The 58,955-nt window shown below is 37.8% G+C and overlaps 1 protein-coding gene across 2 annotated transcripts; it reads left to right on the plus strand.

The window, feature by feature from the left end:
• Positions 1–8,417: 8,417 nt before the first annotated feature.
• Positions 8,418–55,959, plus strand: clvs2 (clavesin 2). Of its 2 annotated transcripts, XM_005463306.4 has the most exons (6): positions 8,418–9,080; positions 9,177–9,784; positions 13,351–13,525; positions 43,483–43,593; positions 44,052–44,284; positions 46,342–55,959. In XM_005463306.4, the coding sequence occupies exons 2-6, from the start codon at positions 9,396–9,398 to the stop codon at positions 46,433–46,435; spliced, it is 1,002 nt and encodes a 333-aa protein (XP_005463363.1). In that variant the 5' UTR covers positions 8,418–9,080; positions 9,177–9,395; the 3' UTR covers positions 46,436–55,959. The 2 variants fall into 2 exon arrangements, with proteins under 2 accessions (XP_005463363.1, XP_003458382.1); XM_003458334.5 differs by having other exon boundaries at positions 8,418–9,784.
• Positions 55,960–58,955: the final 2,996 nt, after the last annotated feature.

Here is a 58,955-nt window from a genome sequence, read left to right on the forward strand (position 1 = left end):
GGGCAGCATCACCTCATCCCCCATCACACTGAACACTGGTGCTCCACAGGGGTGTGTACTGAGCCCTCTCCTGTACTCACTCTACACCTACGACTGCACGGCCACTAACAACTCCAACATCATTGTGAAGTTTGCGGACGACACTACAGTGGTGGGTCTTATCACCAACGGTGATGAGACGGCCTACAGGGAGGAGGTCAGCGCCCTGACCCACTGGTGTCAAGACAACCATCTCACCCTCAACGTCGCAAAGACAAAGGAGCTGATAGTGGACTTCCGGAGGTGCAGAGGAGTACACACCGCCATCACCATCAACGGCGCCGCTGTGGAGAGAGTGAGCAGCTTCCGCTTCCTTGGTGTACATCTGGCTGAGGATCTTACGTGGTCAGTACACATAAATAAAACAGTGAAGAAGGCGCAGCAGCGCCTCTTCTTTCTCAGGAGACTGAAAAGATTCGGCATGAGCCCCCGCATCCTCAGGACCTTCTATCGCTGTGCCATTGAGAGCATCCTCACTGGATGCATCACCACCTGGTATGGCAACAGCACCGCTTACAACCGCAAAGCTCTCCAGAGAGTAGTGCGGTGTGCTGAACGGATAATTGGAGGTGAGCTTCCCTCCCTCCAGGACATCTACAGGAAGCGGTGCCTGAGGAAAGCGGGGAGGATCATCAAGGACTCCAGTCACCCCAGCCATAAACTCTTCAGACTACTTCCATCAGGAAGGAGGTTCTGCAGCATCCGGTCCCGAACCAGCAGACTGAGAGACAGCTTTTTCCACCAGGCCATCAGACTGCTGAACATGTCATAGACACCTCACCCTCACTACTGGAACTTCAACATTATGCACTCCATACTGTACATTAATGCCACTGTTTTGCACATACCAACCTCTGTACATTTTATATTTTATATATCTTATTTTATTGTTTACTCTATTTCATTTGTAAAACATGTATATACACACTCACACACACACACACACACACGTAGAAAAACATATTTAGTATACACATTCAGTAATGTATATACCTTTATATATGGTACATATATTTATTACTTTTTAGATTAACCATTTTTATATTTTGCTTGTTGCACGTTATTGTATTTTGCACAACTCTGTTGCTTGTGAAGCTCGCACACAAGAATTTCACTCGCATGTACTGTACCAGTGTACCTGCACATGTGACGTGACAATAAAGGTGATTTGATTTGATTTAATGTTCATATTTTCCATTTTTTATTGTTCTACTGACCAGTTTCATCTTTTTATATATGTGTAAAAACATGGTAATCAAAGACATGAGCTAAATTGGTGTTTGTAGCTTATGCCTATAAAAATATCTAAGAACATATAAAATCAAAATGCTTAAGCCCAACAGGGAATCAGTTTAAGCTGGGCAGGGCACCGAGCTTGCACCAGACTGGCAGAGACACTACTGTATGTGTACCTGTATAATTTAAACAGCATTGTCCAATATTTCTGATTTTTTTACTCCTTGAACATTGGTATCTATCTCTGCCCCGAAATTCCTGAATAATTCAAGCTCCAGTCCAAAGCAACTCAGACAATTCATGAGTTCATTGGAACACCTGAATCTTGTCTTTACAACAACATGTGGTATTAGTGTCATAGTGCAATTATTTTATACTTAGAAAAACACACACCACACCATGGCAGGCCATTGGTAAAGTCAGAAATGGTTACTCTGTCTCAAAGACGTAAAACAAACATGAACTTTAGAACCACTTATTGTTAAAGTTAAACCATAAAATCTCATCACACACGTCACAAAACGGCAGCTAAACCTGGCAACTTAAAAATGACTTTTCATAATCGTTTGAACTGTTTGATCTGATGTGTGAGACTCATATTCTTTTACATAAGGCATTCATAAGGCAGCTATTGTTTTCATACTACAATCCAGCAGAAAGCTACAGTATGGTGAATGAGTACAAATCAAAGTATATCAAGTTTATGAAAGGTAAACATAAATGTAAAAGATTATGAATAAACGATTAACCCTCTGAAGTGAACATAAAAAGACATCTTCTAAGTCTTTTGCCAATTCAGACCTCAGCTTCTGTGGAAAATCAGTGCTGATCCACTCATCACTCCCTACATGGCCTCTAATCTAACAAACTAGAAGGTTTACATCCCAGTTAACCCCTATTTTAACCCAATTGTCGTCCCACCTGCACCTGCAAACTACTAGACAGTCAGGCTTAAAGTATCAAGGCAGCTATTTAACACTGCTGGTGTAATCATGACCACATTATTAAAATACAAATAATGCTGAAGCAAATAACTTCCATGTCTTCTTTCTTTCTCTCTCTCTTTTTAACAAAGACCTTTATTTAAACAGAAACGCAGGTATGTTTAAAATGCATTAGAAACCAAGCAAGATAAACAATTTAAAAAATATCCTTTAAAAATGACATTGCCAAGCAAATAAAGTGGAATGTTACAGATACAATATAAACATGATACATTGTATAAGCTGCTGCTTTATGATTGAACTTAAATGGTTAATATGCACTAAAGTGAAGTGTGTAGCTTCTGTTCTCCACATTGTCAGCGTTTATCTAGCTTAAAAACCTGAGAATTAAAAAGTAAGTTGTCATATGTGTCCAAACAGGGAACAGATGTGATGTTTGGTGCTGTATTTGTTATCTGCAGCAGATATGTGTGTGTGCTGGTTTCCTTCCTATAAACTACACCTATCACCCTTTCCCTTCTCCACAGCAGGTGATTGAATGCAGCTGATACCATCTGCCCATCGCATGAGTAATGTGTTAGATTTGTCAGTGAGCTCAGGAATCCACAGCTGTCTTCAGAGGAAGTGTCATTTTTCCATTGCTGAACTGCTGCAGATATAAGAACAGATCTGATTGCGTAGTTCAGTCTATTCTAATATCTGCAATCTAATATTGAGCACACGAGTGTGTCTGGCTTTTCCAGCTGTTTCCTATTGAAGGGGAGAAAGCAGTTATTGGAAACCTTTTTTTTCTGTTTGGTCACCTTTTGTTATTAAATATTTCATTCAAATATTTCAGCACTTACACACTTGGGTTACTGCAGCAATCCTTTTTGTTATCCTCTCATTCTACCCTTTTATCTGGCTCAGTAATGAGTTATTAAACTGCACATTAAGTCTTGGTAATATTTTAGTGGGAACCTATAGCTGCAAATTGAGCATGTCTGCTGCTTTTTTAAACAGACCTGCTATATTGCACCTATAATTTGCTAAGGGGAAGAGGTTAAACTGACTAGTAAATGCCTAATCTCGTCTCCTTCCACATTCCAGTCCATCCCATCTCATTCCATCTATTCTTCCCTCTTTCCAGGACTCCCCGAGGATCTTCCCGCCCTCCTCCATCTCTGCCTGCTCTGTTTGCAGGGTCAGTGGGTTTGCCTGCAGAGAGGTTTGGACAGGAGGAGAGGGGTAAAGGGGTGTGGCATGTTGACCAGTGTCTTTGATCACCGTGGGGGTTACAATCCAGTTTATTCCACCTGATCTACACTGTCTTGACCTTGTGGTCCCACACCCAGCAGAGGAGCAACTGAATCTGGGGCTCAGGGGAGGGGCGCAGGGAAACCACCAGATTTTCTCTCTTTTCCCATCTTAACTGTCCAGACTTTGTTTTCCTGGGGTCATTCTGGAATTTTCACAAATATAAATATAAATATAAATATAAATATAAATAATAACACCTTAGCTGTAATCCATTGTCACTTTAAGATTTGATATATGGGATAAAACAGTGCTTGACCCTTAAAAGAATAGTACTAAATGACTCATTATGAAATGTGTTATCCTTGAATTACCTTGAATAAACAGCATTAACCAAATCTTAACAAAATGCAACAAAAGTCAAAGTCAAAACTAACATCAATCACTAACTTTCTTCCCTGTCTTAATTACATTTCAATGTTTCTTATTTGTCTGCATGCTGTCAAAACAAATGACTTCTGGACTTTTGCACAGCATCCATCTGTACCACTAAAATATTTTAAAATGTATTTATACATTCTTATTTAAATGAAAATGTGTAAAAGATCTTTTTTGATTGAAAATATATGAAAAAGAAATTAATCAGGTGTTTAAAATTACAACACTTGTGGCATTCACATTGTACCAGCAAGTTCATTGAATGTACGCTTGCTGCCATCTGCTGTTGCTCCAGTCAGTCTTTTTTCTTTCTTTTTTCTTTTTTTTAATGCATCAGAAAATCAACATTTTGGTTATGTTTCTAGAACTAAAGAATTTTTGATAACTGCCTGAAATTTTGGCTATGAAATTAAAAAATCCTAGTTCATATGGTGTTTAGTGTTATTATTCTAATAAATTTTCATAAACTGCAAATATATAGTCTATCAATAAACTCAGTCATTAAAACTGGTCCACACTAGAAAACAGTTCACAGAACTCTAAATGTTGTTTAAGTCTAGAATTTGCTAAATCCTTTTTCTTTCGTTCCAGTAAAGAATTGAATTAAGTCCTATTGACCACCAGAGGGCGCCATAACGCCAAAATAGACTCAAAGTTTAGTATTTGTCATTTTATTCTACATGTTCAGTAGATGGTTTTCTGTGATTTCAGGAAAACATAAAGTAAGTAAGTAAATATCTTCAAAGCAAGAGTGTTTTCCAGGTAAATGTCAGAGGATACATACCCATCCATAATTATCTGGTGCTGGTTTCAGTCACATGGATAGTGTTTGGTTTGTTTGTGTTCCAGAAATGAAATATCTCAAGCTTCAAATGCCATGTCACAACTTTTAGCACTTGCCCTTTTGCAAAACCCATTGCAATCCTCTGGTGCATCCACCAATTTAACGTCTATGTGCAGATATAAATAAATCTAAAATGACATAGAGCAATCCCAAGAATCATTCAGATGCCAAAGCAAATAAATGCTGTACAACATAAATTTGATATATTAAAGATGAAACTAAACACAATACTGTTGGGATCCTCATGCTTTGTGCGTATATAAGAATATATATATAAGAGTCCCTACAGATTAGCACAAAGTTGTTCTGAGTAAAGAAACACTTATAGGAGTGATCTCTTCTAGGATGACAATGCTGTCATGCACGAGACACAAGGCGTCTGTGAATGGTTTGAGTATTTAGTCTTGAGTCACCAAGCAGTGAACCAGTTGAGATTTTATATGAGACAGTGCTGCCCTCTGCTATGATAAAAGTGCAGTATTGTATGTATCCCTGTATTGGAGGTCCAGAGACTTTGGAGAATTAATGCCAAGAGCACTGAAGCTGGATATAGCTTGTTTACATCTTATTATTGGATTTCTTTACATTTGTCTTCTGTCTGCCTTGGTCCGACATTTGAAGAGAAAAGGCAGGACATTCACCTGCAGGGTCAGTAGAGCAGTAGAATCCTTGGTCAGCTGAAACGTGAAGATATTTGTTTTTCCATTTTGTTAATTAGCTATTTGGTCCTTGGAGACTAAAAGGCAAATCAAGTCTGAAAATAGCAGCTGGGCCTTTGGAAACCAGCGGTAATGTCTAATGCATGTCCTCAATACATTCAATTTGCTCTTACACCAGCCCATTAGAGCTTAGGGCAATCACTGCAACCCCACTGCTTCCCCTGGGAGCCTGTTACTTGCTCAGTACTCCCCCAACCATCCATAAAGGATTTGCCCCTGTAACCACCCCCAGTAACATGGTGCCTTCCAATCATTGCTTTTTATGTACCTTCCAATGCACGCTTTAGACAGCAGGTGCATGAGTGATGTGGCAATACTGTAGCAACAAAGTGTAAAAAAGAAAAATTAAGCCAAGAGGTGGCACGGCCGAGAACTCTCCTGCAGAGCATCATAACATACTTGGACCTGTTTTGTTGTGAGTGGGTGGCCATTTCATTTGTGCTAATTCAGGAGGAAATGTGCTCTCTGAAAGATGAATTTTTCACTTAAAGGCTTAAAAGACCTATTTGCATTTCTAAATGTTTTTTTTTCTACATGCATTTCCTCTCATAGTGGCAGCATCTGAACTGAAGTGTTCAAAGATAAAACGAGGGTATGAGAAAATAGAACCACAACTTTAACAATGTAAATTTACACAGTTCACTTGTGACAGATGTGTGCATTTACGCTATCTGCTAAATTCTCTTTTATTTATTATAAGCAGCAAAAGTGAGTTCCACCTAGAGCCATGAAGTGGCTCTTTTGGGTTCAACCATTTAAATCCAGGTCTTTCCAAGTGCAGTCTGTGGGGAGGGAGGCCAGCGACATTGACAAATACAGAGAGTGTAAAGAAATGTAACAGAGACCAACAACAACTCATAGTTATATGTAGGTGTCATATTCATAGCCATATCAAGTCATATTCTGGCTTTCTACAGTCAACACAACTTTTGAAAACCCATAATTAAAATGCAGAACCTTATAAAAACACAAGCACGGATGGTCTAAACTTGTAAAATTACATCAAAGCATGAAAGTGGTACACATGGATGTGATGCTTTGCTGATTTGTTGACTTCAAATTCAACATATGCAAAAGTCATCTGACAAGACCTTAAAATAAATTCATCTGCATTCGAAATGTTAGGGCATTTTGTGTATGTGCATTTGTTTCTGTGTGTGTGTGTGTGAGAGAGAGAGTTATGTTTACTCTTGTCAAAACCACACAGGCTCTGCTTTTGCAGGTGTAGTTCTTTAACAAGGAAACAAAAAATGCCACTATTGATTTTTAAAAATCAAGTAGAAGAAATAATCTAAGTGCATTTTTTTCCCCAAAGGATACTTTATTCTCCTTTTGTAGCCATGAACTTAGCAGTACAGATACTCTCCACTTGTTTCATGTGTTGCATTTTTGTCATGACTGTGCTGATTTTGCAGGCAGCAGCAGAGGTGACTGGGCTGCGCACTCGACCGTGTGCAGTGACACACTAAACCAGCAGAGAGACAAGCAGGCAGATACAATAGAAATTAATTCAGCTTGTTAAAGTGCAGCTGTCTGGTCAGCACTGAGCAGGTGTCACCCCCCCCACCCCCACCCAACTTCACTCTCCACATTCATCTATTCATTTGCACTCCCCTTCCCCCATACAACCCTCTAGCTTACTATTATAACTATCAACAGCATTTCAGTCATAAAACAACAAACACCTGTGTACTATATGCCCTGTTTTACTACATAAGTAATAAATAAGTAACATAATAATTCATAATTTGTCCATTCTTGCATCTTTCTAACTAACACCTTCCTCTTTCCCTTCGTCCAGCTCCTTGTTGCTTTATTCTAGTGGGAGACCTCCCCCAGGCAGACATGAACCTACAAAAGAATATGTTAAAAACCGACTAAAACAAGCTCTTATGTGAGTGATATTTTGAGTTAATGAGGCAGTTGATGGTGCCATAAATTCTTCTGCAGGAAGAATTTAATGCATTTCATGTAAGATGGCAGAAAAAAGCCAGAAATGATCAGAACAAAAGGGGAAATAAATTACTGAACTCATGCTAAACCATTTTTTACTTAGAAGCTGGTTGTTTCAGTGGAAAAGCCTGCTGTTTGCCTTCATGTTGCCAGTTTTAGCATGATCTCTTCCTTTATCCTCATGACACTAACAGATTTTATATTTGATGCACTGTCATTCTTATTTTCTGCTGTAGATAACACATAACTCTGAAATGCAACTTGTCTACAAATTCAAACTACACCATGAACAGATGGGAGGGTTTGTAGGTCAATTCTTTGATGTTTTGGGGGAATTTAAATAACCCATGGACGAGGTTACATTCTTCCAAATAGCATTTAATGAGAGAATGCATATTTTATTTAAGATATTTAATAAATTACATTAAGACTTGCATTGATTTCATATGAAATGTAAATGAAATATCAAACACTTTTATAAAAAATGTTTGGAAAGCTTTAGAACATGTGTGATATACAGTATGGAGATAAAATGTACAGAAAATACAGATAAGCAAGAACCCAGGACAGGGTGAAATATACAAAATACAAAGCTACAGAATATTTTCTACTATTTTCTTTATCAAAAATTGCATTAAATTTAAAGTTAAATTCAAATTAAAGTTAACCTGCGCATAATTTCAGAACTAAAACCTGCACACAAACGGTTCTTTAAGGTGATACAGAGAAAGAAGAGGGTGACATAGAGGTCCCCAACTTTGCGTCGGGCCTCCAAAGCCCAGAACCCCTCCCTGTCTTCAGCATTTACCTTCATCTTATTGCCCTACACCCGTTCATTTGAGTTGCCTGCTCTCTCCTCCATTCAGCACCCTTTTTTACAGCTATTCTCCATCTCTTTGCCACCTGGCCCTCTCTCCCCTCCCTTCGTTCCTCGTTGCATCTGTTGTCTTTCCATCTTACACTCTACCCCCACCCCTTTCCCCCTTCCCCCCGCCGGTGGTGACCGTGCACCGACCGGATCACAGACTCTTGTTGTCAGTCACTTTCCCGGCGAACAGACGGCAGCAGCAACAGCAGCAGGCGGAGCGGAGACGGCAATCCCCCCACACGCACACATCTACCCCACCCCTTTCCAAAACCCCCCAGAAACGGAGGCAGGAGGGGAACAAAACCTTGCGGGACACCTGTGCTGCTGGATTCCCTCTTTTGGGGCTTTGTTGAACATTATTAGAAAAATAAATTCACACCCAGTTTTTGGGTTATGTGGACGAGCAGCGGAGATCAGTAAAACTGGGATGTAAACGCAGAAAAAGCGACCAAATCTGCTTCGATTGGACTGTGGCGAAGCCGTCGGCGGCACCACCAGTAGCACCAGCACCAGCATTGGTCGGTCGGCGGATGGAGATGCGTTGTGAAGGCGGAGGGATGATGATGATGATGATGATATAGCAGGTTGCTGCAGGGTCGTGCCGCATTGCCTGGCCGCCGCGAGCGACGCCGGGGAGTCGGTGATGCTGTCGTCGTCATTGTGCCACAGAAAGAGAGAAAAAGAGAGGAGAGGCTCTGACATGGAGGGAAGCGGCTGTCTGTCGACTCCGAGCTCAGGCCGCCCGGATCAGCAGGTTGGATGTACCGCCTGAAGGCTGGAGGACCTGATTCATGATATACATGGTGGGAAATTGTGATAAAGTTGAATTCTTTGTGGTGGAACTGAATTTTTTCTGTGCGCAAAAAGTGAATGGCCCATATGTTGATTATGCATCACAGGAGCATCATAGCAGCTGCGTGTGTGCCAGTTCAGGGTGGATTACGTCTACAGAGCAGCAGGCCTCCATCTGAAGTCAGCTACTGATCAGGAAAGCGTGAAGAAAACACTTCAGCATACTTTCTTACCCTGTTGCTGCTCGGGGGGTAACCATTTGTACTGGTGTTTCATTGGAAGCTGGTGTGGTGTGATCCCCCGTGGAGGGACAGCTGTTGCAAAAGATGACTCACTTACAGGCTGGTTTGTCTCCAGAGACACTGGAGAAGGCCAAGGTAGAGCTGAAAGAAAACCCTGAGACTTTACACCAGGACATCCAGGAGGTCAGGGACATGATCATCACCAGACCGGACATCGGGTTCCTCAGGACAGACGATGCGTTTATCCTCAGATTCCTCCGAGCCAGGAAATTCAATCACTTCGAGGCGTTCCGGCTGCTGGCACAGTATTTTGAGTACAGACAGCAAAACCTGGACATGTTCAAGAACTTGAAAGCAACTGACCCGGGCATTAAGCAGGCCCTGAAGGATGGTTTCCCTGGCGTGCTCTCCAATCTGGACAGATATGGCAGGAAAATATTGGTCCTGTTCGCTGCCAACTGGGACCAGAGCAGGTAACAAAGGGGAGTTTTTATTAATGAGAAGAAAAAAGGGCTTTTGGAGAGTAGAAATCAGTGTTTTAATATTTATAAAGTGGAGACTGGTTTATGGAACTGTCTATTCAGCACCACGCAGCCGTTGTTTCCAGGAAACTACAAGAACTCTTGTACCAGCTGATTAATCTTTATGGAAATATTAAAATAAAAGTAGGAAAGCCAAAATAATAAAAACACATGTAGCTAAATATCCAGATATATCACCCATACACTGTGTAAATGCTGAGCTCATTTCCTGGCAAGGATTTGATGGGAGGACATTTAGTGAGGTGGCCCACTGATGTTGGACTAATTGGCACAGGGTCAGCATTCCAGTTCATCCCAAAGGTGCTGTCTGGGCTGTGTCCGGTCACAGCACACTGTCTGCAGTGTGATGATGAAGCTTAACGCTTTTTTTTTTTTTTAATGAGGACTGACAGGTAGCCTATCCCAAATCACAAAGCACAGCCTCACACCAGAGGTCTGTGGACAGGCAGGAGGGTGTACAGTAGTACAGTTTGTACTTATTTATAATTTATTTCAGACACAATGTCAAATATTTTCAAGTCTGGCTGCATGGTTTTTAGTCTTTTTACCCAACCTGGGGAAATGGCTCTATCCCTTGGTCACCTGGTCTACAATTTTGTCCCAGACTTAAATATCCAAACAACTATTAAAAAAACTGAACTGTAATAGCTTAGCAGGCAATGAAAGACATGACTGTATGTCTCCCTTAGGATGAACTGTTTTCAAATTAATTTCAATTTGGTGATCAAAACTTTATTTTGTAGACACAACACTGGCAGATTGCAGTTTACTTTGGTTTATGACCAAATAATGTCAGACAGTAAACTAAAGTTACTCTGATCAGTGTTATTTTTAAATGTCTTTGGCTGAAATAAGATTTATACACCCTCTGTTGCATTTATTGCTAAGTAACAAAGTTAGCATACTATTAATATGTTCAAAGTAAACAGTGAATACATTCAGCATGTTTGCATGATTGTAAAGTAGAACCTTCCCATCCAGTAAAAAGCGGTTTAACAGAAACCAAAACAACGTTTATAGGTGTCTGAAAAATAGTGAAATTAGTTTTTAAAGGCATTTTCTCACTTTGTTGAAATGGCCACAAAAAATGTTTACATCTAAATTTGTTTAAAATGGGACATCAGTCAGTACCTCTGCAATCTCCTCAGCAGATTTAAACCCTAGCATAAGGTTGCGGTGCAAGCAACTGCATAACTGTTCCTCGGGCCCGGTAATATATATATTTTTTAAAGTTTGCTTATTTGAAAAAAAAAAAAGGCTAGGTGTGATCTGTATGTCTACAAAATGGTCATTTTCTAAACCAAATTTAACCCAATGTTAGTTTAGTCCTTGCAAACCATTCAGACCTTCGGTATAATCAACAGAAAATTACAGAGTGGGTAACCATGAATTGAATTCAGTTTTTTGCAAAAGCCATAAAATATAATTTTTTTCACTTTTCACTTTCCAAATAAGTTTAGAAGGCTTTTTAATGGCTGGTTGACCAGATTAAACCCAGAAAACAACACCCACGTCTCGTGTTCTGGGGCCTTGTCTCGTTATCTTATGACGCCTTGGAATGAAATGTTGGTTTCGTGCACGTGTTTGTCACATCCTGTATTCATCTAATGCCTTCATGTGTCCTATACTGTAAATCATCTCAAGACCTTTCAGGTTCTGGCTTATTCACCCACTGTGGCTTATTTCAGGGGAAAATCTTTGTAATTACGACTATCAGATAATAACAGGTTTAAATAGTACATGGTAAATGGACTGGCTCTTATATCGCGCTTTTCTACTCTACCGGAGCACTCAAAGCACTTTAGGCTTTAGATACTAATGTTTACGCTTTAGATAAAGTGGAGCCAGAGTACTTATTCAGTAACATAGGAGCTGTTAGATACCCCTCATTACTCTGTGTTTATATCTTTACAATTTAAGTCAATAAAATAGCAAATTAATGTAAAATTAAGTGCTCAAATGACATTTCCTCAACATTTTAGGGATGAATCTGCAGACTGCCTTTGTGGGGGTTTTTTGCTATTTTTTTCATTACTCTGTATTACTGTCACTATTCATTCACAGAGTCTAGTGCTTTACTGTCTCATAAATAACAGCACAGACTGAGCCAGACTGGTTCAAGGCTAGAAACTTGACTCATATTAAAGCTGGAAGTTGCAGTTTGTTTGGCTTTAATATAGAATTGGGCTTGTTTATTGTTTGGATATAACCAGAATCTGTAGAGACGTCCACCATCTGTTCCATATGTCTGATTACACAACAAATAATTTACCGTGTATCTAATAAAAAAAAGGAAATAACAATAACCCGACAGATTTATCTCTAGATCTAGCTTGCTTTGGCATGACTTTGATCACATAAACTACACATAGTGTGATAAAATCTTTCTGTTTTAGTGTGGTGTCAAGTAGAAAAAGTTTGCAAGATTTAACTGCATTCATAAGATCATGTGAAATAAATGACTGATCCCTCCTCTCTGAACATGAATCAGTTTGTGAAATCTGTCCGGGTGTTTCATCTTATGCTTTTGTTTCTGTCCAGTGCAGTTTAGAAAGACTTAAAAGCTATGTTGGATATTTTGGATATATTAGTAGTAGACTCAACTAGTAGACGCCTCAACTTGTGCCCACAATTATGAAGAAGGACGTCTGTTTTGGTGCCAGATAAGCTAATTAAAAAGTACATTATCTGTAGTCGAAGGCAATAGGTTTCTTGATAAGGAAGCAGAGAAAGATGAAGAGGGAGATAAGATAATGAAGGGCAACAACAAACAGGAAAAAAAAAAGCACGAGTGTTAAATAGGTACGTGAAGCATCTGCGGTATCAGCTGGATGAAAACCCACAGGGATGGACTAAAGTAGCACCAGGGACCACACAGTCACCAATGACAGCAATTAAAATGTGCCAAAAAACACCCAGCAGATACATTTGAGCTTTTTCACAACCATTTTGTGGCACAAAGGAACTAAAGACCTATAATGAATTCATGACCAAATTAAATTGAGCGAGGGTTATCAATAAATTTTACTGACAAAGTTGTGTCAGGCTGACTTAGAGATACTGTCTACAGCTCATGAGATTTATGATATGAGGGCAGTTCAGCACTCTTGTCTGGGGACACTGCTAATGATTTCTTTTAACTGATTCAGGTAACATTTTTTATTTAATAAATTCTTTAGTCAATGTTAGCAAATGTCAAAGGCTTTATCAAAGTTTGTCATGAGCCAGTTTGATGTCCTCAGTGTTGACCCGTCTAATCAGAACTCAAGCCAGAGATTTTTTTATCTTGCAATCAACTGCCGCAATAAATCCTCGAATTTGAGAAAGTGTAGCTGGGAAAAGTTTGATATTTTCAACTTTTAACTTTACAAATGTCCTTCATCTCCTTAGCTCGTCAAACCCTCAATATATATATATACTTTTTTCATTTCTGTTCATCACTGTCAAATCTGTTCTGCTATTTTGTTAAATTAAAAGCTATCTTACGTTGTTCTCAGATACACGTTTGTGGACATACTGAGGGCTATCTTGCTGTCATTGGAATCTATGATAGAAGATCCCGAGCTGCAAGTCAACGGCTTCATCCTCATCATTGACTGGAGTAACTTCACCTTCAAGCAGGCGTCCAAACTGACTCCCAGCATGCTGCGGCTGGCTATCGAGGGACTGCAGGTAAGGAGCTGGGTTAGATTTGACTCTGAATCCAGAGCTGTGTTTGCATCCCAAAACATGAAAATGATTTATTTGATTCTGAACCAGGATTGTTCTTAAATCCTGTATGAAAGGCTTTAGTTTCATTTCGTTTCACAGTTTACAATCATATCGAATGTCCTAATATGTTAATGGCAAATTATTCTTATTTCCTGAATATATTTGACACTAGAGCGAAAACTTACCAACTTATACATCGATTAACATAGTAAATAAGATAGATATCTTATATTCTAAGCTTCTACAATTACAGTCTTGTCCCTGACCAACTTTATTTTCCCTCTTCTGTAAAATCGTAAGCTTTACTCATCTCTAAAGGACTATTTTTGATTTTACTACAGCACCGGAACAAACCTCCAGCTCTCTTTCCATCATCCTCTCTGCCGTCGAAATGTTCCACTTAGGAACAAGTCAAGCACCGTGTTAAAGCTGTGAGCTTCTTTACAGCGCATGAGGAAAAAAATAATGACATTTCCATTTTGATTACTCACTGCTGGGTATTTCTTCTTCTTCTTCTTCTTTTTTTCAAGCCTCATTTGGCAGGTAGATGATGTAAAAAAAAAAGTGATTTTTACTGGTTGTCAGTTTGCTAATAAGAGATGGTATTCCAGCTTTTATCGTGTAAACAGAGAAATGAAGTGAGATATGACGTTTATATTAGTATAGTTAGGATTTTTTTCAGCCGTCACGAAGACCTTTAACGTTATACTGAAATAGGTTACGGGAGAAAAGACTCACAGGCAGCATATAGCGCTGTCCTCGTGTCACTAGCCAAACCCGAGAGGAAAGGTCTTGCTTATTGCTGTGTTTGGGTGAGAATTACTCATGTTGTGGTGACATAAATCTGTCTGTAGTCACATTAGGGGATTTGTCTTCTTCATGTGGACAAAGACCCCATAACATACATCAAAGTTTTAAGATAAGGTTAGGACAAAGGGTAATATGGGTATGGTTGGTAAGTAAGAGTTACTTCTGAATGAACTGAATGAAAGTCAATGTAATGTTCTCTGAAGTCTTGGAAACATTTGTGTGTGTGTGTGTGTGTGTGTGTGTGTGTGTGTATACGCACATGGATAAGGGAGGTTGTTATTGCTTTCTCGACATCCCTGTGAATCATCTGCCAATTTGTGTTGAGCCCCATTAGTCAAAGTGAAATCTAAGGGGAAGTGTTTCTTGAGGGAAGTGTTGAGTGAGACGCAGCGTGGTCTGAGAAATTACCTGATATGTCTGTGATGGATACCAAAGTGTCACAGCTGCATCGTTTGAATTTTACACTTAATTTGCATCCTGTGTTTTTTTCTTGCAAATTTCTTGAGGGTAAAACAAGTACGACAGAAGATTTCCGTGCACCTCTGTGAGAGCAGAGTATCTACCTTCCAAAAATCTAATGTTGCTGCTGATAAACAGGACCTGCATCGAACCGTCTTTTGAATATAAAGAAGTTTGAGCGGTAATGACGGTTATCAAATTACCTTACCTTTGTAGTTGGTACTGTGTAAAAAGCCTCTATAGCAACAGCTGTTGTTGTTTGGTCCACGGGAGACTTGTTGTTCGTGTTACCTGTGATTTTAAGGGTTTGAGCATGATGATAATATATGTGTTTCACTTCAGAGAGGAATAATATGTAGAAATCATCCAGCACTGTAATGACTGGTGTCTTTTCGCAGCTACATTTTGAATCATTGAACCAGTGCTTCTGATATTCTGGAAAAACAAGCCGAAAACAGAAGATTTTCTTTCAAATAATGAAAGGAAACATTGATCAGAAACATGAAATTCTCACTGTATAATTTACACTCAGTAGACAGTTTGTTAAGTTCACCTTCCCAGATCTGCTTCAATTCTTCATGGCATAGATTCAACAAGGTGTTGAGCCACACTAACGCTGGCTGCACATCCACAATGTGAATCTCCCATTTCACCAAACCCCAAATGTGCTCAGTTGGATTGAGATCTAGTGACAGTGGAGGCCATTTGAGTACAGCAAACTCATTGTCAGGCACAACCAGTTTGAGATGATCTGACCTTTATGACATGTTGTGTTATCCTGCTGAAAGCAGCTGTCATAAGATGGGTACAGTGTGGTCAGAAGGGGATGGAAACAGTCAGCAAAAATACTGAGGTAGGCTGTGACATTTAAACAATGCTCAGGTGGTGCAAAGGGCCCAAAATGTACCAAGATCCAGGATGGCTCCATGCTTTCATGTTGTTTAGACCACAGTCTGACTACCATCCAAATGTCACAGCAAAAATCAAGACTCGTCAGACCAGACAATGTTTTTCCAAGCTTCTCTTATCCAGTGCAAATTGCAGCTTGAGTTTCCTGTTGATAACTGATAGGTGTGATGGTGTGGACTTTACTGCTGTAGCCCATCTGCTGCGAGGTTTGATGTGTTGTGTGTTAAAAGATGCTCTTCTGGTTGTGATGAGTGGTTATTTGAGTTACTGTTGCCCTCTTATCAGCTTAAAGCAGTCTGAACATTCTCCTCTGACCTCTGGCATCAGCAAGGCATTTTCTCGAAAAGAACTGCCGCTTCACTGGATATGTTTTCGTACGCAAAAATCCCAGCAGATCAGCATTTTCTGAAATAGTCAGTCCAGCCCACCTGGGAGCAGGTCTATACTAGATTCAAAGTCACTTAAATCAACTTTCTGCTACATTGTGAAGCTCTGTTTACATACCTAAAAGCATTTTTTGTAACTGTTGTGTGTATTTACCTGTAAATTAGGGTGGTTAGGGTTGCAATAGTCTGGTAATGGTAATATCATGGCTTTGTACCAAATTATACAGAATTATACACATTTTTTATTTATTAAAATGTATACAATTAATTAATTATCATCAACCCTTTGCCTTTTCTTATGAATTATGTGTTAGAGATAGTCTCAGGGTTCACTGGTCAGTTGTTTGGTCAACATACTTCCATCTGACCAAATTCTCATTGGTCTAAATCTAGGTGATTAGTCTTATTGTCACTAGTTGGCAAAATACAATCGTGCTATTTTGCAAACTAATCAGCAATTTTTCTTAGAAGAGACTGAACTATGCATCCCTAAAGTCACAATTCTACTAATCCCCACAAAGACAAAGACATTAGCAAAGTGCATTTCTGGATACTTTGATGCTCCTTTCCACCTCCTCCACTTTCTGTAAACATTAGTTTTGTGCTGTCAGCACACAGTCGATGTGGTATGTTGGTATGTTCTCCCTTTTTTCAAACGGAGGAAATAACTGTAGACTCAAGCCAGTGCTGTGACGAGTCCATACATAACACATTTCTGACGGCTCTCCAGACACAGATTAGAGCCTGAATTATTTATGGGAGCTATTGGCTGAGCCCTGAGTCATTCCTAACTGCTCGTCGCTTTGTGCAGAAAACAAAGAAAATAGGTGTGATAAGTTGGTTTAATTGGATTTACATTGAGAAATAAAATGCAAAAAGAAAAACAAGACACTGAAATCAAAACGCCTGTGGTGATCAATTCAGTCTTATTTTTCTCAGGATGTGAAGAGAAGAATATAATTTCTGATGGCCTATGGCCTGTAATTTCCTATTGTCAGCATTTTTTTTTTAATTACCACAAATGCCATAAAGTACCAATGTATCCTACTAACAGTTATTGTGTTTGTGCATGTGTCCCATGCCTCATATGCTTTATTTCTTTGTCCCACTGAGCTACATTAACGCCTAAACAATATTAAAAAATCCATCATTGTGCCACCTTAATATGTTCCTGAATAACATTGTTTGTTTTGACTCAGTCACACAAACAAACGCTGTCCTGGTGTGTTGAATATTCATTAGAGCCCCAAATATGTATTAATTCACAGCTAAAAATACATAGGACCCTACAAATGTAGTTTTCTCTTTTTTAAAAAAATTTGCTAAATGAGAATAAGGAGAATACACGTACCCCTATTTTAAACCTGAACGACGTACTTTTCTTGTTTAAAAGTCAGAAGACTCCAGTATACTCGGGGCAGAGGGCCTTTTAAATGAACCCGAATTCAAAAGCTAATAAGGGATCTGGCTGCAAATTAGGTGCATATAAATTGCATTAGTGGCACAATTTTCCCCAAATAATAATTTTTAAACCAAATAAACATCTAGCAAGTGCATTAAATATTGCATTTCAGCCTCTGTACAGTAGAATTAAGCCTGAATCATTCCCACACACTCAGAGAAAGATCTGAAAACAGTCGGTGAGTCACTTCAGTCTGAGCAGGTTTGGTTGTGAATCTTTAAACCATCAAGTGCACTGAAAGCAGCTGACTCACACTAATGTACAGAGTTTTTTTGGGTGTGAGAATTTGAAGTAGTTTCAGGCTGATTTACACCAAATGCATCCCTGAGTTAAACTTTTCTGCCCATCAGCAACTTTATATGCTGCTGTCCATGTTTCTCTTTGTTTCTAAAGACTTTTCAGTCGTTCTGCAGAATTTTCTGATGTCGATATGAACTGACACCAACGAGACATGTAAAAGCAGCTACAAGCATGCAGTATCATTAGTTTTCTAGAGGAGCTGTTATCAATCTCAAAACCAAAAGGGGTGAACGTTTGTTTATTTTTGGTTTTGGTTAATCTCTTGTTTTTCTTGCATGGTTTTCAGTAGTGCTGTGACCACAATTCACTGCATGTTCCACACTTTCTTCCTATCAGCTGAAAAACAGGCTGAATATGTAACTACGGCAAATCAATTCCACTTAGCCTGAAATTAATTCAAATTGAGCTTGACAGTTGAGTTTGCCTTTTGGTGGATAAATAATCTTAACCATCCCAAAATACGCTAATTTGACATTCTTGAATTGGTGCTCAAACTGCCTCGTTTGTGGTTTAAAGTTTGTCATGGCAACCCTGATAGTGTTAGTTTTAAGGAAATAGCATGTAGGCCACATGCAGTGGGATCGGAATTTGTAGCTCAGTATTGTGAACAGATCACAGAAGAAGCAAGTCTGGATCCCTGCTGGGGCCCCCTCGAGGGCTCTGTGTTCGTTTTTATATCCGCAAATACACGACTGATTGTGTTTTTCTGAGGATTATCTTTTGGGCTTTTATTTTTATGTTTTTATTATTTTTGCCTGTAAGTGTAAATCCAAGACGCACACAGGAAATATGGGGAGACAGAGATAGTGATGGGGTCATTTATTCTGTCTTACTCCATGACCCATTATCACAGACTGTTAAAGAGAATAAACAACATATTCTCTGTTTTGTTATGATTGTGTGGAGGATCATGCTAGCCATTAAGGATTTATCAGCATGCCTGCACAAATATGATCAGCAAATCCAAGGTTTCTGCCAGTTCTTTACAAGCCACGTTCCAGGCTTAAGTTGACCCCCTGCTGGGTCTTTGACTGGAGATTTATATTTTCTTAGCCTAAAGCTATAACCGTTAAGTTAGCTAATTAATAATGCTCCTGTTTTTTTCTTTTCAACAAAAAAAAAAAAACCTAAACCAATGTGTATACTGTCCTTTCAGCTATTATGTTTCCACTTCTGTCCAATGATTAAGACAGCCTATCTCTTTAATTGATGAATGTAAACAAAATTATAAGCCTTTATGGTGTTCTATGGATGGCTGTAAGAAATGAAGTATACCCACATTCATTAACATGTAGATCCACTGTTAGCAGGAATAATTTGAAGTAACTGTGCTCTGCATGACTTTATCAGTGTTTCACATCATTGTTTATGGGCATTTGTTTACACAGCTTTCATCAAGCATTTCATTTGGGTTGAGGTCTAGATTTTGACTGAACCTTTGCAACACCTTCATTCTTTTCTTTTTTAACCTTCCTGTTGAAAATTAGTTGGTTTCCTTGAGATCATTGTCCTGTTTCACAACTCAGTTTGGGCCAAGCTTTAGCTGCCTGACAGATGACCTCATATTTCACTCTAGAATACTTTAGCATACAGAGGATGTCATAGTTGGCTGTGCTGTGATTGGCAGCTGGTATGAGGTGTTTGTGTTGATATGCTGTGTTTGGTTTTTTGCCAAATGTGGCACAGCATCGCTAAACAACTTCACTTTGGTTCATAGGCTCACCGTGTTGACATAAGACACGATGCTGCTGCAGTAGTTTAAACCCAAGAAAGTGGCAGTGCATCAGTGTACTCATGTGGAGCTCTGATGCAGCACATCCTTTTTATCTGCTCCTGTCTTTCCCTTCTAAAAAGTTTGGTCAGCTGACCTGTCAGACATTAGTTGCTGTTTATGTAACACGTAATACCTCTTTTCCACCCACAGTTGGTCCCAACTTTTGGCATTTTTTGGGTGATGCTGTGTTCAGACCAGCTTTTTGGTACCTTCAGGTGGAAATGAATGGGATTCATTCTAGATTTGGCAGTGGTATGATCTTAAATCAAAGAACAGCCCTTTAAGAGCCATCAGTTAAAACTCAAACATGATGAAAATATGAGCAAGGCAGTGGCTCATTTGAAGGCGCACCAAACTAGCTGCTGGTTGAGAATCAAACCTGTTATAGAAAAAAGCCTGGATCCTAAAACAGCGCATCTCAGGCAGTTCAGTAGCAGTTAGACAGTGAGTATCTCCTTTTATACAAACTTTGCAAAATGTTTTATGTGCACAAAAAGCATAACACAATAAAGGAAACAAAAACAGCAGAAAATTGATATAATGGACACATTTAAAGAAGCATGGCTGTAAGTCTCTGAGATTTCTTGTCATTGTGGTTTGCAGATTTTGAAGTCTAAACTTAAGGTTTAGACTTATGTGGAATAAATGTGTGAAATATCTTCTTCAGTGATTGTAGATCTTATGTTGCGTGTCTTCTACCATCTTTTTTCTTACACCACTAGAAAAAAAATCCTTCCAGTTGTGTTTTTTTTAATTTTTTCATTTTTTTGCCCTGCTTACCGATTTATGTCAGAACAGAGTCAATGGGGCAAGAGTTTTGAGTTAGTATCTGATGCAACAGGGTTTGTGTCCTTAAGATGAACTTCTCTGCAGTCTTTGTTTAATGTGCTGCTTCATTGTTTGCTGCAGACAGATGGTGCTCTTTGGGATTTGTGTTCCTATGCCTATAAGTACATACAGCACAGTTCATGACTGATTTACTCGACTGTGTGAAACGCTATCTTCCACTTACATTTCTTTATGTGTAAATTAGATTACATTCAAGTGTCCTAAGAAACACAGGAGGTAATAAAGTGTGTGCAAAATGGGATTCAAACCCATCCTGACATAATCCTCCAGGATTACAATGTTACAGAGGGATTAGAGCTGTGAGGTACGTTCTTTAAGGGTGTTCTTCTCAAAAGTATGATTTAAGTAATATATGAACAGGTTTTACATGAAAAAACTGTTCAAGAACAGTCATACAAATGACTTTACAGATTATTAAGGCAGGTTAAAAAACAGAGGAACATTGAAAAATCTTAAAATAAAACAAGAAAAACATTAATTATTTAATAAAAGCAGTTTAATCTTTTTTAAATACAAAATATTACGCAGTAGTGAAAGTGTGTCTACCATATTTAGTGGTGGACACACTACCACTAAAGAAAGAAATGATATTTTCTTAGCTCTTCATCTTTTTGACAGATTTTATTTTATTTTCTACACTGACATTTATATTTGATATATATTTGATTTATATTTCTGTGTCATGAGTGTAACATGTTGTATCGTACTGTGGACTGCAGCAGCTTCTCATGCTGTCTTGTTCCTGAGGTTGAGATTTGTGAATCGCCTCGTTAACGTGATCTGTCACAGTCTGATGCCATCTGACCTCAGATCAACTACCTGCCACTCACTGTAATGAATGAGCAGTCCTGAATCTGATGGTTAACCGACTGTGCAGTCGCTGACAGTCAGTGGACTCAATCTCGCAGCTTCATGTGTTTAACCTGCATTCAAGGATGCAGCGTTTAGCTTTAATATCCTAAAAATGATGTGAAAAACAGTGAAATTCTGTCTGTGTGCGGGACTTGGCTCAGATTTACTGACAGATCAGCTGGAAGGACTGCGTTATTTCGATTTTGTCCATCCCACAGTTTGTTTGGATGCTGGTGGGAAATCCAATGGTTGCGCTCATTTTGTGTTTTTAGCAGAAAGCGTAATGAGATTCCGCTTCCATTAAATAATTAAAGCCAAATGAAGTAGCAGCTTTCTCTCCACACACAAAGTGCATCACAGCAATGCACAACAAAGCCGCGCGCCACCATCCTTCTATTCTTAAATCTTCTGATTTTCTTTAATTTAACCAGATTAGAAAGTGTCTTCTATATATTCCTGTCAGGCTTTTTATATGTCTGTCATCAGTTATGTCTACATTACTATCTCACTATATATGATCCTATTTCTGACACTTCATTCATCTTCATGGGAGATGATTATGTGATCTCTAAAAAGCTCAGCAAAAATGCAGCTGAAAAGACAAATATTCAAGTTGTACTGAAATTTGATTAACTACACCAAAGAGCTGTACTACTATACTACAGAATTTCTAGCAATTTTTCAGTTTACAAACTGCTTCACATGACCTCCCTCCAAACTGAAAGCTGAACGCTGACACTGGTTTGGATGTAGCCTTGTAAAATAAATATTATTAAGGTTTGTGAATATAAATGGATAGATTTACAGTACAAGATCAGGTGCCAGGTGTCCATCCGTGCATTCCTCCTAAGTATATTAGTCAGATTTTAGTAAAACTTGCATACAACGATCACCAAATGAGTCTTCCCCCAAACTATGCTCGAGGTTAAACTCAGTGTCATATCGATCAGTTTGCGGGTAATTTTTCTTTTTCACAGAAACTGACTATTGTTCAGATTTTAGTGAAACCAGATGAATTTGTCCTGAATATGAATGTTTGTGAGCTCATCTCTTCTCCAAGGATTTTAATTTTCATTCATTTGAGCGATAGATCCAACTGATGACAAGAAAGATTTAACATTTCTTAAACCTTTCTTAGCTTTCTTAGTATCTGCACGAGCTGCTTCATTCATTACAATATCCTGTGTTCTTGCTGTTCTTCTGTGCTTCAGGTTTTTATTTATGGATCTCAGGATGTGCAAGCTCACCCATAATCAATAAACTCCTGACTGACTCAGCCTTTTTCTCTGTAAAAATTAAATAATATACAATGGATATGAGTTTCCAAATGTGCAGTATTATATATCAGTCAGGATGTCTAAAATATATCATCATGAAAATCTGCAATACCATCACATTTTTTTCAACGATGAATGATCTGCTTATTTTTTATTTATTTATTTTTTTCTGAATGCAAAATCAGTGCAACACTACATACGAGTTTCAATATTTCTCACTGTAAGGTAATCATTTCAAATCTTAATTTCTTTAATAATAAATAGATAAGTAAATGAAAATGGATAGATGGATATTTTTCTTTATCTTTATCTTAAGTAACCATTGCTTACATAGAAAAAATAAAATGGATAAATAAAATGAATCAGAAAAAATAAAAATAGTATATATACATTAAATTATTTGATTTTTATCCATATATTTCAATGTTTTTCAATGTTTACCATCACTAATATTTAATGGTAATAGATTATTTACATGATAATTTGTAGAGACACTCATAGTCCCCAGAGGATTAATCACAACTTTTCATTTCACTGTTTGTAAGATTGCAAAAGCTGTAAATATTTTATATTTGATTCACATCATTAAACCTCCAGTTTTGCTTGATTAAATATGAAGCAATAAAGGAGCGGCAGATCTCCAGAATATAGACGAACTGTTAATGGATTAATTGCTTCACACTGATTAACTCGATCATGTAGAAAGCAGCAGAGTAGTTCTGCTGCCCGTCTCCACCTCCTCAAACCCTTTTACTTTTGTTTTCTTTGCCCTCCCCCCTAAATCTCTCTTCAGCAACATCATCATCCTCCCCCTTATCTTTGTCCCTTTTCACTCAATTCAGCCACTCCAACATTGTTCAGCGGGGACAATAGTGGCAGAGCAGTTTTAATGTTGTCACAGCAGACAGAGCATTCAAACCACACTGAGGTAATTGCTCGTTTTGTTTAAAAAAAGAGCTTAGCCATTACACTAAATCACAACAATTCATCATTAATCAGTGTTTTCTATAGAAGCAAAATGAAGTCCAAACAATTCATTGCTGTCCTCTTTAAAATGCCTCACCCTCCTCTGAACCTCAAAGAATCATCGTCATCATCATCATCCTCTTTGTCAGCAGCCAGTTGAATGCTACAGTGTTTCACCTTACCCTCCTCTTCCTCCGTTCTTCCTCCGCCCTCCGCGGCTCCCTCCCTGCTACATCCCACCCTTGCTGCGTTGCCACGGCAACATGTCGGACTGCCTCGCTATCTGCTCTGCCCTCTCCTCCAGATGGGCTCCCTTTTGTTGTGCGTCTGAGTGTTCGTGTGTGTGCCGAGACAGAAGCACACTTCTCCATCTTCGTTTTCTTTCTTCCGCAGATGCTCGCAGGCAGTTGAGTATCAGTGAGTGCGCCGCAAAATGCTGTAAATGAATTATGTGCTATATAAAGACACCGTAATTAATGTATTATTAAATGTTCCAGAATAAACTAAATATTCACTAGCTACACATACATACTGTTTCAAAAACAGCATAAAGAAGTACTCCCTTTGTTTTATCTATTTGAGCTTAATCTCGTGGGTGTTCATGTTGATATTTTTCTTTTTTTCAATGAAACGTTTTAACAGATATTAAAGGAATTGCTTATTTTCCAAACAATCCCATCAGGATTAACTTCCAAAACAATCGTGATCACTTCTATTCCAGCCTAAGGTGTCTTTCATGAGACCATGTTGGTGTCCATATGTCCATTTGAACCTATTTGGCTAAACAGAGAGAACAACTGCAGGAGTTCAGACAAAGCTGAGGCTACAGAGGTGCAACTGTGGGAGTCCTCCAAAAGACAGACCACTGAGTGGTGATAAAGGCATAGGTTGGTTTAACAGCGGGCTTGAACAGGAAAAGAAGTGTAACTTGGCTTCAACTCAGAGAGGAAGAAGTGTTAAAAAGGCATTTAGAAAAAAAAGAAAGAATGAGAAAACAGGCCGTGCCTTCATTGGACTTCATTGGACTTTTTTTTTTCTGTTTCACTCCATTACAAAGATGTCCTTTGTCTGTTATGATGTCTGTCTTGTTAATGGCAAGGACTATACAAAAACAAACAAAAGCAGCCCACATTACCATCTGTTCTGCATATTTTCAACATTTTCCCACAAGAAACATCAGACAGCTACAACATGTGAATGTGGGAATGTGGGATTTCAGTAGTGCCAAGTCTTTTCAGGGTACTTCGGGTCGAGACCTGACAATGTTATGGCTCAGTCACACTAGAGAAAAAATAGGACAGCAACCTTCTTGGCAGTTGGAAAAATTGGTGGTTGTCTTGGGATTGCACTGATTTTTTTATTTATTTTTTTCAAATTTGGCTATCTACAGTAAGTAGCTGGTGTTTGCATAGGTCACCAGAAAGGTGTACAATGAATTTATGTGTAAATGGCTTGAACCTAAATTCAGAGTTTTCTGTGTCATGAGTGTGGCTCTCTTTTTTTCCAGGCTAAATCACTATGGTAATTTATGCTGAACACATCACCTGGTCGGGAGCCGGTTATCTTCAGTTTGAAATTGAGGGCAAATGACACGTTTTCACAGATTTTTTCATTTACAGCATGTAAATTACATAATGTGTTTTATATGTGCAACTTGTTAAGCCGTACCTTACTAACATTACAAATGAAGCCCAGATGTCACAGCAGCCTATTGTCACTGGAGTGTTTATTTATTCATTTGCAGAAAATGTATAAATGTTGTCAACCTTGATTCTGCTGCTAAATCTCTTTTACGCTGCTGGAATTGTAGCTACTACAACACACACCAAGAATTGAATGTCGAGCCTTTATCTTAGAAATAACCAGCAGCACTGAGAGCACACTCAATCATTTTTTTGACCACTCTATGCTTAAAATCCCAAGATTAATGACTTTCTGGAGAATAAATCTCTTGTCATATTTGCAGCAGTGTGGCATTTTTTGTTTTATTCCTCTGTTCTTTAAAGATTTTTGTTACTATTTGATCCCTGACATCTGAATGTGTCTCTGATTGGATGACACACTCATAGGGTCTCATTTTATGTGTATGAAAAGTCATATGACCTGTGAAATTCCCCCTTTTTATGTCAGCACACAGAGCCTGAAGATGCAGCCCAGTTTAAAAGAAAATGGACTTTCGTGATCTGACTTGGACTGACCTCAAATAAATCTCAGACAGATTGATGAAGGTTTGCAAATACCTGCCATCTAATGTGTAAATGTCGACAGACTACCAACAATCAGTGTTGTAATCAGTCCAAGAAGTTGGTGACATATGCAACGGGACTAAACTGAACTAATTGCAAATGCATTGTATTCTTGTTATATTCATACATAAGCATCAATTTGCAGTTAAATTCTCCTCCTCCTCTATTTGTGGAGGAATTTAAATTTTTGTTTCAAGTTACGAGATTGTGGCTGAATTCTAAATTAAAATAGTTTAATAATAGTTTACAGTAACTTCAGCTGACTGTGATTGGTTGCAGATATGATCCCCATCTTCAAAGCAATCATTTCAAAGGCAACAAGACCTCAAGTTAATTTTACACAGTCGCACCAATTTTGGTTATGACAATGTGTCCAAACACTGGCTTTCCTAGTTTAGCTGTTGCATTAGAGACAAACCCATCAGTCACCTCTGTGGGCTAAACACATGGTGACACTAGGCAGCAAAAACTCCCTTTGAACAACAAAGAAACCTTTGACCGAACCAGAATCAGTAAATCTGGCTTGACTGGTTCTGGTAAATGGAGAACAGACCTAGTCAAATATGAGCAAACAAAAACTTTTTCAGTAAATTATTTCAGCTTGTAAAAGTACGTGTATATCTTTAACCATGTTTGTTTTTGGCAAAATATGCAATAGTGACACACTTTCATCCCTAGAGCCTGCATATCTGCAGATATTTAGACCTCATTAACATATACAGTAGAGTACCGTTCCAGTAAGCAAGCTCTCTGTGGATTTAGCGCATTAGCATTGTTATGTAACATATAGAGCTCTGCAGAATAACTGGGTCTCCTGAAAATTGTGCCAACACTGGCTGCAGAAAATTCCCGAGATTAATGTTGACCTACTGTATCTTTTGTGAAGCGGCTTAAAATGTATGAAAACACTTTGTTTCTTCATTAGAGGTAATCGTCTGTAAAATATCACTTTATTATGAATGGGAAGAAGTCTATCTCACGACATTAATTCCACTCTACTGATTTATAATCCTCCTGCTTTTCTCCATCGTCATGAAGTGTGATAAAAAGGTTACGAGGCAGCCTGTAATTTATCTTTTTTTATCTAAAGCAGTGTAATCGGGACATCCAGTTTAAATTCATTTTCCATTTATAATGTGGAAAACCTGGTTAACTTGAAATGGAATCAAAGAATTTTTTTGTTTTGCATTATATTAGGAATCAGATACTTGATAGGCAGTTTGCCAACAATCACCATCCCTTGCAAATGTCACTATCCTGTTGTTTCAGTCTGCAAGAAGGAAATTGAGACAGTTTTTAATGAACAAAGAAGCTCTTGACCAGGTTTTCCTTTGTAAATAAAGCTGTATTGATTGAGACTGTCCTTTCTGCCCGTTATCTCTGAAATGCAGATGGATGAAGACAGCAGCTATGTGACCAAATGCTCTCCCACTTCAATAAAATAAGCTACACTGAGTTTGGCTCCTATAAGCTTTTGATAATTTGAAGAGAATCTGCCAATAGCTGGTATTTTCCACCAATATTCTAGATCACATTCAGTCTTTGAAATTGAATCTGCAGCAGCATTGGTCCCTTTGTTCATACACTTGAAAAGAATGATTTAAGTGCCTATTTTACTGTGAAATCTCCAAAGCACTGAATGCTTCACACGTCAGCGCCGAACATGTGACTAGTTAAAGTAATAGTTGGATACATTTCAGAAGCTTGTTAGTCTGCACGGCCAAGATGTTATTGTATTTAGCTGCCGTGTGTTAACTGGTAAATTTGAAATCTTGTGTAGTCCAACATACTTTTTATAGAGGTTCCATAGATTACTTTTTCTATGGAAGCTCTATACAGTATATTTAATTTTTATGGATGAAGGTCAGACATTGAAATGATAGAAAAGTCACAACGCCTCTTCGTCTTTTAGCAAAACCGACTAATCCCATGTCACACCAAAATGGCAGTTAAGGAGTCAAAAACAACACTAAGAGCTTCTGGGGCAAAAACATAGAAAACCAGAACTTGTTTCATCTTTGCACATGAAAAAATGTTAATTTGATTTTCAGTACAGAAGCATCATATTTGTTTTACAGACTCCAGGCAAGAAAGGCAATGAGGTTAGAGTTTTCTTTTAGCCACATATTCGCGATATATTATTTGGATCAGGATGATGACAGGTCCAATTTGCCACTTATACTTTTGTGTTTGTTTTCATGCAAGTCACGGAATATCAACATTAAGACCACATGTTTCTAAAATGACTAACTTATACTTATACTTATGCCACTAATACCAAGGCTACATTTCTTAGAAGTTTGATTTTCTTTAACTGCTAATTTACATTCGTATTTGTATTCCTGGCCTGTTCTCAGGCAGTTTTGCATGATTCACAGTTACAATAATCTAATCTAATACCAGGCTTTGGTACAGCCAAGACAGCTCGTTTTGGACAGACAAGGATCTGAGGGTCAGATCAAATCTGGAGATCTGGATTACAGTTTGTTATCAGAAATGACTCACATTGAAAACTGGAGCCATTGTGGCTATTGTGGGTGTGTGGGTCATGCTGACTTTGTAGCTCCATGCCTGCTGTGTTCAGAGAACTGAAGAATGGCAGAATGGAAAAATGGCACATCCTGGAAACAAGCACAGGCCTATTGCCTTCAGACATAGAAATCAGTCACTTTGCTCAGGGAATTTGATATTGCGCAACCATTACCTTTTTTTTGTTTTATTTCTATACATATGATTCAACATATTTTTTTATGTCAACTAAAACTCGAAGAAAACATATACAATGTTGGCATTCACAAAAACAAATACAACAACAAAAATGCAGTTTTTCTTCCAGTTTGACTTCTTGTAAGCTTCTGAATATGGATTTGAACTGTGTTTTATTGATTTTTTTTATGAATAAATGCAAATGCAGATAGCAGCTTTGGGTTGCACCCCTAATATCCAGGGACTCAATGAAGATTAACAGTTTGTCTTTTTGCATGACGCAGTGATGAACCAGGAAGGATAGGCAAAATCAGCCCTCTGCTGCTACGTCTCACTCTCCCCTGCCCTCCGTCTGTTTGGCAGGAAGACAAGATCTGTTGAGCTTCAGCCCACAATCTGGACACTCAGGTCAACTCCACCGAACACACACACAAACAGCGAGTGAGAGAGAGAGAGAGACTAGGGGCAGAAACCTGGCAGTGCTAAGAAGTCCTCTAGCAGATTTTTAAAAAAGAGCTTACCATTTGCTCGTTCGTTTGTGAACTCCAGCCAATAAAGAAAAAAACCTCCTTTATTATCGTATAACATAGACTAAAGCACCGCAGTGAAGGATGGATTTGAATGTTCAGGTTCATTAACCTGTCAATTTAGCAAAGACCTGATAAGGCAGAGGAAATTCACAGGAGGCGGAATTAAAATATATAGAGATTTAAATACATTTCTGATCTCTCTGTTGGGGAAAAACTTAATTTCTCTCTCAGAGCTCCTGAGTGGAGTTGGCAGTATATCCTGCTGAGAGTTTAATTGGTGTAACCTTTCCTCTCAGTCTCAGTTTTGTGCAGGAAATGAGCTATAAGGTTACTTTAGATACCTGGGATACTATGTAAGTGTTCATTGCCTCATTATATTTTTCAACCCTCTGGTCTTTTTACATAAACTGAAGAATCTTTATAATTAGGAATGATTCATATATATATGTAGGTGCCATATTTTGGCATAAATTGCTGCTCTTCTTGAAGATGTGCATTAACAGCCTTTTACTTGCAATTTGCTCTATGTGCATTGATTTGATTCATTGTAATTAAGTGCAAACCAAGGTTAGACTGATGAACACTGAATCGTCACGCTGAGAGAGGCTTCAAATAAAACACGGGTGCGTGTTGCACCTGCGCAGGCTGAGAGGAAAAAGATATGAACTTCAAAAGATGATTTCTTACTCTACATGTGAGCCAGCTTAGCTGCAGGTGGAAATTTTGCCATGAATCTCATCCCACTTGCTCACATGCTTTACATTCATAATGCTGTAGGTGAAATCCAGGATTTGCAAGTAATGGACTACATGTAATTAGGATTATGTAATCAGACTATAAAAGCTAAATAGGTATAATCAACTTAGATAAAAGATTTGTAATTATTTTATAAGTGGAAGGTTAAGGATACTTTGCTTGTGATGGAGTGCTTATAATGAAGGCATCTGGCATATGCATATGGCTATTTATAGTTCTATATATTTGTGTAAATGACTTGATTTGAACTGTAAGCTACGTTTTATTTGCAGAGAAAGAAAAAAAATAGTATTTTAGTGTAAGGTGCAGCCCATCCATCTGGTGGTATGATTACATGTTGTTTGCATGTTAATCTATTGGATCATGCTTCTAATCTCCATGCGATTTTTACTAAGTAACTGACAATCTGACCCAACCATTATAACATAAAGTCTGTGATAGAAGCCCACCCAGAAATTTAAGGGTATTAATAAGATTGGTTATTGAGAATCTGTTCTCAGCAGGAATCAGCTGTGCGTTTTTTCAGCAATCTCTTAAAAGCACTCGGCCTACTGCACCTTAAAGCTTCACAAGATTTCAGCAAAACAGCACAATGCAATTACTCTGCAAAGTTATTTAATATACAATAGACAACAGCGTTTATATTTCTGCTTTTTTTTTCAGTTAGTGGGTGTTAGATTTTCCAGTAAGCCAGGCCAATTGGAAAGCAAATAACACCTGGACCATTTAACTGTTGCATGAAAATGAAATAAATCAGTAACTAACTTTTTTATTGCAATCATACTGTGTTATGCCAGAGAGTGTTTTCGATCATACGTTTTAACCATGATAGCTTGAATGTGCTAAAAATAAAAGTAGCTAAGAAGGCTTAAAAAAAGAGCACATCATGCATGACAAAAAACAATTAAAGGGGATGCTTGAACTAAATGCTGGCTGTTTTAAGTGCTGTTTATCCATCAGGACTGTTCTGGTGAGTTTCTCAAATTTGGCAATATCTGTCCTCTTTGAAAACTTATACCAAAAAAATGTACATGGATAAATAGCACTACAAACTGGTGAAAAAAAAACCATATATCTAATATTATGGGTAATATTTGCTTTTAAGGTAGATATCAAAACTGGAGAGGGGTTTAATATAAACAATATGATCCCAGAAAGGAACAAATAGAATAAACAATTTGAGCATCATTACAGAGAAAAAGCAAATAGGTCTGATTGTTTAAAAGGTTTTGGAAAAAAGACAGATGAAAATGTACTGAGTGGATATAGAGCAACAGCAGGAGGAGGATGACTCTTGAGTCCTTGATTGGATAAAAGGCTCCAGGGAAATAAAAGATGGAAGTGGAGGCCAAGGTTGAACCAATGCTGCGTTTATTCTTTAGAAAAGTGAAGTACAAGGGTTATTTTATTGGAGGAGCTGGTTTGTTTTTGAACATGGCTAAAAAAATTCAGCCTTCAGGGATCATCGAAGTGGCAATGCTGTACACTCCTGTCCCAGAACGGTGACAGGAAACAGAGCATTTTCTGTCACTTACAGGAAGATCCACCCTTCGTTTCCCCCTCCTTTTTTTAGGTTCAGCATTAACTTCACTCAGACGACTTTGATAAAGAACAGGCCAGCAGCAAACAATGTTGTAACTCCAGGCTACACTTTGAAACCCTGAGAAAGAAAAGAAAAAAACACTCAAATGGATGTTGTCTTTTTTCTCTCAGAAACTCACTTTTACTGGAGGACACGTTTACTCATCCCAGTTCAGATGGGAAGTGACAGAAGCAGAGCAGAGAATAGAGAGTGCTCATCAACCTGATCTGTTGTAGAAAGACTGAAAAAGCATGACGGAGCGAGACAGAGCGAAAGTATGACCACAACTCAGAATCACAGTGTGCTGGACGACACACGTCAGATTTGGTTACGTCTGCTGCTTGCTAGTGGAGTGCTGACAGACTCAAACTCACCGACAAAACTCTTGGATGTTACGGATGTGTTTCTGGAAATACTGGGATGCAAGTACGCCGAGAGGAATATTCTAAGAAAGGATTGTTTGCAAAGACATTATATAGAAGTCAACAACAACCCCCTTAATGATTACAATGATTAGGAAACAAAATGTGTTTATAGCGGTATGAACAGAGCTTTCGGTGTTTTTTTATTATAAATGAAAAGATAGATGTCAAGAGATAAACTGTGGTATTTTATGAGGAAGTCATGAGTTGTAGAGAAGTTTGTGAGGCTGCTGCAGGACATGTTATCCACTGCTGCAGGGAATAGCATGACAGTGGTGAGGTGTGCTGTAGGAGTAACAGATGGGTTCAAAGTTGGGGTGGGATTACTTCAGGGATCACCTCTGAGCCCCTTCTTCTTTACAGTTGTGATGGACAGGCTGACAGATGAGGCCAGGCAGGAGTCTCTGTGGACTGATGTTCACAGATGACATTGTGATCTGCTGTTAGAGTAGGAAGAGGTGGAAGACAGCCTGGAGAGGTGGAGGTATCCTCTGGAGATAATGTGAATGACAAGTCAGTAGAAGCAAGACAGAATACGTGTGTGTGAATGTGAAAGAGATGTGTAAAAGTGAATGTGCAAGGAGTAGAATAATGAAGGTGAGTGATTTTAAATACCTAAGGTCAACCCTACAAAACAAAAGACACAAGACAAGCGAGGAAGAGAATGGAGGCAGGGAGGTGAGGTTGTAAGCAGTGATTTGTGACTGAAGGATAGCAGCAAGTGTGAAAGTATGGGCTTACAAGATGGTACGACCTGCTGTGATGTATGGTTTGGAGACAGTGGCACTGACAAATAGACAGGACAACCAAAAGACACAGGATTAGGAATGAGTATATCAGAGGGACAGCTCAGGTTGAGCAGTATAGAGACACAGAGAGAGAGACAGAGCTGAGCTGGTTTGGCCTGTGCAGAGGAAGAATAGTGGATATACTGGACAAGGGGTGTTAACGATGGAGCTGCCCAGCAGCAAGAAAAGATTCATGGATGTAGTGAAGTAAGGCGTGCAGAGGGCTGGTGTGACAGAACCAGATGCCTGGATGAGGGTGGGATTGAGACAGATGATCTGCTGTAGCAATACTTAAAGGGAGCAGCCAAAAGAAGAAGATAAAATACTTTTGTGAACAGTACATGCATTTGAGATGTATTTGTGGTATTTGTATAGCACCAGTTTATTTTTTTTCATCTCAAGGTGATATGGATTATAAGATTAAAACTCTACAAAATTAGAAATTGAACCTCACAAATCCATTGATCATCTACGAGCAGCACTTAGTGATCGTGAGGAGGAAAAACTCCCTTTTTACAGAGATCTTCAATGAACAGTTGGCGTTTAAGAGAGAAAATAAAACACAAATGACAGGCAACAAACAAAACACAAGTGTCAAAGACCTCAGGCTTCACAATTGTTTAATCCTTGGCTTCTCCATCTGTTGGCACTTCTCCTTCAGGACTAACTGAAAGGCCCGAGGTGGATTATATTCATCCCTCATAAGTCAAAACTATCACCTCTGCCTATGAATAATGGACTAATATTGCTGTATCCAGCCTTGGAGTCCAATTTTACCATGTACACTATAGTCAAATTCAAAGTAAACTTTATTGTCATCTCTGCTTTATACAGTTCAGTATATAGAGAGACGAGACGACGAGGCTCCAGTTCCATACAGTGCAAAAGAACAACAATAAATATAGGAAGAGTACGAATAAGAAGAATAAATATTTATACGCTTTGAGACTGAGATAAGGGGAGTAAATATACACTTGAAGGTACCAACTTATAACAACTTAGTAAGGATTGCTTGTCCTCTGAATTCAAGGGACCAAAGAGCAAATTCAGTTCCAGACCTTCAAAAGGAAAATTAAATCCAGTCTGCTTCAACTCAATGTGTCAGAGATGATTTTCATGTTTTTTTGCAAGCTGAATTTCTGCAATAAGTTTACTACTTTCACTTGCTTGTCTATCTTCAGGACAAGCAAGTGAAAAATCTTCAGGTCTGAATGGGTTAATGATAAAAGCAAGCTCGGGGATGTTGTGGATCTGCTTCCCATTGTCTGGCTCCATCATGTCTCGAGCTGCTGTCACAGCTCCCGTTTGATAAACTAAATAATAAATGAGCAGGCTGTGACTTACAGTAGCTCTGTGTGACCTGATCTTACAGGTTCAGCAGGTTCAGACATAAAATACATGGTTTACCCACCAAAGATCTGACTGTCTCTTTTTACTGTTGCTGTGTGAAAGCTGTTGTGAGAGAAACTCTTCTTTTACTTCTTCTTACCTGAAACTGAATCAAATTGTTACTTATGTTATCAGAAAATAGAGCTAGATTGGTTTTATTCAGTTATATTAATAAAAAAATAAAAAAACAAAGATATTGTTTGGATCGTTCTGCCAACATGAAACTAAAAAAAGAGACTCCTTAGCTATGACTCCCTTTTCTTGCACATTTGGTCCAGATTGTGTTTTATACCCACATCATTTCCACTCAAAAGACTTTCTCACCACTTCATGTTTTAGTTTTTCCACATTCAACACTTTGCCAACCTGCTGGGCTACAGTCCAACCATAATTATATCCAATCAGAGCTGCCTGCCCACTGTGGAGCTCTTAGCAATCCTGAAACAATTATAGTACTTTATGACAATGAACCAGTGGTTAACATTTTAAAAGGTTCTCTTTGCAGCCTGTATCACTGGTAACTTTCAGAGTATCTGTGTCAAGAACATTTTACTCTTTTACTTTTTATATCCTGGTTAATATATCTGGTGAAAGGTTCAGAAGAAAGAGCTGTATGATAAATAAGTGGACTAATATATCTAAGGGAAAAGACTTGCATTTTGTCTAAACATGCAGTGTTTTCTTTAGATCACCCAGTAATGTAAATTTGAATAAATCTCAGAGCACAGCTTCTTTTCAAACTCCAGTTTGTCTCTTGATCCAACTATTTTTGAAAGGTACATCACTATAGTCATTAAATATTCACCTGCCCTGACAGTTACATAATACCTTTACCGATAAACTCCTTTCAGTCATGCTGGGTAGCACTCTGAAGTGTTTCTCTGTAAACGCTGCAAGGTTTAAACTGCAGGTAGTGCTTTGCTTTTGTTTTGAGTAAGACCCAAAGTCAAACACGCCAAATGACAATATCTTGAAAAGGATTTAAAGCAGCAAGGGTAGAAAATATGTGGAAAATACTGTGTACCAACTCTTACTGTTTTATCTTTCTTGGGTCTCCTTTGAATATCAGAGCCCTGCAGCTTTTGTTTTTCCTGCAGGTTTTGTTTGGTTTAGTAAATTGCCTTTGCTGTCATTAAATTTCAAATTCAGTGATTGATGAGTGAAATACTAGTTAGAGCATGTGAAGAACACTCACATTCAGAATGTGGTTTAAGAGTAGTTCTGCAAGGTACTTTGGCTTTTTGTTGTTATAGGTTGTTTTATATTAACATTCTTCACTATAGTGTCTACAAATTCATTGAAAAGACCAAGAGCAATCATATTATCCTTGTAACATTTATTATGCAATATATCTTAAATAGCAGTGTCACAGAACCTCAGTTATATCCAGAAACCATTAAGCAGATCAGTGAGCTACAATGTTACACTCTGTGGCACACTGGCATGTCCCATAATCACATTAAACACACTGCAGTTCATTTTAACTCAATCTGCTGTCATATTAATAGTAAATGTGCATTCATTCACTGAAGCAAATAGCCCTAACCAATGCTCTGATTTCTCCTATTTGGGTATCATTTCATGACATGCTACAGTCGTGTATTCAAGAGTGATAGAGAGACCCAAATGCTGATAAGTGAAGCAGACTAAATTAACACACACGAAGAAGTTTATTGTGGCTAAAGGTCGGGATGTCAAAAGTTCAAAAGCAAACACAAAAACAAACACATTGAGGAACAAACAATGAGAAGACTGAGGTGAGTAACAGACAGAGTAAGGAGAAGCACTCAGTTATTTATGCACATCAGGGTTAGCAGGTAAGTGGAAACAGGAGGGAAACAAGACACAGTTGAACTTAATCTAGACAAAGAGACAAAGTAAAAGTAAATGCAAGAGACAAATAAAACAGGAAGTGAGTGACAATAAGTGAAACAGGAAAACAGAGAGATAGAAGTTAACTTTCAATATTCAAATATTACAAGAACTGAAGTCACATAATGCTATTGAATACATGGAAATCCCACCTAAATAATAAATGAAAAACATGGAAAAACAAACAAGAACACCTAAAGCAAAAAAATTAAAATTACCAAAAAAGGGAGAAAAGAGCAGCGATCGTGACAAATGCCAAAATGTGAGGAAGTAAAGGGGATCTATGATCCACATTTCATCTATATATTTTCATTTTTGACCTGTACTTACGTAGCTTTGCATTTCATGGATAAAAATATTATCTTCTGGTCTTTCATGCAGCCCCTCAGTTCATCCATGGTTTGATATACTGATGTTTTAGCTCCTCCCCCTTTCTTTCTTTAAAAGACTTGGAAAATGTGTACAGGTACATAGATCAAACTAAATGTGTTTTCTTTATATTACATTATGTGGTAGATATGGATATTTTTTATCTTCCTTTACAAAACGTATGGGCTATGCCTGAAATTAAATGTCAAACCAGCAGGCAACAGAATATTTACATGATGTCAAAGAAAATTTGTCTCATAAGGTTAATGAGGACACCATATGTTGCTGTGTCTGCTTTTGTGTGTGCTGTTAGCATCTTTTAATATAAGATTTATGTGCAGGTACAACAGATGAAAATTAGCCTTTTGGCTGAATCTCTCACATTAGCAGCATCCTTACAGCATGTTAATTAACATGTGTTGACACTCAGAATAATAATGTGTTAAGAAACTTGAGGAAAGTAAGACTGAAAATTAAATGAATTTAATAGAATGTGAACTGAAAGATTAGCATGTCCTTTGCAGCCCATATTGATTTTTAAATATTTGTCCATATTTACTCCAGTAATGACATCCAAATGCACTAAATTGGAAACCCTGAATATTTTCTGGTTTTCTGTCTATTAAAAGATACATTTGGTCTCCTTAAGGAAGACTCACTGCTTCAGTCACCACAGTGCAGCTTATAATCTTGCTGAACAGACGTTTCACAAAAGAAGCAGCTGTGGCTGCTGATGATTGGCTGACTTCATCTGTTCTTTGCTCCAACCATTAAGGGTAAATCACGTCATTACTGCTGTGTGTCTGTGCGCCTCTGAACAGACACGGTGGGTGACCCACAGCGTTCGTGTCAGCCTATCAGTTCGTGTTTTATGATACCAGAAGTCCAGAAACACTGGAGAACCTATGCTGATGCTGCATTTAAGTCACGTGGGACAAAAGAGGCTGTCATGGTTACGACGTAAAACGCCTGATTACTTTTCGTCCCACTTGACAGATTTTTTTTTTTCCATTTCTGTGCATCCAAACATTGGTTTGTTTTCCTCACTCATTCCCATCAGTTTACAGGAAGGTAAGGTTTTATTCCAATAACAACTAAAATTGCAGATTTTTGTTTTTTTTGTCATAAATAATATTCTTAATGACTATCGAACACATTTCTTGGCTTGTCAAACTTATTTCCTTTAATGTAGATAGATAGATAAAACTTTATTAATCCCTCAGGTGGGTTCCTCTGGGAAATTCTGTAATGTTTTGTTATTGTTAAATCATCCAAATAGTCTAATATTAATTTTGACCTTATAAATGTCAGTGCTTATTTAGTATTGTCAGAGCTTTCATGAAAATCTAATACTGCCATTTAAATCTATTGCTTAATTGCTGATTTAAAAGGAATATTTAAAAGTTATAACTTATAATATCTCTATTATAAAGATGTAATGAAATGCTCAGCTAACCGACCAAGGCAAATCCACTGCTAAATGCCTGCATAAGTATTCAAACTGTTCACTAAATATGAGCTCCAAATAAAATCTTGTGATTGATACGCAGTGTTTTATTTCCCTGGGTGGAGCAGCTAAGCATCACCATGGCAGAATGTGCTGGGTTTTAACACATACCAAACACGCCGGCTCTTTTAGCTCAAAGTCACAGTGGGAGGGAAAAATTAAGTGGTTTTTCCTTTTAGTATAGTCTCATTTTAAGAAGACTAATTTCCAGTGATTACTGTAATTACTGTAGACAAAAAAAGCGACCATCACCAACAAGATTGGCAGCTTTTGTGCTGCATTTTGCAGGTTGTGGCCCCAGGTTAGATTTAGACGGAAATCTGTTGGATTGCCTGTGTCACTAAGCAGGAGGTTGGTGCTGCTTTCTATGGCGAACCAAGCTTTGAAGAGAAAATCATTTCTAATGTGTTTATCCTCGTCGGTGAAGCTACAGGCTCTCAGGAGAGGGGGAGGAGAGAGATGAAGCAACATCTAAATGTACAAATTCAGCCTTAATAAATTGAAATAAATAAATAATTTCCACATGTTCGCTTGGACCTGTCTCCATCTTCTGTCACCTTTAATTCTTGTCAACCTTTTGCAGTAACTGAACACACACAGCAGTGACCTGGAGCAGGAGTCCAAAAATAAATCCCCTCACTCGCTCATTTGCTTAGAATCGAATTTAGCCTCCCAGGAGCCAAACACCAAAGTAAATGCAGAAGTGGTTTTGACTGTCTGGTTTCTGGAATTTGGCAGCTTGGATTTACTGACTGCACAGCCTATGTATTTGGCAATTAGTTTGGATATTTAAGACCATGTCATGGCAAAAATTCTAGGTGAAAAAAAGGTTCCACTTAAATGTGGGGTAGGCCAAACAATCCAAGAAAATAACCATTTAGTAAACTGCAATTCACGTGGTCTGAGAGGGAATCAAACTGTTTTCAGACTTTACAAAATCTACCTCCTGGCATGAGTTTCTGAGTTCTATTACTACTGTTTTCTCTCGTTTGGTGGTTGTTTCTGAAGTATTACCCAATCATCCAAGTTTATATAAACACATATTAAAAAGGCAGAGCCCACGGTGAGTCAGCTGCCTTTGGTGAAACACTTCATTGACGTAACAGGGTCTTCGATGTACTGCCAAAATTCATACAAATGAATATGACGAATAGAAAAAATAGCTTAACCTAATAATTTTAGCAGTAGTTTAAAAGACAGTGGATCATTTCTTCACTTTTAAATTCACAAACCAAATTTTGCTATTTTATAAAAGTCTCCAGGCAAAGACCGCAATTTTCCAGTGCCTGATCATCCTGCCATCTCCCCAAGAACAGATACAGTTGCTGTGGAGCAGAAGGGTATTAACATTCTCTCATTAGGAGAGCACTATCCACTTCTAAAATGCATGCTGTGTGGCCCAAACACAAAAATCAGAACAGCATTAGAACTGTAGGTTAGACACACACACACACACACGCACACGTACCAGGGAGTTTATTTTCTACTTTAGGAGAGGATTTATCCTACTATAATTAGTGAACATAAGTGGCCAGGTATGATAAGTCATAAGTCAATTGCATTTCTCTTTTTTCTTTAGGCTTATAGTTGAACTAATTTATTCTGTTTTAAAATGTTAATCCTCGACTCGTCAACGTGCCCTTCCCACACACAGCAGTCTTTTACTGACAAACACATACGCCGGGTCAAAAAGAAAATAAAAGTTGTCTCTCTGCAAACACACAGTCACATTTATCTATAAACTCAAACCAAAAGACAGAAAATCATACTTCTGTTTTCTCTTATTTTGAGATGATGACCGACCTAAACCCACATGCCCACATATGAACACGTGTAGGCAAAGAGATCTATGTAGCAACTTGATATGAGCTGTTTTGTTATTATTTTTTATTATATTAGGATATTTGGCCTTGTGGGAATCTGTAATATTCGTTGAAAAATGTTTTTACCATAGCATTTCATAAGTCACATGCAAGATTTTTAATAGTTGTGAATTATCCAGTGGATTTTTGTTCCCTGGTAAATACAGATTTTGTTCTATTTTGGGATTTATAAAAGGGGACAAACCAGGTGATGCTTCAGGAAAGACAAGTCATACAGTAGTCATAGTCAGAATCTGCATAATGACATACACCAGCCTTCCCTTTATGGCTTGTAGAGAGATTTGTCTGCTCAGCTGAGTGGAAAAAAATGTAAAAATCAACCTCAGCATCTGAATTGAAGTTAGATTGGATGAATACTGACTCGAATCGTCTGTAAGCTCTTGTGTTAGACTTGTCCAATGAATAATATTATATAAAATCTGTCTACAAGTGTTGAAAATCGATTTTTTTCAGCTATTCTTCATCCATTCATATTACCTCTTGCTATCTCCTTGGTGATTCTTTTCACCTATTTCATCAAAGGAAAACAAAAGCTGAACACCAAAAAAACACCTTCCCATTAATTTAAGCCTTTAATTCGTTCTCCATCCTCAGTCCTCGAGATCTTCTTACATCTTTCCCTTTTGGAGCTCCTTTTATTCTCACTGTAGTGTCCCCAACCTGTATTTGAACACCTCCTCCCTCTTTCTTTTCCTTCAGACATCACTTTTGCGAAGGCAGATCAATCCTTTAGCGCCTGTTTCTTTATCTCCTCCTTCTGTCCTCCAGCGCAGCAGAGGGCCTACATCTCATATTCCATTTTTTACTATTTCATGTATAATGCAGTAGGTCCCTTTATCAAAGTGAAAAAATGTCTGTCAGAGCAGAGGGCAGGCCAGAGGTTCAGAATCAAAAAGAAGCACAGAGGGGCCTGACAGCTGAGAGACGAGCTGTCCGACCTCCATTGGAACAAAATACATTTCTTTGTTATTTCTTATCATCTGAACATGAGGTTGAATATTTTTGCAACAAATACACAACATCTGAAACATTAACCAGCATTTCTTGTGCAATGTTAAGTTAATGCTTGTTTACAATGTTTGAATATTTGAAGGCTACACAGAAACAGACAAATGAAATCATTTAAATGTGCAGCTTTTGTCATATTTTAGAGTTTCCAGAGGTGAATGCAAAACACAGGGGGATGTTAGCTGGGTAACAAAAACAATCAGACTGGAAAAATAAAAAAGTAAAACTAACAGCAAAACATAAGCGATGGGTAACTATCACAATAAAACAGGAAGAAACTCAACAGGGGATCACTGAACACGGAGATAAGGATTTAACAAGACACAGGAGGATACTGGAGAGGCTAGGATAATAAACCGGTACACACAGGATCAAATATAGATAGGCTGGAGTGGTAATATAAATGGAATTCTAAAATATTAAAAAGCTCATTATAGTAAAGTAATAGTGGAAATTAACAGAAATCAAACTCAACCAAACCTCATGAAACTGAAAACAGTAATAAAACCAAGTGTTACAGTACGCTCCCTAATCAGAAGTCAGTACTGAAGACTGGAAACAGCAAAATCTACAGACCATGATAGCTTTTTAAAAATGTGTGAATGAGTACATTGAACACAGAGGACTACCATTGTTAGTGTTGTCCACATTTTTCAACAACAAAGAAGTTAAAAGGAAATTTAAATAGCAGGAAATGGTGGAAAAACAATAACTTAGATAAACTTCATCATATGTAAATAAAATATTTATTTATTTAGCAACTCTTAAAATTGAGGATCTTTTCTGGAAGAGTATCCTATACTGATATAAGCAAGATTGAAAATGCATGTTTTTCAAAGGCAGGGGAAACCAGAGCTACTAGAGGAAAGTCACGCAAACACAGGGAGAACATGCAAACTCCACACAGAACGGAGCTCGTGACCCTCTTGCTGTGAGGCAACAGTGCTAGTCACTGAGCCACTGTGGTGCTAACAAACAAACATGACAGAAGTGCTGCGTTAGTTTTTGACAGTCTTTTTTGACTGTATTTTTGTCTCTTCCATCCACCTTGGAAGCAGGCCAAGTTGTGCTGTACACCTCAAACAATGGATTTACAATTTCTTCTTTGTTTACTTGCTTTTTTTTTTTTTACTATACTTGTTGAGACAACATACATCTTTTCTTTTGTTTATTTTTTGGTTTGTTTTTTTAATCTTTTCACACTTCACAGTTTTTATCTTTTTATTAAAAAGATAAAAACTGTGAATGGTTGTCTCTGTGTGTTAGCCCTGCCTCTTGCCCTATAGTAGCTTGGATAGGTTCCAACCCCCATGACCCTGTTATGGATGAGCAGGAGAGAAAGGATGAGTGTGTGTTTGAAAAGATTTTCAACCATTTTATTTTTATATTATGAAAAAATCACTATGGGAGTATGTTTGTCAAAATGCTGAATCCTGCATCTTATTATGAAACTTACCATCCATCCATCTTCTTCTTCGTATCTAATTATGGGCTATCCCAGCTGTCACTGGTTGAGATGCAGACTATACCATGGACTGGCTGCCAGTCTATCACAGGGCATTTGGACATATATAAATATACAATGTAATAAATGGAGTCTAATGGAGTCAATGAAACATTTCTTGTCTTGGATTATTGGGTGTGTTGGTGGTGCTGCTCTTTGCAGGGAATGAAGATTTACAGTAAATGATGATTGGGCCATTACTTTGTTGTTTAGAGGTTAATTTTGGCCTGATTGTTACTCTAAAGGAAAATTCTGAAGGTTGCCTCAATTAATATAAATCATTCACTGATCCTGAACTAACCCACCAGTTCTGCTAGGTTTGTTGTAAATAAAGTCTTATATGTCTTTAAATTTTATCAAGCTCTAGATCGCAGCTTTGTACAGTGTATGAGCTGACATTACTGCTATCAGAGCAAAATCACTTGAAGTGACTTTGGGCCATGATGATTCATATCAGTCAAATCCTGATTTACAAAGCTGCGCTGACCTCAGACACTGTCACTGTCTCTCCCACACATTGCCAACATGTTTTATATAAACATTTTCCCCAAGCCATTTTTATCAGCCAGCTCTGTTATGTCAGATTGCTGTACAGTCTTCACCATACTGCTGGACTACGACCAAACGATGATTCACACACACGGACTGGAGCATAATTATTATAATGGTGTCCAGGAATCACTGAGTTAGGCTCAGTGTACACACACTAACCTGTATGAACAAGGCCTCATTTCCCTCTGGGCTTGTCCTGCAGCTACTGCAGACCATTTCCTATTGACTATGAGATTAGAGGCCATTTACAAAACTAATCTAATGAAAAGAGACAGGAAACTCACTCAGGTAATTTTTCTTTGACTCGAACTGAAACAATGGTGAAAAACTCATTTTGATTGAGACTGGCACTTTTTACAAAAGGCTGCACAATATAATGGTGATTAATGAATTTGCAGCAGAAGTTTCCACGGCAATATGTAGTTTACAGTTTATCTTGTATCCATTGTTTGGTGTGCATTGTTTTGCATATGTTTTTAGTCACCATATGAACTCTTCTGGTTAAACATCTTTCACTGGTGATATTTTTCTGCTATTTTCAGTCTTTCTGCTTGACATCTAGAGTTATCTGTTCTGTTCGTCAAAACAAATAATATCACAAAAACAAAAAAGTAACATAATCTTAGGTGAACATTAAGAGGTTATTAGAACTTGGAAACTGGCAGGAATATTATATAAGTGCATATCTCAGTACTGATATACCGTATTCTGCTGATCTCCAGATATTCATCTGTTTTGTTTTTTCTTGTGTTTCCTACAGGACAGTTTTCCTGCCAGATTTGGAGGGATCCACTTTGTGAACCAGCCCTGGTACATTCACGCTCTCTACACCGTCATCCGACCCTTTCTTAAAGACAAGACAAGGAAGAGGGTAAGCCAAGAGATTTGTCTATAATCCGTCTTTCAGCTGGTGCAAAATCAGGTAAAAAAGCACCCTTCAAATTGGGACCACAGACAGTCTAACAGTAAAAATAACCACACAGAGAGCCTCTCAGAGGCCCAGTTCAATGTGGATGATAGGTGAAAACTAACAGTCAAGCTTTTTTGGGCTTTGTGATCTTTTTCATGGTTTCAAGAAGAGAAAAGAAATTTAATGTGGAGAGAAAAATTCCAAGAATATCAACATCCTTGTTCCAAAACAGCTAAATCAAATGAATGGCTTGTTACTAGACCTTTGCCAAACTTGATGGCATGCTGAAGAGGTAATTCAACCATTTGATTCAGGTGCGTTACAGTAGGGATGCAAAGCTGCAGGACAGTAGCTCTGGAGGACTGGAGTTGGAGACCTCTGGTCTAAATTGTTTCCCTGTGCATCTTTTCCCTTTGCAGATCTTCATGCATGGTAACAACCTAAACAGCCTCCATCAGCTCATCCACCCAGAGATCTTGCCATCGGAGCTTGGTGGGATGATGCCACCCTACGATATGGGGACATGGGCTCGAACACTGCTGGACCACGCATATGACGAGGAGACTGACTACTGTCCAGAGTCCTACACCCTATCAGTACAAGACCTGGAGAGAGACCTGGAGAAAAACCTTTCCCCAAAGACCATGAAGAGGTTAGCACCATCTTAAAACCTCCACAGTGGTTTTTATTTACCGTACTACTGTTTTTGATTATTATTAGTTTTAACAATATATTATTAAATGCTTTAGGACCCTCTTAATGACAACCAGAGCTGCTGTTTTTTGTTGAAGCTAAGGAGTCCCACCCAAATATTTCACAGCTGCTTCAGGATTAGGAACTACCAGCTAATACATTTTCTCAGAGAACAATGGAGGTTTAAAACTTAAACAATGCACAAAAAAGAATAAAATGCTTGTTTTACAAAAAAATATGCAAATACTCTGAGTTACCCTCTGCTGTTTAAAGATCCCACTACATTTCAGTGTTCAGCAGAGCATTTATATACTGTGGAACTAATTTGGTTATCTTTGCATAATTATAGTAAACAAACGACATAATAACAGAGCTATACAGATTTTATCTCACTGCGGTCTTCTTGTAATCATTGTTTCAGCTGACGGGGATGAATATGCTCTAAATGGTTCCATCTGATTTTATATTCATTAGATTTTTATTTAAGCAAGTAGTGTTATTTGGCTGGACCTTATTTATAAAAGATGGACACAGTCCAGTGCCTCAATCCTGCCTTAATGGCCAGATGTGGAATCCTGTAGTTATGGTTTACATTTGATTTATGTGACGTTTTTCTGGTGAGTGTACATTCCCAATTACTAGTTTGAAGTTTTGTTTGTTCTGGTTCTATTTAAAGTAAAACAGACATTAGATGGTCAGGTTGTGCTTTATGGTGCGGCTGTCTTGTACTCAACAAGCCCAAAAAACAAAATGATACGCCTCAAAAAGCTGAATTTAGGTCTCCAAAATAGCTTAGTCGACCTTTTATATACAAGCTGTGGTTTGAAAAAAGAAGCAATAAAGATGCATAATGATAAGATGGGATGAATAAATAGTTTATGAAGTTGAACCCTTACAAAAAAAACAAGTAAATAAGCAATCAATAAGCAATTTAGTATTATCCAGACTAGCTGACTTTGGGGGTTACTTATATATTTACATTCATCCATATGCTAAAATTTCTGTGCTTATTCTTGACAGAGAGAATTCTGCTGAGAGCATGTTTGACATTTCCTGCTGTAGAGTTTCCCCCCTATAGGCCACCGTGCGGTGTAATTCACTGTGACAGTAAATCATCTCACCACTGTGGGACGTCAACTGACTCAAAGACATTTATACTATGGAAGACAAACAGCAGTGAGTTAAGGCAGCAGGCTGTCACTGCAGGAAGGCTCAACCCTGCCAATCATAAATTAATTATTAGTGAGTTATAAATGGTCTGACAGTTACAAGGTGCATTTAAAAATGAACTCACTCTTCTGTTAATTCCCATATAGTAGGAAATAAAAACTTTTTATGACACTTTTTTTAGCCTATAAAGCACTGTTAGTGTTATGAGCGTGCTACTATAAAATCAGTATGCACAAATGCATTTTTATTTAATGTGTGGACGCTGCCATTCTGGCAGGTTTTCTTTTTTATGAAGTATTAAAACAAGGTTAAACAGGTTAACTAGTAAAAAAATAATGTATACTGTATAATACTGTATAATAGATTGCATATAGAACGTAATGAAACATAATGAACATAATGAAACTTGCAAGTAACATTTTATTTTTTCATTTTAGCATTTTGAGTTATTTACAAAAACACACTGTTTATGTTACAGACATAGAAACATATGGTGTTTTCCTGGATCTACATGTATCCAATGTCTTATAAAGTATTTTTAACTCTGTGTGAACAAAATAGTAAACATACAAATTAGAGGACTCCTGGAAATCAAACCTGAGGTGAAGACTGAACTGAAGTTTTTATTGCAGATTTTATTCATACTCACAATTTGCCTCATAGCATGAGACAAAAGAACGGATAGATTGTTGCATCAGACCTTACACAAGTAGGTCGGAATATTTTAACATCAACATAAACCGTTACAGTTAATATTTCACTGCACTTCACGGTTGACACTCTAAAGCTTTCAGCACAGTTGGCGACACAGTTATGCTAATCACCTCCTGTTCTTTGTTCTTGTAGGTCTCAGTCGGTGGTGGAACCGGGAGTCCTGAAGCGACCAGACAAAGTCAAGAGCGAAGAAGACAACATGCAGCCGCTGCTTTCGCTGGACTAAATCGTGCAGTAACAGCTCAAAAGCATACTCGAATCAATATTTACACACACAAATACACTGACTTACTGTGCACAAGCAACACGCGCCCTGAAAAACACCTTCCTCCAGGAAATGCTGCTGCTGCTGTTGGATTCACGTTTTTCTCCAAGTCATGGAAAAGCAAGCAGCAAGAGATGAGAAGGACGTTTCCTCAGACTTAAGGGCATCCTAAGAGCTACTGATGGTGTTCTATATATTTATTTATTTAGTTATTTGTCAAGTGCCAATTCCAGAAACTGTAAATTAACGTCTTTAAACAATCCAGTATGGAGCAGGGAAGAGACGCTCAAGAGAGTGAGTTGTGAAAGTATAGTGTTTACTACACTTGTACAGCATATAGATGATAAAGAATATGGAAAAGTGAACATGAAACTTCAAAGAGGGCTTGGGGCCAGAGCTCTTGAGCTACAGTTTTTCCTTTTTTTGTACAGTAATTTGAGGAAAAATGCCCCATATGGGCAAGAAGCACGGCTCAGGATCAGCAGCAGTGATGGCGATCAGCTTGTTTAACCTCCTGGACCCAAACTGGCAAACAGGCAGTGGGTTTACTGGGAGTTTACTGGGGGTTTACTGGGGGTTTGGCATCTTTCCTGTGAAAACAATGTCCGAACTCTTGGTTCTCACTCCAGTTATCTCTTGGAAAAGCAAACCCCCCTTTACGGTAAGAGTTGGCTCTATGTATCATTTGTTTTTTTTTGTTTTCTTTTTCCTTTTAGTCATTCTCTCGCTTGTTTCTGACCCATATGTCACAGAGCACAGCACTGTCTTCTACCATTAGGGATAACACAAAGCTGCTGTCTTTTACTTTTAACATAGACTCACATAATTACATATTTGTTTGGCAGACCAAAGATATATTTTCTGAATTTAGATGGACAAATAAATGAGGCAAAGTTTTGTAGAAGCAGGGAAAGGCCAAGTGTATTATCCTCTCCTGTGACTTTGTGACACATCTGTTGGATGTAATGGCAGTAACAAGCTTCTGAAAACATATTTCCGTCATTTTAACAGGGTATGCATATTATTATTATAAGATATTTAGAGATTAAAGCATCACATTGGTATGTTTTGCATGTTTTTTTGGGGAAATCACATTTACGTTATACGTTATTGTTGACCGATTATTTTCTCCTATATACAAAGGCAGACTTTTTCCTTTTTTAAATTATCCCATTCACAGTTTTTAAATCCATTTGAACTTATTATTAGTATTTTATAAGGCATTTAAAAATCAGCTATTTGTAGTCTGAAACCCTATAATTACCAGATTAATCTGAAGAATTAAAATGTCCACATCACTGTTTGATGAGAAAATTATTCCATTACCACTGTCAGGTAGTGCAAATTTGATCCTTTTTGTGTTAAGTGTTTGGTTTGCAGCATCTTTAAGGATACTCTTTGAAGCTTAAGAGTGCTGTTAGAACGTCCTGACAGCACCTGAATGCACCGAGACATTTTCAGTGAGGTAATTGGTTAACTTCAATAATTTAACAATTCAGCTGATAATGACACGTAGTGATTAACAATTTATTAAATCCAGGATTAAAGTTAATTGTATTGTTAGAATGGCTGCAGTTATTTTCTGTACAGGGCAGTTAAAAGGCTTGTATTAAATCCTATTTCAGGCTATCTGTCACTGAAGTGGTAACAGAGAGTGCACTTGACATTTTAAAAGGATATTAAGGCAAACAAGTGGGCAGATTTTGTTTGTTAATGACTAAAGTCTAAATCATCCCTATAAACAGATATCTGTATAATAATATTCATGAAACTATTCCTTGTTTCCAATGGATAATCATATTTGAGTTTGTATGCAGCCAGGTAAAAAGTCTGTCAAGCAATCAACTGCAGTCTGATGATGATTTCTCTATTATTAGATGTCTTATTTCAAACATAATATCTTTTTTCAGCTATCCCAACTAACCAGGTTAGTCCAAGACTGAGTTCAGCAGTCTAGCTCATAGGTTCACCAACTGTAGTCAAAGTAATACCAGCTGTCTGTTGCATTTGAACCCTTTAACGTCCTGAAGCTCGGTCCAGCAAAAGAAACAAATCCCCCCATTTGAGGTTCTGCTTGTTTTACTTTTGCTTCTTTCAATTTGTTTATTCCATCCTTTGTTTTTTTAGGTGAAGAAGGCTAACTATAGATACCAGGAAATAACGATAACATAGTGCACTCAAAATGATGATTTTTGAAGTGATCCTCCTAAAAAGAATCAGTTTAAACGCTGACGATGTCATTATTATATGTATGTTTACTCGAGTTAAGAGAAAAGAGTAACTTTCAAGTGCAACATTTTATACTAAATTATAAGATTAATTACTTTAGCAGTCAGAAAATTGTCCTGTAGTATTTAAACTGACACAGTTTTCTATTTCCTGCACTTATCGTGTGTTAAGTTGGACTTTCTCCATATACATGAATGTAGTCCTGAAGCAGTTTGACATACTTTAGTTTAGGTTCTTCCACATCAACTATTCACCACGAGCACACGAAGTGCAAAGGTGTGTCAACCAAATGTTAAGAAGGTGGAGAGCACAGCGGGAAGGAAATACGCGCCTCTGACGGGCAGAGCAGCAGAGTGAGGCTGGCAAACAGACAGCCGAGCAGATCACAGAATAAAGGCCGGCAGGCAGAGAGTGTGAGGTGGCCCGCTGCAACGAGAGCAGACAGCTGGAATGTTAAACTATCACACCAGCGCACACGACATGTCAGCCCCGCTTACCGCAGCTCAGAGGCTCTACAGGCTGTACCCTGTGCAAAGTCGAGTCAGACTTGTTCTTAATGGTTTCTCCTTCGGCTCAGTGTGATCTGTGTGCTTCCACTGAGGTTTAACATCAAACACAGAGGGATAATAATCTGGCAGTGTGATGGCGATACTGTGTTTTTACTGAATATGTGATCAGCCTGATCCTCTAAGAGCAGACAGTGGCTACAGAAACAGTGTGAATAGGCTGTCATGACACCTAGTATTGTATGATTAAGTCCATTGTACGGTCTGATTAAATTTTTATTATAAATTCAACCTTTGCTGCACCTGCTGCTCGAATTTTGTGTTCAAGGAGTAAATTATTTATTTTCAGAAAGAGGCACATTATATAGAGTTGAGACCAAACCTAGATTTCCACAAAGTATCTGTACAAGAATTTTGTCATTTGTACAATTACTCATTATGACAAAATCCATAAAATATACAATTGGTTCAATATTTTTTCTAATGCAACTAAAGTGCTGTGGAGCCTATTTGGAACCAACCCCATTAGTCATCATATGCTAAATGTGTTCAATATTTTATTATATAACTGACCTTGGATCTGTTGTTAATAATCCACTTATACTGCTGCCAATACATAGTCATCCTAGTACGTCAAACGTTGTCTTTTTGTCTGTGCTATTGCACAAATACCTAAAAGCTGCCCTCTGACGTTGGTGTCTTGACACATCGGCTGTGGCAGAATGAGACACGAACAGACAGTGGTCCTGCTTTTGCAGAGCAGCAGATAGACAGTGGTGGAGTGACTCACCCAGGAGACCGCTGTCCACATTTTATTTTGCCTCGTTTGCACTCACTTTTTACGTTAATAGGCTGGTTAGGTTTAGGCATCTCAAACTCCTTTTTTAGTCCAGTTGGTTAGGACAATATTGTGATTTGGTTTTAAATATGCAGTTTGCAACAGTGATCCTGGACATGTAGGTAATCCATATAAATCTGATGAAAAGAGGTATTTTAGAAGCACCCTACATAACCACTTGGGTGTGACAGACCTGTCTCAGTAGCTGTTGTATTATGGCACAGATGGCAATGAACACCGTGTGCGTAACTGTGAGACTTCAGCTGCTTTCTCAAAATGGCAATATTTGATGCCCAAGGAAGTAGAAAGGAGTATCTCTCCTGACATCCCATAAAACCGACATCAGTATTTCCTCTTTTGTAGATGGAGACAGAGTACAAGTTAATCTACAAACCAGTCTACATAATAAAGGCAAAATTCTGGGGCTTGTGCTGTCTGAATTTTAGACTATTTTCACTGTAATAACATATAATGTGTTTGATTATGTTTTAGCTTTATGGTCACACAAGATAAACAACTTAAATGAGTATGTTTAGTTGTGTGATATGATTGTCTTAGTTTGTCACCAAGTAAAACTACTAAGAAAACCACAAACAGTGCAAAGCTTCTAGAAAACTGGCTGATGTGATTGTTTTAGCATTAGTATTTGGTTTCATTATAATGCTGATATCTGTAGAAAGAAGATCGGATCTTTGATTTCCTTTAATAGTTCGCTTGTAGTCCGAGTTCTACTAACCAATCATGTTGAAGCATGTTAAAGGCTTGTGCTGGACAGTGGAGAACAAACACATACTCGTAACTACAAGCTCTAAACCAAAGGCTATAATTTGTCATTAATTCAGGTTGTTACTGGCTTTTTAAAAATTCATATTTAACTGTGTTTTTAAAAAGCACATGGAACAGTCAGATATTGATCAGTGTCCCCAAAGGCTGTCTTCAGGTGATAGTCGATAGATTCCCAGATTGATTCTGATGTACCTTTTGCAGCCACAGTTCTTAGTTCAAATGCCCCTGTGTTCTCTTTCCTGAGAAACAAACATTGTTGTCAATATATTTCTCCCATTTTAAATATGATTATGGGATAAATACAGCAAAAGACAAAGGTCATCATCATTTATTTCTCATGTATTGCAAAATTTGAAGGCTGGCATACCTGCTAATTTGTCTTTTTAAGCTATAACTGACCAATCACTGTTCAGGGGATGGATTTATTAGAAGATCAGTTCTCTATAAAACCCAGTTTACTCATTCAGCTACAACTAAGATTTTTTGCAACCGCTGCTTTCTGGGTTTTTTTGTTTCCTTTGTTTACTCAAACTTCTCAAAAGTCAAGTTCAATCTAGACATTTTTATTAACAACAGCTAAAAAAAAAAACATTTTAAAAAATGATCATAATCATCTCTTCAACATTGAGCTCTATTAAAAGGAAACTGCTTTTGATACACTACAATGATTGCATCATTAAAAGTCATTTTAGGGGAAGAAACATAATATGTGTTATTTGAACTCCTTTTGTGAAGGCAGCACTCTTTCTTTACAGGATTTCAGTGCCAAAGGTCCCCGTGACTTCTCGATGCTTATGACTGTGACAAAAAGGGTAATAGGGATGAAAATTATAGAAGATTGCACTGGCATCATTATGTGAACCTGCACACTGTCGTATTTCCTTCAGAAAACTCCAGATATGCTATCAGCCTTAATCACAAAATGGCGCTGAAGCAGTAAAGAGGCAGCGCAGAATCAGACATGTGAGATGAAAAGGATTAGGTAAACGCTGCCTACCACAACTTCTGACTGACAGCCATGCTTCTGTGATTACTTTCTCCAAAATTCACCTGCAGAATAATTGCAAATACAAATTTAAAAGTATATTTCATTCATGTGACATTTATTTGCAGTCAACCCAGGTTAAGCCTAAATGTTTTGCAGCAATCTTTGAAAACATCAAAGCATCAAAGATTGGGGAAAAAATGTGATCCACTTAAATAAGATGCTTTGTGTTACAGACCACAAGTCACAGGGGAGGGTTACCACATACCTGCTTGCCTGTTTAATCATCCTTTTCATTAACATTTTAAGACAGCAACTTCATTCATCAATGACATCTTTTGATGTTTCTGATGAGTTGTTCAGACGTTGGTTAAGATTAATACATAAGGCTTGGTCCATGTACTATTTTATGCAGCTAATAATAATTCTGACAGTGGAAGGCCTCACTGTACTTTGTTGTTGCATGTTGATTTGTTTGGCTTGTTCAATACAAACACACACTTTCACACAGTTAATTACTAGCAATGTAATCACATCAACTCCTGCAGTTTTTCATCTTTAACGGGAATATAATGGTGTGTAAGTGCCATTGTAGCTACACACACTAAACAGTAAATCAGAGGATGGGGTTAATATTCAACTTAATAACTCCAAGAGTCTCCGAGACTAAATGGTTATCCTGCAAGCAACAAATCACAAAACTATGGATGGTGCGCCATTATTAATTCATTTACTGGTTTATTTTAGTCTTTCTCACAAATTTACAGCTTTAATCTGGTTTACTTGCCTGCGTGGGTTCATCCTTAGGTATAGAGTTCAGCTAACTTTCCGTGGGAATCACAGCAGCATTTCACAAATATGTATTGTTTGTTGTCAGTGCTGGAATTAGTGCACTACTAATGAGGTAAAAGTCTAGATTTATTATCGGTATCAGTGCAGATGTCAAAAAACAAAACTGAACTGTATTTTCAGTCATGGTCACAATAGTTATTTGAGTAGACCAACTTCTGGCACTCATGAGGATTTTTCCATTTTAAGAAAGAGCATTTTGCAAGTTTAAAATTATCAGTCACACTCCAAACAACAAAGTCTAATCACCTTTTGTTCACACTACAATAGAAAGCTGTTGCCATCAAGTGTTTTAGTTGCTGGTTTTGTTCACTAGATGTTGTGGATATATTTTTCACAGTTGTAAAACTCATGCAGTAGAACAGCAAGAGCCAGTACAATCTGAATAAGAGATTCAGGAGGAAATGTAAAGATTACTACCATAAACAGGGACACACGCACACACACACACACACATGGTCACTCACACAGCCACTGTAGATGCTTCCAGTTGTTAGGATAAAAAGTTTACATGAACTAAACATCTGTATACTGCTTGAATATAGCTAAACTGTATCTCACTCAGAGTGTCCTGCAGGTTCACTGATTATTTTTAAAGTTAATGTTGGTATCAGAGGTTGTTTTGTTCAGTTGTAAATCTAAATAGAATGAAATGAGACACAGTGTTTTATTACAGATATACTTTATTGGGTGATGCTTTGTGCTTTACCACACATGCAAGACTTTTTCTTTTCCCTTGTCAGTATTTTATTAAAATTGCTATCTATCTTGTTTATTACACAGATTGTTGTATGAAGTGTATACAGAAGTATGAGTTTAAGATCTGTTCTTATTTAAGAAATTCAGCATTTTGAATGTTATTTCTGTGTTATTGTTATGTCATTCCTGCTGATTCTTGGATCAAAGTATTGCTTGGCACATTCAGACACCAGCTATAACAGATGTAACAGTATATCAGTATATCAACCCGGAAGCATTCATGGAGGTCCTCAAATGTTTGTAATTTTATCTGTCATTTTAATAAATCTGAAGTAAGCAATCTTAAAAAAGAATAATGCAAAAGCCAAATGCTGCTATTCTCCAGTGCATTTATCATTTCATGACACGCAAAAAAGAGAGACATGAATGGGACATCTGTGAATTCATTTCTAGTCTTCTTTTTTAACTACAGATGAGCCCAAATCTGCAACATGAGTTCATTTGTTCTTCATTTAATTTTGAGTAGCTTAACTAATCATAATTAATGCCGTATTTGCGCACCACTGAGCATGGAACGAGCTCTGCAGGACTTGCAGATGTATCTGCAGTTTTCAAGTGACTTTGCAGCTTGAAGCAGGGTGAATCACAGCTCAGATTGCAGCGCTTTATCAGCTCTTTGACACCTGAAGTTTTCTTTTCTTTTAGAAATTACGATTGCTTTCTTTACAGAACAAACACAATGATAATTTATAGCCAGCACCAGTTTGAAAAAAATTCACGCCAAACAAAATCCTGCTTTTGTTTATAGTAGCTATAAGTGTCACATTTATTTTTGTCCTATCACCAAAGTAAATAAAAAAGATAAAATTTCACTTCAGTCAGAGTGTGACTGAAATCACCATCCAGGGACCATTAAAGGGAAGTACATCTTAAGGGCTAATGCGCTGATAAATCCCAGCAATAAGTTTTTGCTTGGTGTAAAGTTAACACCTCTTTTCAGCCAAAAAAGCCACACAGAAAACAGGCACCTGCAAAACTAGTGTTGACTTCTGTAAATGATTTAGTTTCTGTAGTTTTCATCCACAGTATAATATTCTGGAACAATGCAGATATTAGGGGCAGATTTAGTTTAGTTGGCTGTTGCAAATTCTCCATTCATGCACAACAAAAGCAAAAAGGGGAAAATAAGATTGAAATGGGACATTTGTGATTATCTACCCCTGCATGCAGATCTAACAGGCTTTTTGTCTTTTGTATTTTTCCACCTGCTTCATGTACTTTATCTTTTATTTAACAGGTTTGTTTATATTGTAGCGTAATTTTATTTTAACAAAGCAATTCCAGTCTTTAGGAATGCACTTTTTGATCATCCTCAACTAAAAACCAGATTTGCATTGGAGAAAAGCAGCAAGAAAGCAAACAGATCAACATTTGACATGTTGATGTGCGTGCTCTTTAACATTCTTTTACAGATGAAAATACAAATTTGAAAATGTTCCTTTTGAAAGCTGGACCACACTTTGTGACCTTACTGCATTCAGCTATCACTTTCCTATGAATACAGTAATCATCCAATGTTGACCTCCATGATGGCTCCCTGTGTGATTAGAAGCATATTTGATATGAAAATACAAAGCTTCCATACTTTGAGTGGCATTTCTCAAATTTAGGACAAAGTATGTAAAACAATAAAAATGCAAATCATGCCTGTTTGGCAGGTAGTAGAAGACAGGACATTGCCATCACTCATAGAAATGGTTTCGGTGTACTATTGGGCTTCATTTGGTTCAGACATTTGAGTCTAAATGGCTTGAAAAATGTGTCTAGTTTCAGTGATGTACATTAAATGTTCTCTGCTTTGTGTGCCTCTCTGTTTGACAGGCATCGTAAGCCACGTTGATTAACATAACTTTTCCAAGATAACGGATGTGTAAAACTGGCAGAAGTCGCAGCACGTGTACTGTATAGATTGGGTTAATTAAATATCCACATGAAGAGTTTTGTTCCAAAGTGAAGAGATAAAAATCACATTATCTCTGCATATAGCATCATAACGTCTAGTGTGGAAAAAGTTAAACAAAATCAGTCAATCTTTAACAGATGTAATAATCAAGTTTCAAGATGAAATTCCTATTTTTTGAAAAGAAACTCTCCATCACGAGCTTCGTCAGTGTGCTGTAGACTTTGTAATGATTTATGGACCAGCAATGTTTATTCCCCACTGACTTTGACTAATGTTTGAGTTCTGCCAAAGCCACTTCTTCCATTAGAAATCCAATGTATTGTTTCTTATATTTAAGTATTTGTGCATTGAAGAATTCAACATTGAATGACATTTTTTTAAATGACTGATAATTGAAAATGAATGCATACCTTTCAATTGATTTGATTTTCCTACCACTGTTATTTGATTGTATAGTTACAGTAGGAGCTGTAGGGAGACCAAACTACAAATGAATTGTGAAGTTATTATGGGAAGCCAGTATATTATAGGAGCAAAAAGCTGTTCAGTTAGCAGGTGTTAAATGTATTAATGTCCTCAAAGACAATTTGCTGAAATGTAAAATGATCAAAATAAACATGGACACACGCAGATCGTCTCCCTGGTCACTTTTCTGTTGTTTCTGTCTTTTTAAGTTTGACCTCTAAGAATATCACAGCATTTGAGCAGATGTCGCCGTACTTGTTGAAGCTACAGAAAATCAGTAATCAAGATCAATTTCCTCTGAGTGAGTCTGAGGACAAAGAGGCCACACTTTCAAAAGAAGTGTCCTCACTAAAGTAAAACGATACTTCAAAAGACTTTCCTTTAAGTCCTGTGCTCCTTTAAGTCGATATGAGCACAGTACAGCTTACCCATTCTTCTGCTCTGGCACCATGTATTGCCAGCTGGTCTGTTACCGGCCTCAAACATATCTGTGGCAGATTCGTACTGGATCCCCGCCCGCTCTTTGGCTGTTATGAGATCCCCTTTTAATGCCATAACACCCCTAAGCGGCATTTGTGAAAACCAGTTGTAATGCTTTGTTTATCCACACCAAGGAAAGCAGTGATAACGGAAGGTCATGTATTTACTGCCATGACTTGCTGTATCTATTTCAGTTTGCCCATGAAATGTTATGCTATATTTTTCAAAACATTGCTTCATGCTTGTTTTTTCCACTTTTCACACTGGACAGGTAACCTATTATTATTGCAGCTGTTCACACCAACCATATAAGTTTTTGAAGACAAATTTGCGACATGTATTGCGACAGCCGATTTTTCGCATGTGAATAAACAGATCTGACCAGTCAGACTGTAATTAGCTCAAAATGTACACCAGTACTGAGTATACAATGATATGGAAATAGTAAAATAATTCTATTTTATCTGTTAATAGACTCTCTGAAATTTTTTTTCTGCCTCCCTAGAAGTTGTCCCAATTCTGCCAACAAGAGCTCAAACTACCCCACTGACATCCTAAAATGAGAAGTGGGTAGATCAATCCAAATATCGATAGTATCGATACCAATCCTGGTATTGGTATTGGATCAATTCTAGCCTGATGGGATGGATACTTTTTTCTATCCTCCAAGTTTGTTATGTGACCCACTAACGTGTGTTAGATAAATGTTTTTTTGGAGATGAAAATATATTCTTTTTTGTGTTGACTGTCACATTTATTTTATTTATAGCCTACATTGAACCCTTGTAAGCCCACAGGAGCGCTCACGATTGCATTTGCATCATTATCTTTAAATCCTGATAGAACTGCAACAGAATAAGCTAGAGCAATCATTTTTTGCTTATGAAAATGGAGAAATTTTACTTGCATATCGTGAATTCAACTTGTCTCAGGTCACAGTGTCCTTCCACTAATGGCTTTTACAAAAATGATGTAAAAAGCGCACCCAACAACAAAAACATTATCCAGAAACACACTTTGCCAATCTGATCAGCTGTTCATAGGACTTCCTCCATTGGAATAAAGTTCATCATTCTGTCAGCAGGAACTATCCGCCATTATCTGTGGAAACAGGAAATGAAGTCATTTTTCATGGGAAATGCAGTTGTTGGCCTTTCAAAGGTCCATTAGTGGTATTGGAAGTCATGTTTGATTTTGTGCCTTTCTGTTTAGTTCATAGGACACTTAGTGGTTTGATTGCACTGTTGGAAATAGTTCGCAAGAGTGTTCAAAAACAATTTTCAATTTCTCTGTTTATTGCACTTTTTAGCAATTTATGTCTGTCAATGGCTAGGTCTGTGACCCAGCAGGTTGAGTTTATTTTGTATTTTTGATTCCTTATGTTATATTGGAAATAAGTTCTAGTGCTATTGTTTAGTTAGGATTTAGTTGTGGTTAGTCTAGTTTAGGTTTCATCCATTTCCCCGTGTTTGAGTCTTTTATGTGTGTCTTGTCTGCGTGTTTCATGTTATCAAGCTTGCGTTTCATGTCTACGTCTCTCCATGTTTCCAGTCTTATTTTGAAGAGTCTAGTGTTTGCATGTTCAGTGTGTTTTGTTTTACTTCCTCTCGTGGCGTCATGTTCATTTTTGTCAGCTGTGTCTCCCCAGGTGTTTCCACTTCCCTCACTACCCTCTGTCTCTTACTCTTCTTTATCCGGTCGTCTTTTTGTGTTCGTGTTGAGCCACGTCAAGTCTCAGAGTTCCATCTACTGTTCAGGTTCATATTTGGTTTATTTCATAGTTTCATTGTAGCATGTTCCTGTTCAGTTTCATGCTCTAGGTTCTTGTCATGGTTTCCATTCTTAGCCATAGTTGTTTCAGTTTAGTTTCGCCCTTGTTTCACCTCACCTTGCTTTTCAGTTTTTTTCATCAGCCTAAATAAACAGCTCGCTTTTTGTTAAACCTTAGTTTTCACTTTTCCATGTCTGCTTTTGGGTCTCCACCTCAAAAACACAGCCTGCTCAGCCGTGACATTACTATTGACTTAATGCATACATAGCAACATAAAATGCTCGAAAAATGGCACTACGGCATGTAAAAATGTAAAGGTAAGCTCTGGCAGACTCTATGGTATGCTTAGAAGTTGACCCAAAGTCCTTTACAGACAGGCCTTTCCTGTTTGTTTTTTTAAGCTTTATTTTCATTGCTTAATAAATGTATGAAGTTTTTACATTTTTTTTTAAATTCTCAGAATGTATTTTTTTTTATTCCTGTTTTGATTTTAGTATCATTCCAGTATTTTAATTATTAGCTCTTGTATTTTAGTTCTGGTTACGGTTTAATAATTATGGAGTTTTTGATGCCTGTTTAGGTGATTTACTCATCCAGTCCTGGGCTTGAATTGGGTTTGTCTCTGTTTCTGTTGTCAGTTTATTTCTCATGTGTTCAGTTCCTCAGTGTTTCTTCTACAGTCTCATCTTTCTGCCTGTATGCCTTTATCCATCAGTGTGTCTCTGTCTTCACATTTGATGTGACCCTTTTTGTGTGTGCCAGTTTTAGATTTTCCTGTCCACTAATTTTTTAGATTACTTTTCACTGTGTCTTTTTCCACTTTCATTTCCAATTCCCAGTCAGTGTGTATAAATAACCCTTTCTTTTCCAGACTTTATCAGCTTTAAACTAACTTGAAACTTAGAAAAGA

The sequence above is a fragment of the Oreochromis niloticus genome, linkage group LG15, assembly GCF_001858045.2.
Source record: "Oreochromis niloticus isolate F11D_XX linkage group LG15, O_niloticus_UMD_NMBU, whole genome shotgun sequence".
Taxonomy (NCBI): Eukaryota; Metazoa; Chordata; class Actinopteri; order Cichliformes; family Cichlidae; genus Oreochromis; species Oreochromis niloticus.

Excerpts from the sequence above, each read along its gene's own strand:
- clvs2 (XM_003458334.5), top strand. The coding sequence starts at position 9,396 with ATGACTCACTTACAGGCTGGTTTGTCTCCAGAGACACTGGAGAAGGCC. Across the intron at positions 13,526-43,482 it reads TGGCTATCGAGGGACTGCAG|GACAGTTTTCCTGCCAGATT; the intron begins GTAAGGAGCTGG and ends TGTTTCCTACAG. Across the intron at positions 44,285-46,341 it reads TCCCCAAAGACCATGAAGAG|GTCTCAGTCGGTGGTGGAAC; the intron begins GTTAGCACCATC and ends TTGTTCTTGTAG.